This window comes from Lactuca sativa, chromosome 9 (assembly GCF_002870075.4).
Source record: "Lactuca sativa cultivar Salinas chromosome 9, Lsat_Salinas_v11, whole genome shotgun sequence".
In the NCBI taxonomy this organism is placed as follows: domain Eukaryota; kingdom Viridiplantae; phylum Streptophyta; class Magnoliopsida; order Asterales; family Asteraceae; genus Lactuca; species Lactuca sativa.
This window is the reverse complement of record NC_056631.2, coordinates 199933900-200005988: the sequence shown is the minus strand read 5'-3', so window position 1 is coordinate 200005988 and position 72089 is coordinate 199933900. Positions and strand designations below refer to the sequence as shown.

At 36.1% G+C, this 72089-nt stretch overlaps 5 protein-coding genes and 2 non-coding genes across 8 annotated transcripts; 3 read left to right on the top strand and 4 right to left on the bottom strand.

Moving 5' to 3' along the window:
- The first annotated feature begins 12046 nt into the window (after positions 1-12046).
- TRNAP-AGG (transfer RNA proline (anticodon AGG)) lies at positions 12047-12118 on the top strand. Its single transcript has one exon. It is a non-coding gene; the product is annotated as a tRNA-Pro (tRNA).
- Positions 12119-32152: 20034 nt separating this feature from the next.
- On the bottom strand, positions 32153-34311 carry LOC111918215 (pollen-specific leucine-rich repeat extensin-like protein 3). Its single transcript, XM_023913879.3, has one exon. The coding sequence runs from the start codon at positions 33974-33976 to the stop codon at positions 32453-32455; it is 1524 nt and encodes a 507-aa protein (XP_023769647.1). The 5' UTR covers positions 33977-34311; the 3' UTR covers positions 32153-32452.
- Positions 34312-35422: 1111 nt separating this feature from the next.
- On the top strand, positions 35423-37650 carry LOC111918216 (uncharacterized). The gene is made up of 5 exons (XM_023913880.3): positions 35423-35762; positions 36063-36302; positions 36487-36570; positions 36654-36783; positions 37080-37650. Exons 1-5 carry the CDS (start codon positions 35518-35520, stop codon positions 37341-37343), a joined length of 963 nt encoding a protein of 320 aa, XP_023769648.1. The 5' UTR covers positions 35423-35517; the 3' UTR covers positions 37344-37650.
- Positions 37651-38046: 396 nt separating this feature from the next.
- On the bottom strand, positions 38047-38650 carry LOC111918218 (diphthamide biosynthesis protein 3). Its single transcript, XM_023913882.3, has 2 exons — positions 38300-38650; positions 38047-38133 (listed from the first exon to the last, which is right to left on the bottom strand). The coding sequence occupies exon 1, from the start codon at positions 38557-38559 to the stop codon at positions 38311-38313; it is 249 nt and encodes an 82-aa protein (XP_023769650.1). The 5' UTR covers positions 38560-38650; the 3' UTR covers positions 38047-38133; positions 38300-38310.
- Positions 38651-40320: 1670 nt separating this feature from the next.
- On the bottom strand, positions 40321-43814 carry LOC111918217 (thioredoxin domain-containing protein PLP3B). The gene is made up of 9 exons (XM_023913881.3): positions 43572-43814; positions 42762-42886; positions 42288-42362; positions 42151-42198; positions 41927-42069; positions 41319-41391; positions 41177-41238; positions 40965-41062; positions 40321-40677 (listed from the first exon to the last, which is right to left on the bottom strand). The coding sequence occupies exons 2-9, from the start codon at positions 42843-42845 to the stop codon at positions 40571-40573; spliced, it is 690 nt and encodes a 229-aa protein (XP_023769649.1). The 5' UTR covers positions 42846-42886; positions 43572-43814; the 3' UTR covers positions 40321-40570.
- A 5600-nt stretch (positions 43815-49414) lies between these two features.
- On the top strand, positions 49415-64653 carry LOC111918219 (uncharacterized). 2 transcript variants are annotated; one of them, XM_023913883.3, is made up of 16 exons: positions 49415-49791; positions 50246-54923; positions 55009-55197; positions 55334-55448; positions 55517-56501; positions 57571-58018; positions 58109-58162; positions 58605-61299; positions 61384-61497; positions 61641-61771; positions 61894-61986; positions 62064-62333; positions 62416-62983; positions 63776-63851; positions 63944-64266; positions 64398-64653. In XM_023913883.3, exons 1-15 carry the CDS (start codon positions 49532-49534, stop codon positions 64041-64043), a joined length of 10776 nt encoding a protein of 3591 aa, XP_023769651.1. In that variant the 5' UTR covers positions 49415-49531; the 3' UTR covers positions 64044-64266; positions 64398-64653. The 2 variants fall into 2 exon arrangements, with proteins under 2 accessions (XP_023769651.1, XP_023769652.1); XM_023913884.3 differs by having other exon boundaries at positions 63944-64279.
- Positions 64654-67945: 3292 nt separating this feature from the next.
- On the bottom strand, positions 67946-68018 carry TRNAA-CGC (transfer RNA alanine (anticodon CGC)). Its single transcript has one exon. It is a non-coding gene; the product is annotated as a tRNA-Ala (tRNA).
- Between the last annotated feature and the right edge of the window lie 4071 nt (positions 68019-72089).

Genomic DNA, 72089 nt, shown 5'->3' with positions numbered 1-72089 from the left:
TGGTATATAGGATGATGTTATGCTAGTGATCGGTTAGGTCGGTATCTTGGTTAGGATGATGTTATGCTATGTGATCTGTTAGATCGGTTTGATTGGATGTGATTTGTTATATGATTGAATGTTTATGTGCACATGGTTGTTGGACTGGGGTTGGGTTGAGGCGGGACCTGCTTTGTGTTGTAGGCCAACACACCCAGGGCGGACCGGTTATCCCGAAGGCCCAGCGAGCGGTCCGGATAGGCTGTAGGCCCTAAGAGGGCGGACTAGACGTGCCGAGGCTCGGAGAGTGGACCAGGCCGACTGAAGGCCCAGTGTGGGCGGACCAGTCATACTGTAGACTCAGAGAGTGGACCAGGTGGATTGAAGGCCCGGTGCGGGCGGACCAATCACACTGTAGACTCGATGTATGTGGTTAGACTCGGAGGGTGGACCAGGTGGACTGAAGGCCGGTGCGGCGGACCAGTCACACAGTAGACCCGAAGTGCATGGTTGTTCTGTGTTCTGTTATGATATGACATGTTATGCGTGTATGGTATATGTGGTTGGTATTTTGGGGATATCTCACTAAGCTTTCGGGCTTACAGTTGTGGTTTAATGTTTTTTAGGTTCTTCAGGAGACCGTAGCAAGGCAAAGGCGTGATTGTACCGCTCCTCATGATTATGTTTATGATGTGGTTCTGGGAAGACTCTGATAATAATTGTATTGAAAACATTTTTGTAATAACTTAATGAAATTGGGTTGTTTTTGAAAAGTTTAAATTGGTTGGAATTTTATGGTCGTTACACAAAATTTCTACCAATACTTCATCATAACCAAATTAGGGTTGGTTTGATGAATAATGGGAATTCCAATTTCAAATCCTTACATGAATCAGTAAACTAAACATCACTTTAATCACCATCATCGAATCTGGGTCTCAACCCCAAACCATAAGTTTGAATTTTAGAGAAAATATAGAAGGTTATATCTTAATTCACTAATGGAGATGCTCTATTTTGAATACCAACTCATCATCTTCAATTTCAAACCCTAAATCTTCAATTCACCATCAAAATCGCCATGCATCTCCCTCTCTCTTATCCAAATCACGATCCTCATTCAAATAGGGGAAATAATACCTAACTAGCTCATAACTTCTGCTACTTGGCATATTTGGTCCATCAAACTTTTTGTCTTCTCAAATTTGACAACATTTGACTAATTCCATTATCAAAATTCTTTTTCTCATACTTTAGCCCCAAAATACTTATTTTTAACTATTGATCAATTGAGTAAGTCAACACTAGTAATCAAGTTTTTTATTTTTTGCAAAACCAGTTATTCATCTATTTTCTTGTTAATTTTTGAAGTCTAAATAAAACCGCATTCCAAATTCTCGTTTTAAATATAGTAACTTTATATACAAATTATTATTATAACTTATTTACTTTATTTATTTATTTATTTATTTAGATTTATTTTTATTTCCAAAGTTTTGTTTTCTCATTTGAAAGAGCAAGACTCCTAGATTAAATTTCAGGATGATATGATATATCAAACACCTACATAATCATAATAAGCCACTTATTTAACACTAATCAAACTCCAAGGTATGCTAATCAGGTTTAAAACTTATTTAACTCTTTTGAACCATTTAAATCTAAGTAACATAACTTTATGCAACCAATTAAATCATCCAAATGACCCCCAAATACATTAAGGTTAAATTTTCAAATTCTTATGGCTTATTACATGTTAGTATGTATCCCGTGTTTTTACTAAAGCATAATATATGACACTCAGGTAAAATGTAGGGCAACATTTTTAGTGTAGAAAAGTAAAAAACAACAACCTACTTTGTTAAATATGATTCTAACACTTTAATTACCATTTTTAATTATTTTAATAGATCTAGAAGTCCATTTAACCATGTATGACAATCCATACATCATCATTGATCTAAACAAAGTCATGAATCAAAGTGATTTTCTAAATTTCAAAAGTTTATGATTCAAAAACTCAATGTTGACTTCAAAATTGGTTTTCACTTATGATTTGCAATCAGGATGACCTAACTCAAAAGGATTATTAAGCCTTATAAAAATTATCCAACCAAAAATTAATGTGTGCATGATAGATTTGATTTGAAAATGTTGGACTCAAATATTGATAGATTTGAAAATGTTGAAGTCGAAATTTCTACTAACACATCATAAACCTACATTTAATTTATATGGAGGATTCGACAGTATGATTAGGACTTTGTATAATAAAAACTACACACAAATTCTAATACGAAACAAGTTTAATTCTCGTAGTCCAATTCCAAATGATCTGTAGATGAATTCATGAATTTAGCTTCATTAACTTAATTTTTGATCACGGAGATAAACTTACACCCTTAGGTTATTATGACTTGATATATTTAACCTTAAACATGACTTGATCATTAATTTCGTCATAGAATTTGGATTTGATGAAGTTCACAAAATATTGGAAGTTTAGATGACAAGGAAATTATGAAATCAACTGCCTCTTATTTGATGAATTAATGTTCGAACGCCACTTCAACTTCAATTTTGCTTATTTTTCGTCAACTCACTCTTAAAATTCTGGATTCTAGTTCTTTAGTATATATAAAATAAAATAAGATAGAATCTCTCTTCTTATATATTTTGTCATTACATAGAAAATTCAATAAAGATTTCTACATATTTTATCAAAACATACAAAATAGATGAAATTCCTTTTATATTTTTTTGTATGTAAGAGATGTGATGGATTTTGTATACGTATCTTGCTATTTGACTTCACATAGAAATAAACATGTGTTTTTCTTTACATATATTGCCAAAACCCATTAAGAGATAAAGTAAATTTATTTTTAGATAATTTGCCTACATATAAAATGAAATGTCCTTTAACATAACTTAACAACAAATGAAAAACAAAATGGATTTTTTTTTACATATTTTTGGCAACACAAAAGATGAAATGAGTTTTCTTTTATGTATTTTGCCAACATAGAAAATGAAATGATCTTACTTTTACATATTTTGGTAACACGACAAAAATAAAATGAATTTTCTTTTATATATTTTTACAACACATAAAAATCTAAACAAATTATCTCTTACATATTTTGCCAACACGTAAAATTTATTTTAGAAAAAACATCATAAATGGTCCCCGTGGTTTCCCAAAATCTGAAGTTTAGTTCCTGTAGTTTAAAAACGTCATAGATGGTCCTTGTGTTTTCAAAACTTTTGACGATTGATCCTTATTGCTAACTCCGTTAAGTTTTGTCCGTTAACTGAAAGGTATTTTCGTCATTTCACTAGCAAGGGACCATTTATGATGTTTTTAGAAAAAGAAAAAAAAACAATATGCAAAGGGTCTCTCTCACGAAGTTCACACACGCATACCTACACTTCTACTTCCCTTTTCATTATCTACTCATCTTCTCTCATTTTCGTCGATCTAAGCTAACATCTATGGTAACAAACAATAATGACATGAAAAGTGAATTCGAAGAAGCATTTGACCAACATAAGCGATGATTTCTTCTCTGAATTTATATGTGCTCTTTCTTTCTTCCAGCTGGTTCTTTTCTTCATTTGAATTTATATGCTATCTCTAATATCCAAATGAGGAGCGAATCTTCTAGCAACAATAACTCTACCACAGTTCATGCAATTGAATATTTCAGTGGCTGGCTACAGGAGGATGTGTTTGACCATAAATGTCAATACAATATTTTCTATTTGCTTCACTATTGCTTGGATATGCTACTGTTGCCCTAGCTTGTTGATGAGTTTTGGCCATAAGAACATCCTATGTGCTCATACAAACCCTAGTGCTTGGATCTAGGTTTCTCTATTGTACATGCAATTTATCCAAGACTATAAACCCTAATTCTAGCATACAAGTAATCATATTAACATAAGAATGGGTTTAAGATATTACCTTGATTGTTATGTAGCAATAACAATCACAATTCTCCTTGTAATGACTTTAGAAAGCTTAGAGTCACAAATGTCACTCCTCTAATGGTTCACAAACACCAAGAGCAAGAGGATGAAGAGGAAAAGAGAAGGAGGTTGCCCAAAACATGTGGAAACCCTAGAAGGAAGCTTGTCCACATTTTTGGGGCATAAGGGCTCTATATATAGTGAGGCTATTAGGGTTATCTAACAAGGAAACCCTAATTTGGATGCTTAAGCCCTAAGCAACCCATGGACTCCTTTCCTTAAAGGCCTTGGACGATTTCTAATGGGTTTCCCCATAGAATTCATCCACTCCTTAATATAAGACAATCCATAGCCCAAATTGCAATTATCTTATAATTACAATTCCAGTCCCTTAAGTTTAATTAATCTCTTTTAGTCACAAACTTAATTCTTATTAACTCTTGACTAATATAAATTAAACAATATGATTTCTCCTTTAATATATTATTCTCATAATATATTAATAAATAATATTTAATCCTTTCTCTCCATAATTCATCCTATCAAGTTGCTTTGGTGAAGGCAACCCAAAAGGACCATGCACCATCGGGTCAAGTACATACCAAAATAGTTATGGACTTAGACACTAATCCAACAGTCTCCCACTTGGATAAGTCTAACAACTATTCTGCATATGACTTCAGATCCTGATCTGCAATCGTAGCTTTCCAAAGCCGTTGTCAACTCTGATCTTATCAGATACGCGTGTCCTTTAGATAAGGGATCATATATTCCTCCATTCTAGATATCGTATGAGACATGATTTCTAATCATTCTCTCTGTACTATTTCTCGACTTCCGATTTATGACGACTGACTAATTGAACAAATCAAATTAGCCCTAGCCCGGCCGAGCATTTACGTTTGTCATCACTAAATCATCGAGGGGCCCAAAGATATCACTTTTATCCTACTTTGGATAAAAGGAACGAATAAACTTTGATTCAATGCTCGCTCGCACTCACTCACCGAATCACACACAACAATATGTTTTATGACACCAAGTTACTGGTGCATTTACATATTATCAATGTGCAACCGATTTGCAAGATACAACTCACACATCTCGGTTTCAAGAATATAAGATGTTATCGTCTCACCAATCACTCGTGATACAATTCATGGAGTGATCCAAGTGAGCGTGGGTTTAATCCAATGCTCAAATCATATTCATAAGCACTCATGAACGTTGCAGCAAACATTTGCTTATGTCTAATACTCTTTAGACAATCCACACACCAATTCACGACAGTCTTTATTCAAACCTACTTCCAACGTATGAACGACTGTTCTAAACCAATTAAATTATTCAGGAAGTCAAAACATGCAAAGTGAAACACAAGAATAATACTAATCTCATATGGCCTCAAACCTTTGAGCATAAATAAAACACCTTTTATTTATCACCATATCGATTACTCATTATTTGTTGTTTCGGGTAATCAACTTTTTACTTGAATTATTACAACACTTGTCCCATGCTCTTAGCATGCACACAATGTTTACCTATGGTTCTTACTTTGTGAAATAGATCAAATGAACACATTTCCAATCATACTCATTTCACTACTCCCAATCCTTTTCACAAGTGAAAGAATATCAAATTCTTGCCACTTATGGAATATGCTAGATTCTAACATTTTATGCAATGATCCTTTTGTAATGTCACTGCACTAAAGTCACAATGACTATTGCCAATGAAATTACAAAGTCCTTTATCGGAGATTGTTACAACACAATTCCTTAGATATGATGTCTCTCACTCAAAGTACATTCCTTTGAACATCCTTTTGCATAAAAGTTTCTAATCTAGACATAGATTTTCAATATTCAATTCCCAATATGGAAAACTTTCCATACTTACCATATGACAACTCATTCTCAATAGAATCTTATCTATTCATAATAATGTCGATATGGTCCATCCAATACTATACTTCCAACTACTCACAAGCGACCAATCCTAGGCGATAATCCTTTATCTAAGCTTATACACCTTTCCCTTAGATAGCTCATATGTGTGTCTAAACAATTTAGACTAATTGCCAAAACTCACAATTCAATTCATGGAAAGGGATATCGTAACCATAATCGAATTCGAGAATCCAATTTTCACATTCACTATCCTTTTAAAATCTCTCTTAGTGAAAGCATTTCCTCACAGTCATTTTCATGAAGGAGGGAATCTTATGACACTTAGATTTTAATGGTGTATGTGTTCCTATCCATGTGAATTTGTCAAAACCAAAGTTTACGACAAATTCAAACTCATATGGACCGAACTTTCTTAATCTTGATTTCTTTGCCTTATGGTAACACAGCTGCCCACCATGTCTTCCAAGTAGTTAAGCAGCTCACCTTTTCCTATCAATGTACTTTTCATTGATCAAGGTCCTTGCCTTTTATGCATTCAAATGAGATCTCATAGAACTCACATGCATAATTAACTCAATTAGAACGGCACAGAAACAAAATAATGTCAACACGATAGGTTGTAAACCTTAACTCATGTGCTAGTGATGATCGATAAGGTTTATTTTGATTTGTTCTTGAAACCTTTCAAGACCATTAAAACTCCCACTGACTCCTTGACATATAAGATTCTCTTGTCAATAACATTTCTTAACAAACAAATATTCAAGAGTTAGTGTAGTTTTTATCAAAACACTTCATAAATTGGTCCTAGTTGGTCTTTGTCTTATCCGAGACATCACAACTTTCCATATTTGATGAATGTTATAAACCTTCTTAATACTTTTCACTCAATGTCACAATCTTAACTCTAAGACTTGTTTTGGAACGAAGTATGATTGACTTCTTGATTTAACCATTTCTTCAATTCTTGATTCCTCTTCTTAGACATACAATTTCACTAAGACTCACTTACAGGATTAATTAAGATATGGTTCTTAATCATTAAGACATATCATAGAGCATAAAAGGTATTCTCCCTTCTTCTTAGAATGGAGAAACTTTTATCTTTCTGCTTACTTGATTCTTCTTATTCGTTCTGCTATTGATTTAAACTTTTGCAATCAATTCAGAATTACACTTAATCTTGTAAGTATAATCACATTTACTAAACCTTTAGTAAATCATGACGAATATCTTTATTATTCTTGTGGTGGACTTGATCAGCACACAACTTTGTGTACTCGATCTCCTAGTCCTTCACTCGACACTTTGTCAATTATTTGGTCTAATTTCCAAATGTGAAATTTCTCATTCATCGTGCAACCAAGTTGCATGATTCCAAGTTTCTGTCCAATTGAAACTTGGGCGATGAGAAACTTTTCATATTCGGTAAATTTTCGACATTTCCACAAATAACATAACTAAGAATCAAATCCATTATTGCTAATATTCAAACATCAATTTTTCATACACGCCATTGCAAGGACAAATAAATAATTTAAAATCAGAATTTATTTTATTGTGGAAAAATTTGTCCTTGCAATGCAATTCATTGAAAAACTGTGCTAATACATCTTTCTTAGCAATCTTATTATAACTCTAAGTAGTAGCTCAAGAATCTAATCTTCAAGTAATGCGATCGAAATCCATTTCTTCACGATTAGATTCTGCTCACTTCTTCCCTTAAACTTCCTTTCTTTTCTTCGATCCTACAAAACATCAATTGTAATCTTATCACATTATGTATTAAGAATCTAGAATAGAAGCTTAAAAGAGTTATTCAATGGATTTTACCTAAAGCAGAGCCATACGTTTTGACTCTCCCATCTCTTAGATCTCTTAGGTAAATAGGGCAGCTTCGTCTCCAATGCCCCTTCTCTTGGCAATAAAAGCAAATCGACTCTTTTGGAACAGCACATGGAACTACTTCAGATATTGCCTTTCTCTTATGATCAAACTCTTCGATCATGGCAAGTCTTTTGTTGCCATTGCCTATATCCATAGAGGTCTTGAACGCAGATTCACCAATCAACTTTGCTTTTCTATTGCGCCAAACCATTGTTGATTCAGCGGTAATAAGCATATAGGTGAGATCTATAACGGTCACGTCACAGTTCATCATATAGTACTCTCTTACGAACTCACTATATGAGTTAGGAAGTGACTGAAGAACCCAATCAACAACCATCTCTTCACAGACAATGGATCCCAACATTCTTAACCTATCAATGTGTGACTTCATCCCTAGGACGTGTGCACACACTGACGTTCCTTCTTTATGTTTACTTGCCAAAAGGGCTTGAGTGAGCTTGAACCTTTCAAGACTTCGAACTTGTGGGTTTGGGAGAATAATTGGAGGAGGTGGAGGAAGAGAAGCATGATCTCTTGTTCCTCGATCGAATCGTGGAATATCATCTTCATGCGGAATGCTTGTTCCACGGGATTTGGGAAGACCATAGTTGTCGTACTTTGACATCTACAAATGGGAGAAAACGAATTCAAGTTAGTTGATTGATAGAGTCCTTAATAAATCACCCAAATGAGATATTAAGGCTAGGACCCAACACAATACGCTACAACCAGGAAAAGGGATGTCGTAATCTAGTTGCAGAATATTTGAAGGTAAGTGAATGACGATTCACTAATTTCCACCACGAAAAAACGAAAAGAAATTTAAGTTTTAAATCTATGAAAACTCCTAGATCCTATGAGATTCATTGAACATTTCAATGGCATGTTTAAATCTCGATATGCCCCTCTTGTTTGTGACTGGGATGCCGAGGATCACAAAGCGGGTGTGAATAACCATGCAAACTTACATGGTGCCCTCACATGTTACAATCACCTATTCGATGTGCCAGTAAACCACACACGCTCCACCGAACTATGACAAACATTGAGTCACCCTTTGCTACCTTTTTCTTAGAACCATTTAGTGTGCCGGTTAACCACACACGCTCCACTAACGTCTTCGCAAGGACACAAAGTGTAATTTCATGGAATTGCATCAATTCACTTTTGCCTAAAGTAACTAAGATTGGGAATTTTATGAAAACATTTAGTTACTTTTATACTTCATTATACTTATAATGGAAGGTTTTGTCCCATCCTACCCGTTCGGCTAACGACCCTCCACTAGTCAAGAGTGCGGTGGGTAAGAGTGGATACCCATTCAATCGCCATTTTATAGGCAATTTCCTTAAACACCCCTTATTGACCAACTTCGTGAATGAGGCCTACTAACGGTAAGACTGACTTTTACTTATACATATATATAATGTTAGACTTTTAATGTTATATATAGTATAGGGTGTATTTTACACTTTTTAAAATACTAGGTGGTCAAATTTAACAATTATACTTTTAATTCAATTAAATGTAAACCAAAACTTTTATGGATTTATTAAACCTCTTTTAATTATACACCTTAATTAATTAATAAAACCATAAGGGTGTGATTTGAACTTTTCAAAACAATACTAGGGTTTTAGAATTTAACATTCATAAATTAAACTTTTAATCAACTTTTAAATTCCAAAACTTGAGGGCAAGTTTTGAAACATTTCAAAACATTTAGGTTTATAATTTAAATATACATCAAAATTAAACTTTTAATCAAAATTTAAATTCCAAAAACTTGAGGGCAAGTTTTGAAACCTTTCAAAACACTAGGGGATCAAATAACAAATAATCTAAATTAACATTTAATCACATAATTATCCATATTTGATTTATTTAATAATTTCTTGCAAAACAATTTACCAATTTAATCAAAATAATTAATCAATTATCACATAAGGAAATAAATATTTTATTAATTGATAAATATCTTAAATTAGATCAAGAATATACTCATATATATCATAAAATCGGATTTATATTGATCTAATATGATAAAGGCAAGTATCTTAAAGATAAACAACAAGAAATCCCGATATTTGCTCTTTCTGACGCTTGGACTCGCCGAGTCCACTATGGGACTCGCCGAGTCCATCAGACAGATTCACAAAAATCGAATTTGTCAACTTGAACAAACATACAAGGCATCAATACAATAGAAACCAATCAAGGCTCTGATACCACTGATGGGTTTTGGCCATAAGAACATCCTATGTGCTCATACAAACCCTAATGCTTGGATCTAGGTTTCTCTATTATACATGCAATTTATCCAAGACTATAAACCCTAATTCTAGCATACAAGTAATCATATTAACATAAGAATGGGTTTAAGATATTACCTTGATTGTTATGTAGCAATAACAATCACAATTCTCCCTGTAATGACTTTAGAAAGCTTGGAGTCACAAATGTCACTCCTCTAATGGTTCACAAACACCAAGAGCAAGAGGATGAAGAGGAGAAGAGAAGGAGGCTGCCCAAAACATGTGGAAACCCTAGAAGGAAGCTTCTCCACGTTTTTGGGGCATAAGGGCTCTATATATAGTGAGGCTATTAAGGTTATCTAACAAGGAAACCCTAATTTGGATGCTTAAGCCCTAAGCAACCCATGGACTCCTTTCCTTAAAGGCCTTGGACGATTTCTAATGGGTTTCCCCATAGAATTCGTCCACTCCTTAATATAAGGCAATCCATAGCCCAAATTGCAATTATCTTATAATTACAATTCCAGTCCCTTAAGTTTAAGTAATCCCTTTTAGTCACAAACTTAATTCTTATTAACTCTTGACTAATATTAATTAAACAATATGATTTCTCCTTTAATATATTATTCTCATAATATATTAATAAATCATATTTAATCCTTTCTCTCCATAATTCATCCTATCAAGTTGCTTTGGTGAAGGCAACCCAAAAGGACCATGCACCATCGGGTCAAGTACATACCAAAATAGTTATGGACTTAGACACTAATCCAACACTTGTGCTGATAGCCTTAGTTTTTCTTCTTCATCATCTAAATTTAATTCAATCCTAATCTTGCAATTCGGTGACAATCATATGAATGGACTCTTATTCCGGATTATGTGTTTGAAGAGAGATTGGATACAAAAAAAAGATGAATGGAGAACGATCCTTCCAGTAATGCCCAACATGTTGAAGAACCAGCCCTTTCCTTAGCCTTGCAATCGATACTTGGATTTGCCCTAGAAATCGTAAATTGAAAAGGGGGTAGTTTGATTGTATACTTCATACAATACGTTTAGGAGTGAAGCACGATTTAATGACATTATTGTCGTTCAACAAATTCTAGTAAGCTAATCCATTGATTTCCAAGGCTATGTGAGTTCGTAACTAGTGGTAAAGAAGTAGGGTTTAAAGAACTCAAAGGCGGCATCACCTACATGAACGGATTCGACAGAGAAGGCCACCCCGTGTGCTACAATGCTTATGCCATCTTCGGAGATGACGAAATGTTACAAAAGTTTCTTCGATAGAGAGTTCAAGTTCTTGAAAGAGGAATCAAGATGATTTAATTCAATCCTGGAGGTGTTAATTCAATGGTTTAAGTCACTGATCTTAAAGATATGTACAAAAGAGACCTTCGTGTTGCTTCAAATCACATCCTCTATGTGTGATGTGTTATAATTTATAGGAAGAAGATGAAGTAAATATGTACAGGTGGGTATACGCCTATACGGTGTGTGTAGCGAGAGAGAGACCCTTTGCGTATTGTTTTTTTTTTCTTTTTTTTTTTTAAATAAATAAATGAAAACATCATAAATGGTCCCTTGCTAGTGAAATGACGAAAATACCCTTCAGTTAACAGACAAAACTTAACGGATTTAGCAATAAGGACCAATTGTCAAAAGTTTTGAAAACACAAGGACCATCTATGACGTTTTTAAACCAAAGGGACTAAATTTCAGATTTTGAGAAACTTCAGGGACCATTTATGATGTTTTTTCTTTATTTTACATATTTTTCTAACACATAAAAAATAAAACTAATTTTATTCATATGTTTTTCCAACACATCAAAACAAAATAATTTTTCTTTTACGAGTTTTGCCAATACACCAATAGATGAATTTTCTTTTACATTTTTGACAATACATAAAAACGAAAATAAACTTTAGTTTGATTGTTTTGCCAAGGTATAACAGAATTTCTTTAAATATTTTGCTAATAGATCATAAATACAATGTTTTTATATTAGTAGTTTGATTTAGTAAAACAAGTGGGCATTTGGTCTAGTGGTATGATTCTCGCTTAGGGTGCGAGAGGTCCCGAGTTCAATTCTCGGAATGCCCCTTAACTTATTTCATTTTTTAAACCATATACGATAAAATTCTTAAAAACGTTAATGCACGATCTGTTTTGGTTTCTATATCCGGGAATCATCATCATTTTCGAAACGATAAAATTTTGCAGCCTGTTAATGCACAACGCGTATACAATTTCTGTTTGGGTCCCTTGTATTTTCCTTTCTTTTGGGTTGTGATTTTTAAAAACATTACTTATTAGATTTAAAAAGGATTTGGATAACCAAAATCAACCCTAATAAATAAGAATATTTAATATCATTCTCTCATTTAATTGGGCACATGTCATTTTGTGGTTATTTTGAATTAACTTTTCTTCCACATGTAATTTTGTGGTTTTTCTATTTTATCAAATTTCATATGATATTTAAATTTAATAATAAATGCATATAAATTTCATTAATAGACTTTCCTTATAATTTCAAAATTACTAAAATAAAATCTCATTAATTTTCTTTGGTTATTTATCTAAATTATTTGTTTAAATTTAAAAGAGAAAAAAACACTTTAATTTTAATAATTCAATATTTTTTTTTCTTATAAATTCAAATTTTTGAAATTTTTATACATATGTAATTGTTTTAAATATACCCATATAATACATGGGGCTTACACCTAATATATATTATTTATTCGGTTATACAACAACCACTTTTAGTCTTTCTATAAATTTTAGTTAGGCTTGTCATGTATCGTATGTTATTAATTTATTGATTTTCCATTTTAAATTTTAAATTTTAAAATTTTCATTCTAATTACATTAAATTATTAACATTAAAATTAAAATCAAAATACAATTAATACAAATTATAAGGTCACATATTTATTTAAATCAACAATTATGATTTTATATAACTAAAAAAATATCTCTTAATTAACAACTTATTTAAAATAATTGATTAATAATTTTGAGTTTTTACTATGAAAGTTTAATTAATTTTATAACCATGGTTTCATGGGTTATAAACTAGTATAATATTAAAAAGACAAATGATGAAGTTCAATTGAAAACATTATTGAGATTTTAATGGAAAATAGTGAGTTTTATTATTATTATTATTATTATTATTATTATTTTCTAGTAAGTGATAGAACTTTTATTTTCCACTTCATTCAACTCTCCAAAAGTTGAATGGATCAATGATGCTCTCCTTAATTCTTAATATGATATTTATGGATGAGAAGTTCAAATCTTATATTTGCGTCATATTTTGTATTTTTTTTTTCGGTTGTGGAGTAGTCATGTATTTTTTTTAGTTTTATTTTTAGGGAAAGATATGCATGCAAGTTTAAGGTAATCCTTGTCGTCTACATGTAAATGATCGCAAAATTTAGTGTCGATGAAAATAATAGAATACATCAAATTGTCATATAATTTCAAGGTATCATGTTACATCAGGAGAACTTAAGACAACTACCCCGCCCATTTATGATACCTAATTCCCTCAATCGATTTGTATTCGTTCTCCTCTTCGATGGACTCTCTGTCTCTCCTCTCCAACACTCTCTACTATGACACCCTCCTATTGCATTAGAAGAAGGAAGCACTGATTTATATGACATTGAAACGTTCCAATTAAATATGTTCGCAGTGAGTCCGTTCGATGGCAGAAAAAGAAACACATTGTTTGCATCACCAAGCTTATTTTTTTTTTTTTTGCCCAAATGCAATCTTGAAGATGGAATTATATAGCCCAAACTGAAAAAGCCAGATTTCAAAAACAAAATTGTCCAACAGGTTTAACCACTTTGGTTGTTCAATTAATCAGGGAAGAAGAAAAGAAACAGAGAGCTGCTTCATCGACCACTGTAACTATCATCGATACCCAATTCCATTCGATATCTTCATCCATTGCCATTCTGATTGACGCCTCATAGCTCCATCGACCATTACCATCCGTTATTAGTCCCAAATTAGTGTGTATGTTAACTACACACGCTCCACAAACGACCAATAAGGTGCAATGTGCAATTCAATGGATTAGCACCAAATTCATATTTTTCCTAAAGTAACTAAGATTGGGAATTTATGAAAGCATTTAGTTACTTTATATATTCCTTATACTTATAATGAGGATTAAGTGTCCTATCAAACCCGTTCGGCTAACAACCCTCCACTAGTCAAGGGTGTCGTGGGTAAGAGTGGATACACAATGACGGTCATTTTACAAGCCGCTTTCTTAAACACCCCTTATAGACTAGCTTCGTGAATGAGACCTACTAACAGTAAAATTGACTTTTCTCTTATACATATATAATATATTAGACTTTTAATTTTATATAGTGTAAGGGTGTATTTTATACATTTAAAATACTAAGGTTTAATCTTTTAATAAATTAGACTTTTAATTTAATTAAACTTAAACCTATCTATGGACTTATTAATTGTCTTTTAATTAAAACACTTAATTAATTAATTAATATATAAAATCCATGAGGGTGTAATTTAAATTATCAAAATTACCAAGGTTCTAAATTTAAGATTTGAGAATTAAATCTATTTAATCAAATTTTAAATTACAAAACCATAAGGTGTGTTTTTAAACTATTTAAATTACTAGGATTTAACTATTTAAATTAGCAAAAATTAAAACTTTTAATTTCAAATTTAAACTATAAACCCAAAAGGGGCAATTTGAAACTTTTTTAAAAACCAGGTTAAATCTTTGGATCAAAATAATCTTATATCATCCATATTTAACCAAATCTTCAATTTTGATAAGTATATCATGCTACCAAACATAAAAATCGATTTTAGGCAATAAAAACGAGTTATGGTAACTATCCAAATCAAAATTTGGCCAAAAAATCGAAATTTAGGAAACTGGCAAGTCAACTCGTCGAGTTCATGATGAACTCGTCGAGTTCCACTGCTGGACAGAATTTTTTTTTGATTTCTAGATCTTTTGGCAGTTCACTCGTGCATCTATTCAATTGAAAAACATCATGGGCTCTTATACCGCTGATGGGTTTTGAGCATTACAACATTTCTATGGTGCACATGCAACCCTAATTGCTTTGGATCTAAGTTTTTCTCTATTGAACATGCAAATACAAACTCCAAAGAAATAACCCTATGACTAGCTTACAATTTTCGAAAAACACATATGAATAGGGTTAGAATATTACCTCTCTTGTTATGTAGCAATAACAAGTACAATCCTTGATTTCTGAAAGCCTAGTGCCCCAATTGTTGCACCTCTAATGAAGTCACAAACACCCAATGCAAAGGATGAGGTAGGAGAGAAGAGAATTTCGGCCAGGGTTCTTCCAAAGAATCATCGGGTCGAAATCCTTAGTGAGAGGGTTTATTTATAGCTGTGGCTGCTAGGGTTTTCAGGTGGAAACCCTAATACCTTGCGTAGGCACCAAGCAACCCATGAACTCCTTCCTTAGAGCCCTTGGACAAAATCTATAGGGCCTCCCTATATGATTTCATCCACTCCACTCTATGGAGTCCACCAGCCCAATTTTGCAACTATCAATGATTTGCAAAACAGTCCCTCAATTATTAATCAGTTCCTTTAATTCCAAAATTAATATCAAATTAATTTCTGATTAATAACTAATTAATAATATGATTTCCAAAATAATATATTAATCTATTGATATATTAATAAAACCATTTAGAGTACCAATTTATTATTCATATAATAAATCATACTCTCTCTCCACTTGTCATCCTACCAACTTGCATGAGTGAAGACAACCCAAAAGTAGGGTTGTTCACTATTTGGATAAAACCGAATTGTCCAATTGGACAATTTGGATTGTACTATTTGCTTCGGATATTTGGATTTTTTTGTTTGGTTTTCAACAAAACCGAATTGTTATTTTGGATTTCGGATTGGTTTTGGTTTATAAAATAAGAACTGAATAGTCCAAAAAAACCGAATAAACGTTTATTATTTAATTATTTATAATATATATCCATACTTATTTATTAATTTTGTAATTTATTTTTCCAAATTGGCTCAAAATGTTTCACCTGATAAAAAAACATTAATATGCATTTTCTCTCAAAAGTTTTCTATGTATAAAATATTTAACTATAACATATCTTCTTAGTAGTTGTTTATAAATTTCAAACCACAACTAAATAATTTGTTTTTGATTCTTGTGTACAATTGGGTAATATTATAATTATATATCGTTTTAAAATCTTTTGGTTTTGGAAAAACCGAATTATAAAAACCGATCCAACCGAATTGTAATTGGATCGGATCGGATCGGATTTGAATTTAGTTTGGACTATTCGGATCTTTGTGTTAAAAACCGAAATCAATTTGGATTCACTTGATTGGATCTGATCAAACCGATCCATCCAAACAAACACCCCTACCCAAAAGGACCATGATCATAATCAAGTCAAGTACATACCAAATATAATTACTGGCTTAGACACCTAATCCAATAGTACACCTAATGTACGAGGCCTCGTACTCACGATCCATCCTTCGCAGTACGCTAATCATACACCAAATTCTTCCTCGCGTACTACACCTTGTACCGGTACGCCCCGCGTACTTGGGTCAGGGCCGACCCATGGTGTAGCACCTGGTTCTTGGTATGTATTCTGTTATTAAATCTTCATTTATTTTTGCATTTTTGGCCTTGGACTCGGTGAGTCGAAGGACTGACTCGCCGAGTAGAAGCAGGATGAGGCGCGAGGTTTAAGCTGCGGACTCGGCGAGTCGAGTCCCGGACTCGGCGAGTAGCCGTTGTTTGGACAAAAACCCTAATCCAGGGGTATGCATCCTATTTAAACGACCTTATGCAGCCTCCTTTCCCCCTTTATGCTCCCAAACACTCCTCATAGCAACCCTAGCCGTTTTTGTGAAGATTTCAGGCTTTTTGAGTGATTCTTGTGAGTTTTGGTCTCAAGGAAGAAGGAAGTGATGGGTTTTAGCCATAAGAACTTTCCTATGTGCGCATGCAAAACCCTAATGCTTGGATCTAGGCTTTCTAATTAAACATGCTTTGAATCCAAGACTTCTAACAACTAATTAGGTATAAAACAATATAAAATCAGATCTAGAAGTATACCTTTGAAACTCTTGTTTGATCTTGTTGTCTTGGAGCTCTAGAGTCACAATTGTCACTCCTCTAATGGCTTACAAACACCAATAAGCAAAGAAGATGATTTGAGAGAAAGAGGAGAGGGAAGATTCGGCCAGGGTTTCTTTCTTCTTAAGAGGTGTCGATTTCCCTATGTCATGGGGTCTATTTATACTTGTAGACTCCTTAAGGGTTTCACCTTAAACCCTAATTGGATAATCCTTTCCTTAAAGCAATCCAAATCCTTACCATAGATAAGTCATGGACGATTTTGAGCTATCCAAAGCTCTAGAATCCATCCAATCCCTATCTCTTAAGGATTTACAGTCTAAAGTGTAACTATCAAACAATTGACAGTTTATACCCTCTTATTTAATTAATCTCTTTAAGTCACCAGATTAATACTAATTAATTTATGACTTATATTAATCAAATAACAATATTATTATTCCTTATATTATTCTCATAATATATTAACAATATTTATTCTCTCATAATAAATCATCCTACCAAGTTGCTATGGTGAAGGCAACCCAAAAGGACCATGAACAATCGGGTCAAATACTTGCCTAATATAGTTGCAGCCTTAGACACTATTCCAACAGGAAGAACATAGAAGGATCAAGAAGGGACTGAAGGATTCGAGTTTGGTTCATTATTTGCCGTCTTTGGAAGGTATTAAGTCTGAACCTTTCTCATTCATTTGTTAGATCCCTCTTTGAGGTGGTTTAGGGCTTTTATAAGCCATTTTTGGTGGCCAACCATGTTTGCAAACATGGTTGGGGGTTTGGGCTTTTGTATCATGTCATTTTATGAGCCACAAGTCAGGTCTAGGTTGCTTTTTGCACCAAGGAAGGCCCCATGCAATAAAAGAACCATTTTAGAGTCGTTTAAGCTCTAATGTACCAAAAATGCACGTAAAGTTTGTAAATTTACGTGCTAGATCGAGTTTAGGGGCCTGGATCTATCATTTGGTTAAGTGTTGTACATCAGAAATCAAATTTCTCAGTAAGGAATGTGATAGACTCGACGAGTCCATTTCCTAGACTCGGCGAGTCCAAGGGTTTTGGTCCCATATCAGTAAGGGTCATAAGGACCAGTTGAGCGTGGAAGGGTTTTAGGAGTCCCGGGGAGTGACCCAACGTTTTGGACTAAGCAAAGTGTTCTGGGAATTCATGGCACTCGGCGAGTGCATGAACGGACTCGGCGAGTCCAAGACAATCTTCATGGAACTCGGCGAGTTGTTCATCAACTCGGCGAGTCGAGGACAGAACGTGTTCATAGGATGCAGAGTAACTCGACGAGTTGTTTATACAACTTGGCGAGTCAAGACAGGACATGAGTATCAGTTGATGATGAACTCGACGAGTTGTTCATACAACTCGGCGAGTCGGATGTGGATTCAGTCGGTGTTCAGTTAGAAGGAAAACTCGTCGAGTCATCGCCTAACTCGACGAATAGAGACGGGTATGAGGTCTGATGGAAGGATAGGGACTCGGCGAGTTGACGAGTCAACTCGACGAGTCAGGTCAACTGGAAGTTGACTTTGACTTTGACTTGGTCAAGGGGTAAAATGGTCATTTTACCCTAAGGGTAGATGTCAGTTTCTGACTAAGTGTTTTGTGGGAATTTTAGTCGGAGGATTTCCGGAGCAGCAGTGGCAGCAGTCAGAGGATTCCCGCACAGTTCAACAGCTACGAGGTGAGTTACCTTCCAGTAGGGGTGGGTCTAAGGTCACAATGTCGGCCCATCATTAAGGAGTATTTAGAAGATAATTGTCTTTGTGATAAATTATCTTGGTCTGGTTTGCGTTTGGTTATGAGTTATATTTGTATGATATGTTACATGATAGGGATAGTTTCCATGATAGTGGTCCTTAGGACCAAGGGGTAGGTCATAGTGGTCCTTAGGACCAAGGGGTAGGTCAGTACCTGGATATGTCTGAATGTGTGCTTATATCTTGCTATTGTATGCTAGCAGTAGGGGGTGGAATAGTCCCTAGTTACCGGTTGAAAGATACCGATGACGATTACCGGTTGAAAGATACCGATGATGTTTACTGGTTGAAAGATACCGATGATGATTACCGGTTGAAAGATATCGATGGTATTGTATGGTATGTGGTATGATGGGGGAACTCACTAAGCTTTGTGCTTACGGTTTCAGTTTTTGGTTTCAGGTACCTCTTCGTCTAAGGGGAAGGAGCCGGCAGCGTAGCATGGCATCACACACACATATGATTTTACCGTATGGTGTTTTCTGGGATTGTACTTTGATATGACATTTGTTCGTGGTTGTGGGTTTCAAATATGATACTTGGTTTTGAGATGTCGTGTTTATACAATACTTTCTAATGAATGTTTTATGAATTAATTAATCAAAAATGAAATTTTTGGGCTTGAATTTTAGGATGTTTCACTTGGGCCTGGGTGTGACATCCCCATTTTCACGGCTAGAAAAGACCGATTTGTTTATACTTTGTTTTATAAAATCAGAGTAATCTTTTAAAGAAAACGGTTGCGGAATTTGTTCCCAAAACAAGATATGATAATAACTTATCAAAACATTTCTCAAAGAGAATGTATTTTCATTTAATAATAAAACCTCGGGATGTCATGTTCCGATACAGACATATAAGCATAAACAGAACTTACATCAATTACACTAATGATTTATATCTCCTTTAAATCTCTCTGTGAAGTATGTCTTCGTATCGATACCTGTGATACAAAGAAACCTGAGTGGGTCAGGCTTGGGAGCCTGGTGAGCATATAGGGTTTTCATCCCACAATATTATATCATATATTTATAAATATAGAACATTCAAACTTGTACAATTTCACCATATAAAGGCAACTCTTATCCCACCTCATCGATCCTCACAACCACACGATCTAAACTCACGTATCTAAAATTTACCTCTTTACCTGATCCATATTCACGGATCTAAAACTATCCTTTTCACCCGATCCATACTCACGGATCTAAAACTAACCTTTTCACCCGATCCATACTCACGGATCTAAAATTAACCTTTTCCCCTGATCCATACTCACGGATCTAAAACTACCTGATCCATACTCACGGATCTAAAACTAATATTTATGTGTTAGAACGTATTTCATAGCAAATACTTAATATTTATGTGTTAAAAGAAAGTAACTACACACTCACTTGATTAGAAGATGATTGGACAGCACTATGACTTGTAGAAGTATTATTCTTCGGCAGATCTGGAAGATCTTCACAAAAACCGGACTCCTCGTGGGCAGAGCTTCGGCTCGGGAATTGCACTTCTCGGGATCTTCGGGAATCTCAGGAGCGTTAAACTTCTTTCCAAACTTGGATATGAAATTTGGGATGTCAGGATGGCTTCGGGGGTTTAAATGCAGAGCTTCGGCACGAGAAAGAGAAAAAATAAGCAAATATGCTCGGAACCCTCGCACCCCTTTTATAGGAGGCTGAACCGCCTCGGTACGCTGGGCACACTCTGGAAATCGTCACTGCATGCGTATGCGAGGCACTCGAGTCTGAGGCTGGTCATGCTTCGTTGTACGCTGGGCGTAACCCGGATAAGTCCGGTGACTCCCCCTTCAGATAATATCGGGTTTAATAATTAAATTTATATTTTAATTATTTAATAAACTTCAAAAATTCATATCTTCTTCATAAAAACACCGTTTTCGACGTTCTTTATATCCACGCGTAGGTGAGACTGCGCTCTACAACTTTCGTTTAGACTCCGTCGGCAAATTTTGACTTTATTTTTGTTATTTATTTTTAGTAGGCCGGGACACCGTTATAAATTCATAACTTCTTCATCCGACGTCCGTTTTCGCCTATCTTTTTATCGTTTCACTACAATTAACGAGATCTTTGATTCTCGTTTAGATTGTTTCGGCTAAAAACCGCTCGGTTTCAAATCGAGTATTCGGGCTGCATACTGCTAAGTCGAAACTTCAGAAAATCATAACTTCCTCATACGAAGTCAAATTTAGACGTTCTTTTTATGCACGCTCTCAGTTTAATGTATTCTATGACTTTAATTTAGATCGCTAAGGATCAATATCGCTCTAACGTAAATTCACTATTTACGTCACGTTGTGTCGTGTCGGTTGTGTCGCGAAACTTCGACAGGTCATAACTTCTTCGTTATAACTCGGATTTTGGTGTTCTTTATATTTTAATGTTGAAAAGTTATGTTTATATTATCACGAGAAAAGTAGGGTTAAACGGTGTAACATCCTTTGTCCTGACATTTTTTATTTCAGGGCTGTAGGCCGGAATTCGATTGTGTAAAGGATTTGGTCCTTAAGGAGTTAATGTTTAGACCTTTTGGAAGGAGGCAATGATGGTTATGAGATCTAAACCTTTGAATTGTGTTTTGGGCCGAAGGGTAGAACAGGAAATTCATAGGTTGAGTTCTTGCATGAAATATGGATTTTTATTTGAGTAGTTCTTAGTCCAATATATTTAGATACTATTGTAGATCTCTTCAATACCTTTCCGTTGATATAAAGAACGTCAAAAACGGAGTTGGAATGAAGAAGTTACGACCGTTTGAAGTTAGACAACTTTTGGTCAACCGTGTACGTTGGGCGTACCAGGGCATCCCTAGTACGATGGGCATAAATTGAGTACGTTGGGCAAACGAGATTACGTCCCAAACCTTGTTTTCGTGGTTTAAGCCTTATTTAAGCTCCTTAATTTACCCAACCCCACTCCATTCTCAACCTCCACCTCTCCAACACATTCTCTTGAAACCTTAACCCTAGTTTGAGCCTTGTGAGCAAAAAGAAGGTGTTTTTATGTGATTTGGAGTGTTCTTGGTGCACCTTGGAGAATAAGGAACTCATTGAAGAAGCATTGGTTTCATTGGAGCTTGTTAATCCAAACATTGTTCACCTTGATCTTTCTTCTGGATGTATAAAGTTTGAATCTTGATGATGAAATTGTTAGATCTAGCTAGTTTTGGGTGTTATGAGCTTTTGGTCACTTTAAGTGCATAAAGTTTAGATCTTGGGGGTCTGTGACCTTGTTATGGATAAAGTTGGAAATTTCATCCATCTAAACATCATATTGATTCAGATATGAAGGTTGGAGACTTGGACTTAATGGATCAAGTTGAAAAAGATGCACTTTCTTCCCTTTTATGACTTAAAGACTAGATCTAGTTTGTTGGGACTCATTCTAATGGATAAAGTTGGAAACTTTATCTATTATGGAGCTATTAGGAACCATAAAAATGTGATCTTGGTCCTTTTATCCCTACCATGCAACAGTTGTGATGTCTTAATGGATTAATAAGTTAGGGTTTTAGATTTTGGACCTTCCCTAGCCATGGAAAATCATAAAGATGGAAACTTTATGACTTAAGACAATGTTTTGAGGCTATATCTGAGTTTGGGTGAAAAGTCCTTAAGGGACTAAGTGCTTAATGAAGGAGTGGGGTCAGGCTGCGTACTCTGGGCGTACTCAACTGCCTTGGACTTTGACTTTTGTTGACTTCTGTTGACTATTGACTTTTGACCAAGTTTTACCTTGGGTAAAACCTGAGGATTTTGGGCCATTGATTGAGTTTTATCTGGTTTTAGTGTTAGTGGATTTGCGGGAGCAATCAGTTCAGAAAGGAGCATATCACAATCTTTCAAGGTTCTTCGATTCAGGTGAGTTTCGCCTTATTGTACCTGTGGCCGATGACACCAATGTCGACGCACTAGTTTTGGTTATCTTTAGTAGAAGCATGTCATAGGGACTGTATGTAGTCATGTAGGATAGCCTGAGAACTCTTGATCTAGGCTTTATTGCTTGTTCCTTGTTTGGTTGTGGCTCTAAAGTAGGATCATCTATTCGGGACTTCAGGTGGCTATCTCACCTATGGGTACTTTTGGTTACACATTTTTGGAATTTATCTAGTAGCGAGACTGTGTGCTATGAGATGACTAGTAGGTGATAGTGAGTTGTATGATTTTTGTTTGTCTGTATTATGTGCCTACTTGATCCTTGTTTGTTTATATGTCTACATATGGTAGTAGTGGGTTGAGGCGGTCCTGCTGTGTGCTGTAGGTCAAGATACCCGGTGTGGGCCGGCTGTAAGCCGAAATCACGGAGGCTCTGGAAGTGCGGTTGGGTTGAGGTGGTAGGACAACAAACTTTGGGTATTCCAACCCGATGGTTGAGTGGACCTGATGCATGCTTGTATGTTTATCGTATGGGGTATTTTGGGGGAAACTCACTATAGCACCTGGGTCTTGGTACATATTTCTCTCTAAGTATTTTGCATTTTGGCCTTGGACTCGGTGAGTTGAAGGACCAAATCGCCGAGTAGAAGCGGGATGGGACGCGGGATTTAAGTTATGAACTCGATGATTCAAGTCCCGGACTCGACGAGTAGACCCTGTTTGGACAAAAACCCTAATCTGAGGGTTTGCACCCTATTTAAACAATGTTATGTCGGCCACAACGTCCCTTATGCTCGCATAACACCTATCATTGAAACCCTAGCCGTTATTGAAGCAATCTAAGCCTTGTTGGTGGATTTTGGTGCTTGTGACCTTAAGAAGGAAGGAGAAAAGCTTGAGGAAGCAAGTAGAGGCTAAGGGAACCCGAGTTTGTGCACCTTCTATAGTTCATTGAAGGTAAAAAGTTGTAACCTTGCCATTTTATTTGTTAGATCCCTTTTTGGGGAGATTTAGGGTTTTTATAAGCCATTTTGATGGCCAACCATGATTGCAAACATGGTTGGGGGTTAGTGCTTCTGAATCACGTCATTAAGGGAGTCACAAGGCAGTTAGGGACTGCTTTTGCACCTATGAAAGGTACCATGCATCATAAGAGCTTGCTTTATGTCTTTTTTAGCTCAAAGTCCCATGCAAGCACGTAAAGTTTGTAACTTTATGTGCTAGATCGATTGTAGAAGCTTGGATCTATCTTTTGATCAAAGGTTGTACATCAGAAAGCGAGGATTTAGAGTGTGGACGTGACTGACTCAGCGAGTCCGTTCCTGGGACTCGACGAGTCCATGGTTTTGAGTCCCACATCTGTTGAAGGTCAAAAGAACTCAGTTGAGTGTTAGAAGGGTTGTAACCAGCCAGAAAGAGTGACCCAACGCATTGGGCGTAATTTTAGACCTGGAGTTCATGGGACTCGACGAGTACTAGAGCAGACTCGGCGAGTCCAAGGCAATCTTCTTAAGATTGAAGATGAACTCGACGAGTTGTTCATGCAACTAGGCGAGTCGAGGACATGACTTGTTCATCAGATGAAGGTGTACTCGACGAGTGTTCATACAACTCGGCGAGTCGGATGAGTTTCATGCGATGTCCATACAAGAGAGGAACTCGTCGAGTCAATGCCAAACTCGGCGAGTCGAGACGTGGATAAGGACAAGTAAAGGGTTAAGGACTCGACGAGTTGACGGCCCAACTCGGTGATTCGGGTCAACTTGAAGTTGACTTTGACTTGGACTAACCCTGTTTAGGGTTGCGTGTGTTGTGGGTTGACTTTAAGGCTCTTGTGTAGGAATCGAGGAGTCGACTTGTGCGACGAGGATAATTCAAACACTGCACGACATTGAGGTGAGTTACCTTCCAGTAGAGGTGGGTCTAAGGCCACAATGTCGGCCCACCATGAAACGACCCAAAAATACCGCCCAAAAATTTCGATTTTTATTATAACAAAACCACAAGACTAAGTATCACATAATAAAACCATATGCTGCGTGTATCGAAAACCATAATAAAATACTGTGAGAAAAACTGTATCACAACTGTCATCCAAATATATCAAGAAAACTAAATCAACTCCCAGGACAAGACTGAAACCGTGGTGTGTGCGATGCCATCATCCCGAGCTCTTCCCTTTGCTTACGGAAGTACCTGAAACCAAAACTGAAACTGTAAGCACGAAGCTTAGTGAGCTCTCCCAAACTACCACATACCAAATAATACATATAAAGCACATACTGGGCCTTGCCCACTGCATCAGACCGAAGTCTGGAACTAGCTGCATCGGACCGAAGTCCGGAACTGACTGGGACCTTGTCCCCTGCATCGGACCAGAGTCCGGAACTAACTGCATCGGACCGAAGTCCGGAACTAACTGCATCGGACCGAAGTCCGGAACTAGCTGCATCGGACCGAAGTCCGGAACTGACTGGAACCTTGTCTCCTGCATCGGACCGAAGTCCGGAACTGACTGGAACCTTGTCCCCTGCATCGGACCGAAGTCCGGAACTGACTGATCATAGCATAGCATAACACATATCAACTATTATAATCACATATACTGCATACTGCATCGGAACAGAGTCCGGAACACATAACACAAACATGCTTGAATCACAAAGACATCAAGCACTCTAACTACTGCATCGGACCAAAGTCCGGGACTACTGCTAACTAAACGGGCCGGCATTGTGGCCGTAGACCCGTTCCTACTGAAAGGAGACTCACCTCGTGAACTGGCTGCTGTGTGAATGGCTCTGGAAGCTAACTGCTGCTGCTCCGGTATCTCCCCGGCTACAAGTCCATAAACACACTCAATCAAATACTAAACACTGCATGGGGTAAAATGACTCTTTTACCCTTGGTCAAAGTCAACTCTCTCGGTCAAAGTCAACCCATAGTTGACCTGACTCGCCGAGTTGGGCCGCCAACTCGCCGAGTCTCTAGTCTCACTTCTCAACCCTACTCGTGGCTACTCGTCGAGTATGGCATCGACTCGACGAGTACCTTCTCGATCCAAGAACTCAGACAATCTTCATCCGACTCGCCGAGTCATATGAACAACTCGACGAGTTGTTCTTGAGCTTAAGAAGATTGCCTTGGACTCGCCGAGTTGTATGAACAACTCGTCGAGTCCCTCCATTACTGAGTCTGCTCTCCAACTCACTGAGTCCACTCTACTACTCACGGCTTCCACTCGACAACACTCAAAAAGGGGAAAAACGGGACTCGCGACCTGACTCGCCGAGTCGTTCTTCCGACTCGCCAAGTCACATCCATGCAACTACTCTAAACTCGATTCTGCTTGAATCCAGCGCATACAAATGATAGATCTGAGTCCAATAAGCTGATCCACCACGTAAAGTTTCCAACTTTACGTGTACATACACATGAAAAAGGAGATATAGGCTAAAAAGGCACTTAGAAGAGTAGATCTAGGGTTATCATGCAAAATAGCTCCATAAAGGTGATAGATCTACGATTTTGGAACTGAAACATGGCTAGATCCGAAGGCTAACAATCTAATGTGATCCCTCTACCAAGAACAAGTTAAGAAAAGGCTAAAAGGGGCTAAATATGCTTGCTAAAGAGAAATCAATCATAGAAACAGAAGGAATTCGGCTAATACCTCAATGAACTCTGAAATGGGAGCAAGACCTTGGATCTTCTTCTTCTCCTTTGGATCTAGCCTCCTTCTTCTCTTCAAAACTTCAAGATTCACACAAGAAATGCACAAATAACCAAGGAAACGATTAGGATTTGCTAAATGATGCTCTGAGGGTGAAGGGGACGAGTTTGGGGGCTCATAAGATGGTTTAAATAGGGTGCAAACCCGGGGATTTAGGGTTTCTACCTGGCAGGCAGACTCGCCGAGTCCCGAATATGGACTCGTCGAGTCGCCGACTAACACGTGTTCGAAATCTCGACCCTACTCGACGAGTCAGGTCATAGACTCGCCGAGTCCCTCAATAAAACTTCTAAATAAAAATCACGAAAGCAACATACCGGGAATGGGGCGTTACACACCAAAAAGGGGTATTTAGAAGATGATTGTCTTTGTGATAATTATCTTGGTCTGGTTATGTGTTTTGGTCATGATATTTAACTGTATGACATGTAATGTGTGTGGTAGGGATTAGCTTCCCTGACAGTGGTCCTTAGGACCTAGGGGTAGGTCAGTACCCGGATATGTCTGACTGTATGCTTATATCTATTGTTGCATGCTAGTGGTAGGGGTGAAATAGTCCCCAGTTACCAGTTGAAAGATACCGATGGCAGTTACCGGTTGAAAGATACCGATGAATGTTACCGGTTGAAAGATATCGACGACATTGTATGGTATGTTGTATGATGGGGGAACTCACTAAGCTTTGTGCTTACAATTTTGGTTTTGGTTTCAGGTACCTCTTCGTCGAAGGGGAAGGAGCCGACGGTATAGCAGCGCATCACACACACACATGGTTTCCGCATTGAGTTTCTGGGATTGTACTATGATTTTCATTACTTTTGATGTCATGGTTTGAGACACAAAATTATGATTTTGTAAGGTGTTGTTTTATCGACAATGTTTTGGTAAAATGTTTATTAAACATATTAATTAAAATATGAAATATTCGGGCTTGAATTTTGGGACGTTACACTCACTAAGATTTATGCTTACCCAGTTGTTTATTATTTCAAGTATCATCGGTGGCTATGTGAAGACGAAGGCGTGACCATACACACTGATCAACAACATTAAGGATTTCGCGTTTTCTATGATACTCTGATTTTTAATAAATATAATTTGGATTAAATGGTTTTCTTGATAATGAATTTATAAATTGGGAAGTTTTACCTAAATAAAAATGAAAAATTTTGGTTGTGAAAAATGGGATGTTACAAACGGTTTGAAGCTACGAAGAGGAAACCTAAAAGTAATGTAAAGATTAATGCATTGTTCTATCGTCATGAGGAAACTGAGTCTAATTTAAAGATGAAAGATTCAAATGATGGAGTTATGAAAAGTAAAGGTGAAAAAGGACTTTGAAACTTTTTGTGACAAATTTTGGGTGGGGCTAAAGATGGATGAGGGTGTACATACTTTGATACTTATTTGGTTTCTTTTAATGACGTTTGATGTTTTTGTCATTTGTACTTGGTTGTAGTTTTAAAAACAATGGTATTATATGGAATTTGCTTAACTAATTAAATTGTACTATTGGTACTATATGAAGTAATGATACATATTTTTTTATCTTTAAACTTTAATGTGTAGGTCTTGGTATTGATATGTATGTATTTTGTTATGAACTTTGTTTGACAAATGGTGTGGAAAATAAAAAATTACAAAATTTGGTCCTGTGGTTTTATGATATATATATATTTTTTATAGTAAACTAAGATGAAAGGACAAACGAGAAAGAAAAATACACCCTCACGTGAAGGGTATGTGGGGTGGTCTAACAGCCAAAACAAACAGCTATTAAGTCCAACGATCAAATCCGCTAGTTGAAAAGTTTATAGTTTCAATCCGAAAAAACAAAATCAAAAAACATAAGGACCATTTGTAACACACGAATCTTGGTATGTTTCGTTTTTCCCTTTATTTATTGAAAAGTTTCATATTAGTCCTTGGAGTAGTACGTGGGGCGTATCGCTTGGTACGCTTAGCGTACTAGCTGGGAAGCTGGTACACGGGGCAGACCACCTAGTACGCTTAGCATACTAAGGCAAGATGGATCGTGTAACACTCAGAATCTCGAGGAGAATTATTGGGAGTAAATCCCCTTTTAGGTTTGGACACGACATGTTGGAGGAACCAACATGGCGTGTCTAGATTTGAAGAAATGCGAAGATTAATGGACCAACATGGCGTGTTGTGGTATCTTAACACAATGTGTTGGCAGCTGGGAAGAAAACCCTAATTTTAGGGTGTTGCACCCTATTTAAACGCCTTAAGTCCTCATGGATGGCCTCCATACCAGCCTCAATTGCCACTTAAACCCTAGTTCATTCCTTAAGCTTTCTTGGTGGTGTTCTTGAGCCTTGAGTGGATTATTGTGGTTATTTTGCTCATTTATAAAAGAAGCTTTAAAGATTGAAGGTGCTTAGCTTGGAAGGAAGATCATAAATCCAGAATGTCTCCACTTATTGCAGTCTCTTTGAGGTATCAAGTTTTCATCTTGACTTGTGTTTGATTAGATCTCTTTGGGCCTCAGTCTTGGACCAAAATAGGTTAGGGTTAAAATGGTATTTTTACCCCAAGTATGGATATTTGGATTATGGACTGGAACCTAATTGTTAATTGGGTGTTGTTTTGATGTTTACAGTTCGGGGATCTGTCAGCTAGCAACCAAGGATTGTCTAGGTGATTCGGCAGTGCGAGGTGAGTCTCCTCACTGGGTTTAGTGGGTCGAAGGCACCGGGCGAGGCCCATGCCAGGCAGGGACTGAGGAGTATAGTGCATGCTAGTTATGAGTATCTGTTTTATGCTTATCAGGCGAGGCTCGATAACCGTATGGTATGTTGTAGTCTTTGTGATTATTTCATGTGTTAGTAAGGTTATATGTTTACATGATTATAGGGTTATATGATTATATGTGCATCGGGCGGGGCCCAATGACAGGCGGGGCCTTGTGAATGATAGATATGTAATTCGAGCGGGGCTCGATGTCGGGCGTGGCTTGAAGTCGAGAGGGGCTCGATGCCAGTCGGGGTCCAAGGCTGAGTGGGTCTCATGATCGGGCGAGGCCCGATGTAGGGCGGGGGCCTAGTATATGTTTGTGTATGTGTGGTATTTGGTATCTTGGGGAACTCACTAAGATTTGTACTTACGGTTTTTAGTTTATGTTTTAGGTAATTTGATTTTCAAATGGATAGCTCGGGGTGATTGCATAACACACACCACATGTTTTCGCATTCTGTGATTTACTCTGATCCGATGATGTTTTTGATAATTCTCGATTTACTTGGCTTATGGAAATATTATGTATTTATGATTTACTAATCTAAAAACGAAAGTTTATGTCATTATTTTTGGGACGTTACAGATCGACACTACGGGGCACGTACGTGGGGCGTACGCTTAGGTATGTTGGGCGTACGTAAAACTTATTGAAACCCTAAATTGGGGTATTGCACCCTATACAAATATCCTTAACTCTTAGGGTTGGCCTCAATACTTGTCCCTAAACCTATAGAAAATCCTAAAACGTCCCTTAGCCCCCATTATTGTACTTTTGAGCTCTTGAATAGAAATTGGTGTTGCTTTGCTCACTCTTGAAGAAACTAGAAGAAAGTGGAAGTTCATAGCTTGGTTGGGAACTTAAGATCCATAATCATTCATCACTTTGCAAGCCTCCAAAGGTATCAAGTCCAAACCTTGACTTGTTAATGGTTAGATCTCGTTATGGGTTGATTTGTCACACTTTTGGTCACTTTTTGAGTTGAATGATGGTTTGGGACGTATGAAGGGATTACTCCTCTAGATCTGATCTTGTTAAGGGCTTTCTTGGCATAAAAGTATCAACTTTATGGGGTATTGGTTCTCATGCATGCATTAAGCCACTTATTAAGTCATTTCTAAGCTTAAGAGGTTCATTTAGCCATGCATGAATGTAAAGTTACCAACTTTACGTGTTATTCCAGCTCAGGGGAGTCAAATCTATGTTTTGGAGCTTTATCTTAATGGATTAAGGACTTAATGTGAAGAGTAGCTGAACAGGAGGAGTACGTTAGGCGTACAAGCTAGTACGCGCAGCGTACAAGCCACAATGCGAGTACGCTTAACATACAACTAAGTACTCCCCGCATACTCTGTCTGTTAGGCCTAGCGATTTGGACTTCGGGTTTGGGTCAATCTTTTGGGCCTAAATTCTTAGGCCCTTATTAGGCCATCAGAGTACATGTGTTTTAGACTAGGTGAAGGGATGTGCCTTAGGGTAAGGCCCAAGTAGGAGTTTGGGCCCACTTTATAAAATTGGGCCAAGTATAGGCCTTGCATGATTATTTGATTTTGGGCCTTTTGGATCAAAGGTTTGGGCTTGGGCCTTAACCCAAATTAAGAAAGTGTAGAGTGGCCTTTTACCCTAATTTTTAGACTGATAACCAAGGATTGGAATCAAATTATTAATTGGATGATTTTTTTTATGATAGCGCAAGGATTTGAGTGAGCCAACAGCCGGATATTTTCAGTGTGATTCAACAGTGCGAGATGAGTTTTCCTCACTGTACTTACGGGTCTAAGGCACCAAGGCCGACCTTTTGGATTGTTACCCTGGTTTATCGCATGCTTGTATGTCGTAATGATCTGTTAGATCTGTATCCTGGTATATATGATGATGCTATGTTTAGTGATATGTTAAATATATATGACTGACTGTATGTGATGGCTAGGGTTGAATATGGTATATGTTATGTGATGGTATGTTGGGTTGAGGCGGTCTTGCTATGTGCTCAAGGCCAAGAGACCCAGGGCATCCCAGATAAACTGCAGGCTGGTGGGGCGTACCAGTCAGGCCGAAGGTCCGGAGAACGTTCCAGATAGGCTGAAGGCCCACTGAAGTGTATCAGTCATGTTGAAGGTTTTGTGAGCGTACCAGATAGACTGTATGTCGGTGGGGCGTTCCAGTCACACTGAAGGCTCTGTATGCATGTTGTTTATCGTTATTGTTATGGTTATGTGTTGTGCTAGTATTTTGGGGGAACTCACTAAGTTTTGGGCTTATAGTTTTAGATTATGTTTCAGGTAAATCAAATGACCGTGGGAAGGCAAAGGAGTGATCGTACACCTCCTCGGGTTTTGATTTATGATTTTGGGAAAAACTCATATTAAACATGTTTTGAAAACTATATTGTAAACAATGATGATTTGTGGTTTGGTCCTAAAAGTTTAAAAAAATTCATGAATTTTGTGGATTTTACACCAATTTTGAAATTTTGTCTACTTTTTTTATTTTATTGTAATACTAAACTTTACAAAATTAGAAGTTCTTTATATTTTGTTATTTAATATAATTTTTTTTAGATTAAATGAATTAATGATTATAAAAGTGGTAAAGCCATACCATTTGAACTACCACGAAGCCAGTGTAAAGTCTAAGGTCAAGTCAACTGAGGAATGTATCTCAGGGATAATGAAGATAAGTTTATAATTGAAAAGGTTTATATCTTTGCTATATGATGTAAATTGTAAAGTGTTCTTTGTCCGATGTCCAAATTAGAGATGTTATATGCATCTCCTCAATAACCACTACGTATTGTGTAAATAAATGTTACAACTCTAGAAATTTAACACTGAATCTGATTAGTGAAACAATTAAAAAAATAACAAGTGAATACAACTTGTTCATATTCTTGTGGATATCTCAATGGCCAACCCATGTCTTTTTTGTCTCTTACAAAAAGAACGAAAACACAGGTAGCCATATGATCAATTCCTTGAACTTCTAGTTAGTATGTATCTTAAGTCTTAACCAAAGTTAGTGTACACATGGTTCTTCTTTTACTAACAATGTTGGTAAACATGTACAAAATTAACCTCTAATGTGATCTAGCCTCTAATATCCGGGGTGCACCGGTGGTGGTGGTGATGGGTAACGTGAACCAATATATTGTGGAATATCAACGTCGTTGAAGCTTGGTGGGGGAGGAGATGGGACAGGCGGTGGTGGTGGGGGTGGAGACAAGACTGGAGGTGGTGGAGACGGTGGTGGCGGGGATGGTGTTGGTGGAGGGGGAGAAGGCACTGGAGGTGGTGGAGAGAATACAGGTGGCGGTGGGGATTGAACTGGTGGAGGAGGAGGAGGAGATTGAACCGGTGGTGGCGGTGGCGGTGACCGGCGTCGTGGTTTCCTCTTTTTAGACTCCTCATCGCTTGTTCTTGATGGCTTTTTACACCCTAAAGATTTACAATCAATCGGTTGATTCACCACCGGCGAACACTTCTGCTCAGTTTTCTGATTCGGTTTCTTCGGCAAACAATTCTCTCGATCATCCAAAACAAGCTCAGCTTTCATCGGTTTTTCACATTTCGGTTCAAGCCCATCAAAGAAGTTCTTAGAAAACGAAAAATTCATCAGTTTCGGCAACGTACAAACACTTTCCACCACCTTTCCGATCAACTCATTACGTCCGATATCAATACTTTCAACATTCTTCAATCTTTCAAAACCATTCGGAAGTGTTCCTACAAAGTTATTATTACTCAAATCCAACACTTTAATGTTTTCAAGCATCGTTAATTCCTCAGGTACACATCCAGAAAGCTCATTATTCGCGAAGATAACTTCATCCAAACTAGTCATCTGACCAATGCTCTTCGGAATGCATCCTTTGAAATCATTATCCGCAAATACGATCACAGAAGCGTTAGAATTCCCGATGTTTTCCGGGATTGTTGACGTGAATCGATTATCGTTCAAGAAAATGGCGTCGAGATCTTTATCAAAGAGTTCGGGAGGTAACCCACCTTCGAAATCATTAAATCTAATATCAAGATATTTCAGTTTCGGCATTTCAAGAACAACATTAGGAAACGGACCCACGAATCTGTTGTTGCTAATGTCAAACTCGTGTAAGATCGTAAGCCTGGAAAAGCTCGTCGGAATAGTCCCACAAAACCTGTTCGAATTTATATGGAAGATAGCAAGATCGGTTAACAGCCCAAGAAGACAAATAAGTTGGCCGGCGATGTCGCCATGGTTAAGATCGATTCCGGCGACTGTAACTACATTTGGATCATCGAGAGCTTTTTCACAAAACACACCTTTATAAGAACAAACATCTGCACCTTCCCAGTTACTCAACATGTTTTCCGGGTCGGAATAGATTACCTTCTTCCATTGTTGAAGGACGCAGTAAGCTTTTTTAAGCCTGGGATTAGGGAAATTTAAACGGGCATCAGTCTCAATCTCACAAGCTAGATCATCATCCGGTGGCGGATCTATTTCTTTTGGAGTATCGCTCAGGTGGCGGCGGGTGATTGCAGCGGTGAAGGCGTTGTTTAATGGGATTGATGATGATGGAGATGAGAAGATGAAGATGAAGATGGAGAGGAAAAGAAAGCAACATATGGGTTTCATATTTGGAGGTTTTTGGGTAAACTTTGGTTTTTGGCCAAAGGTTTGGTTATAGGAACTCCATGCAAGGAAGAATGGAGGGTGTTATGGAAGCTATCTTTAGTAACAAATCTTCTCCAACACCATTAAATTTAAAGATTGTGAAAGTTTTGAAACATGATGCGAGTTATTTCGAGAGACATTGCTTGATTGTCGGCAGATTTTGTCCAAGCAAATAAATGGACAGGTGGAAAACAAGAGGTTGGTATTCTCCCCTGTATTTGTTTGAGATGAGATTTTTAATAGATTTGTAATTTTATTTCAAATTTGTTTTTTACTTTTTTGTTATTTAAACTTTACTGAATTGTGAATTTAACGTTTTCGCCCTTTTAGTTTTTCACTTTTTTGTAACTAAGCCGTTGAAGTTAACACTCTTTTTGTAACTATTTTTGTCCATTAAGTTCACATTATAGTACCTTATTATTGACTTGTCTTTGTGAGGTTCTGTTTCACGCATATTTTAACAATGTTTTTAAAACCCATTTGCATCATTTTATGATTTATCTACACGTTTAATACATATCCATGCATTACACAGTATCTTGGGATTGCATTCAAAATGGTGCCATAGATAACTACGGGAGGTTATTAGAATACAAAAATAATTTTCCCAATTTAAACGCACAGTCAATTTAATAAGGGCAACCATAATGAAAGTTTAATAGGAGTTGAATAGATGGTGATTAGGATTGAGTATATGTTGAATGGAGTGTGATGATGACATGGAAGAGGGTTGAATGGAAGAGTTGTATGATCATTGAGTGGTTGAATGAAATTAATCTTTTCTTTTTTAATTAAATTTCAAACAAAATATATATGCAATCATATTCTCTTATATTTTTATATTTGATTTCTATATTTTTCTAATTAAACCACACATAAAATTAACCATATTTTTAGGTATTATATTATTTAATAAATCAATTTTTAGGTGTCTTATTTTTTTTAAATAAATAATACAAATGAAGTATTTAAAAATAAAAACTCACTTAAAAAGAAATCTAACCGTTACAAATCTTATACAAACCGATTTCGATAAAAATATTACATTAATCAAATTATTACACATTAATTCCGACTGTCATGTAAAAAACGTTCCCAAATTAAATAGGGTTCTTGTTTTTAATTAATGTATGTATAGGTATTAAATGTCTTAGGTTTTATAATTTTTAATTAATGTATTTTTAAGTGTTGTATTTTTTTTAACTATTATATTTTTTATTTTTAAATTTAAAATTATGTTTAAAAATATAATGATAAAAATGTTTAACTGTGTTGAATTGGGTTTTAAAAAGTAAAATTGAATAAAAGATGAAATGTTGATTTGGCAATTTACTAAACTCTAAGGAGATGAACGGAATGTAATAATACTTGACACGTGGACTCAAAACCCTAGACATTATTTCCCACCCAAATGCCCAGTTGGAGATTTCCTTTCAACAGGGCGGGAAAACATAGTCCTCCAAAAGCGGGGTACTGCGGGAGCCGAGGGACATCAGCCGAAAATGGTGAGCAAGAAGAAGAGAAGACATGGAAATGGCGGAATCGAACCAGAAAAGGAGAACGATGGAGGCGGAGTTGCAGATTACGAGCTGTCTCGAGAGCAAAGAATCAAAGCGAATCTTGAAAGGATGCAGAAACTCGGCATCCTGGAGCTCTCTCGTAATCTCAAACCTCCTCCTAAACCGAAAACCATCCGTCCTCCGAAACGCTTGCCTCCGTCGCCTACGTCTCAGAGACGCTCTTCTAGGTATTTTTCTATCCGCAGATCTCGAATGGAAATATGATCTTAAAATCAAATACTCCATAACTCCATTTCTGAAGTGCGAAAGGGTTTTAAACTTTTGGTACATTTTGATTCTATGCAACTAACAATCTCTACAACATGTATACCGTTTCTGTTTTCCGATTAGAGTTTCATTCTGCAAATAACGATCTCATTCATTGTAAAACTATCAGATCTGTTCAACTCAGTGTTTAGTTTTGATTAGCGTGGTTTCCCTTTAACCAATTCGATCTTATTCCTTCTTAACCTTTCCTAATGTAATAGGATACAGACCTTGCCCACTGTCGATTATTCAGAGATGCGTGTTCCAAATTCCAACCAAAAAGTCATCAAGGACGTCAAAATTGAAATAAAGGAAGGTTCACAACCTGAGGTTTACACTGAAGAACATGAAAAGGCTTTGGGTGATCACAAAGAAACGTGGACGCTTTGTGTGGATGGGTATGACGATGAGGGGAATCGTATGTATGATGCTTATGCAGGAAAGAGCTGCCATCAATGCAGGTTTTGTATCATTCAACTCCTTCATTTTCTTATTTAAATGGTGCCAAGCTGCAATTTGTGCTATCACATTGTTATCAGAAAGCAATCGGTTCTCTAAAATTTTGTCATGAACTCTAAAAATCTCTACTCTTTGCGACACATATGAGGTCATTAGTGAAAATGGTAAATAATTGATGTATTACAGGCAGAAAACTACAGGTCATCGTACTAAATGCTGCAAGTGTAATACTGTACAAGGGCAGTTTTGTGGTGATTGCTTGTTCATGAGGTTAAGTGACATTTTCTTCATACTTGTTCTATTTTTTTCACTTTTCTTTCTGTTAATGAGTTAGAATTAGGGGTTTTGTGCAGATATGGAGAGAATGTTCTAGAAGCAAAAGAGAACCCAGAGTGGGTTTGTCCTGTGTGTAGAGATATATGCAACTGCAGTCGATGTCGCAGGGTAAAAGGATGGGAACCTACTGGAAATCTTTACAGGAAGGTTAGCCTTTATTATACTACTTTTGCTCATAGAATTAAAACCCTAAATCTGTATTTTTTAAAGTTTTTTACTCATAGGGTTATTTATGTAGTTTATGAGTTTTAAGCAAATCAATAGGCTTGTTATAAATATAAATGAGTGTTGTGTTGAAAGAAGCATTTAATCTTGGAAGTAAGTTTGAAGAGAAAGAAATGTAAGGAAGTAAAACCACACCAAGATTTGAATAAAAAGGAAATTATGGGTATTTTTGGAATAAAAAGAAAGATACGCATATTTTTTGATTTTTTTAATTTCAGGTGTTGCGCCTTGGTTTCAAGTCAGTGGCTCATTATCTGATTCACACTCGAGGCCCTAATGGAAAGCAAGAGGACATGGAAGATCTCAAAACTTCAGATGAAGAAGGTGATGAGGTTGATGATCGGAAAAATGTATCCAGTGTGAAAAACATCAATGATCATGATGGTGGTGATGGTGATTCTGATTATAAGTCTGATGATGATGATGATGATGATGATAATGATAATGATGATGATGATAATGAAGGTGAAGATGATGATTAGATGCAGAGTTGATTGCTCTTTTTGAAATCAATGTTTTCTTGAGCTCTTCACTTGATTATGGTGCTGATTTTTGGGGTGTTCAAGGATCTAAAGTTTTACAGGTGCCATAAACATGCCACAAGTGCAAAATAGTTGGAAGTGTTATTGAGCTTAAAATATCTATATATAATCAGTTTTGTTGTAGAAGGCTAAAAGCTTCGTATCTGTTTGTCAAGACACCATTTGCAAACATGATTACCATGACCTTCGCTTTATGTTTAGAAATACATTTACTAGACAAAAAAAAAAAGAATACATTTCGGGTTTTGTTTTTCAGATAAACTAGAAATATTGTGAAAAAAAAAACCAAGTTGCATATGTGTGTGCATATGCTAGAATGACTGAATGGTCTGTATAGAGTTTTTTAGCATCTTGTATACAAACCATTCATTCATTCAAAGATACTTTTAGCATCTCGACATTATTTGATCATATAAAGTAGTGAACTTGTCATCTAAAATCTAAATGTTAATGGCTGTTCATTTAATGAGTCTCATATTGTATACAATTATTCTCTCATACACAAAGAAAATTAATTAAGCAGTCACTATCAACACCTGACAATCCAATTGATGGTAATCATATTATTGGATTGTGTTTAATGCATGTCTATAGAATCTATTGGCTTCAAAAAATCATCATTCTCGAATTACAACAATACACAAACAGAAAATCATATCTGGCTCTGATTGATGTACTCAGCTTCATCAAAACTTGTTGCCATCAGCAGTTGAGTTGTCTATATAACTAACTAAGAATTACAAACAATACTCGATCAAAATCATAAGAATTACAAACGCCCAAATTCAAACAAAACACCAATAAATAATGATTGTAACCTAAGCTTAACATACAAACAATAATCGATCAAAATTTCAAATTGATATGATATGATGGAGGAAAACAAAATTTATGACCTGAATTTTCTTCAAGCGACAGCTACAGGTTGTTGCTTCGCCGGTTCGATATTCGTTTTAGATTTCTGATTGGTGAAGTCTTCCATGTTGTATATGACAGTGATGTAAAGAGAGCAACTAGGGCACCGAGCGATTTCTTCACCGATCTTCAAGTCCTCTTTTGTGATCTGAAACAAGTCTCCACAAGGACACGGATATGTGAATGCCTTAAGCTCCTCGTTCCATTCCATGTCTTCGATCTCCACGTCGTCGTAGGACATCGTCTTCAATCAACTCAACTCCAAATCTTTAATTTCACTGGGTTTGTTGTTAGGGTTTTGGATGTCACGGAACAAACCAGGACTTTCTCCTTTTTTTATAGAGACCCGAAAAGTTTGTTTTACAAATGGAGAACGAAACTTTCTGTTTTTCTGTTTTACGTCCTCGGTACAACAAACTTTTGTATTTTGTTTTAAAAGGTTTTTAATGTTTTCATTTTGTAGTCTAAAGGCACAGATTCAGATTAACATGTTAAAATGGACCAAAATTTGTGATATCAGGTAGTTGATGAGGTGGCTTTTCTTTAAACCAACCAATATTTTAAATATACAACACTTATAGCAATGTATCTTTTTAAAACTCATTTTATACAGAAGAGTGAAGATCCTCATCTGTACCTTCATTGTCACTTAACCTTTCTTCTCCCCACTTCCAAAAAAAGAGTTACCAGCTCCACCATCATCATCATTCACCACCACCATATCCACTACCTTCGTGTGTACTTGAATTTTATTTGTTTCTTTGTAACATTAAAATTTATGTCTTTTTTTCGGTCGTCGGGGAAGCTATAACCGTTTGATATTTGATTTACAGCCATCAATTGATTTACAGCCTCCAAATTATGTCGTTCGGTTGCAGTTGCCCCGAACGGATCTTTTGGTCTAGTTCTCTTTTGAGCATGGTGCATGCTATGGTGTCGTGTCAGGTGGTGCCATAGAACTTACAATACTTGTCGCATAGAGAAAATTTTTCATAGCGTCAACTAGCTTTCTTAGGATTTGCTAGTGAGTCTATGTATGTTTGTGTGCATTGCTTTATTTGAAGGATGGTATCATTGGCTTTGTGGTTTATGTAACTTGGGATTTTATTTGTATGGGTGTTGGTATTGTCCCCCTTGATTGTTGTGTGTTTATGTTGGTTTATGTTTTCTTGGATGGAAATGTGAATTTTCTCTCTTATGTCTATCTTAACTTTTTTCCATTTTTTCTTCTTGTTGTTTCAAGAATTTGTACGCTTTGTCCGTTAGATCCTTTCTCGGGATGGTTTTTCGACTAGCTTTTCGAGACCAAAGGCCATAAGTAAAGTTTGCGATAATCATGCTATTCGTTCTTTCTAGTGCTTTTTGTTGAACTTGTTAACATATTCCATAAGTGTTTCATCTTCCATTTTCGTACACCCTAAGATTGGCTTGCGCAATTGAGGTGTATTTTCTTTGTTTTTTAAGCTAGTTAAAATCTCATATATTTTCCGTTGTTAGCCTTTTGAAGTTTGAACCATAGCCTAGTTGGTTGGAATGGTGTTGTTGGGAAGAAGATGCACCATTACTTTTCGTCCAAGTATTATACGTCCATTGTCCATTTATAGTTTTTAATGTGGTCGCCTGCATCGGAGTTGTTTGTGAGGCAATCGATGTTTAAAGGAAAACGGGCGTCATGTGCATCAGATTGAAAGGCATGGATCTTAGAGGTGTGCTTGTATTGGTATTGTCTGCCATGGTTGCGTTCATTTTGTTCATTAAGGATTAAGAATTATCAATGGTGCCAATGTTGTATTATTTGTTTATGTCCAATGTAATGGGAGTTACATGGGTTATTATTAAGTTAGTGCGAACTTTTTTCCTTGCTCTTGAGTTTGAGGGATTGCCTTTGTTCATTGTAGTCATGAGAGATCCTGTGGAATTCTATCCAGATTCGGATATCCAAAAGGTGAGGCCCCCCATCAATATACTAGGTTCAAGAAAATGGTTGTAGAAAACAAAGGGGTTGAATAAAAAGTCAATGTTGATTTAAAGCATTAAAACTGATAACTCTCAAGGAATTCATGCATATGAATTTCCACTACAAAACTTCACAAAGCTAATACACAACCCCGACAGAAATACCCACATTTTGATGATGAACATGACCTAGAGACTATTTATACGTAAACACACCATACTTCAAATTTGCAAAATTTTAATAGATAAGATTTGGAAATGGAATTAATATTTTTCAGAAGTTTCTCTTTTTTTTATCATTCAGAGTCGGAATCATGAATTCCAGAGTATCTGACTGTCCTACGTCTACTTTCGTCATATTCAGCTTCTTCATCCTCATCTTTTTTCTTCTCCTCAATTATACCTAACACCACACATAACCATCATCATCAATATCAAAACACCAACCTACTTTCATTTATTTATTTTTTTATATTATTTTATTTTCTTCATTTATTTTTTTGCATTCCACTTTCGATATTGTTTTGTATTAGAATCATTTGCAATAATTGGGAAGATTTCTCAAAATGAAAGTAGGGTGCTATATTTAAGTTAACAAATCAATGGGTGCAATGCTATTTCTTGCATTTAACCCTTTTTATATTTTTCTAAAAGCATAGCAACTTTTAGAAAAGAAAAAAAAAATGTTACCTTTCTTGATCAATAAAGCTTCTAACTTCCTTGTGCTGAAATCGTCTTTTCCTCCAAGATCTTGAAACCCAACAATCCTATCTCCTGCAATTCCTTTTCTGAGAAAAAAAAAAGTTCAATTCAATTTTTAATCCCACAGAATATAATATAGAAAAGAATAACCATATCAGCTAAGCAACAAAACTGTGATGAAGATGTATCATGTATCTGACCTGAACAATATGACACATGGCAATGTCTTGATTCCTAGTTTTGTCACAAAGAACGGGGCATTCTGTACGTGATACTTAAAAATGTTAAAGAAAAAAAAAACATTGATGTTAATAATGATAATACAAGAGTGAGGAAAAAGACCTCTGCATCTAGCTTAACAAATTTGGCATCAAGATGACTTGTTGCAAGAGACTTCAAATGCTTGTCCATTATCCTATAATAACAGATATATAGATATATATCAACATGTCAATATCAAGAAAGTAGCCATAAAGTTGGAAGTTTTAATTTTTTTAAGGCCAAATTCCATAAAAACCACAAAATTTTGATTTTTTTTATTTTTGTTCGACAACTGAAAGAAAATTTTAACCACATAAGTCAATGATATGTGGATGTCAGGATGCATTTATATATGTTTGTGAATATACAAGTCTAAAACAGAACCAATACAAGAACAAGATCTTTTGTTGCTTCATAAATTGGTGTTTGTATTTGTTCAACTGTTAGAAGTGATGGATATGGTGAAATTTGTTTGTTGGAGTCTTATAAGGGCAAAATGGTCATTTACTTAATGCAGAAAGAATTACTTGATGCCAAATTACCTTTAAAAGTACAGGAAATAAGGTTTTCCCCCATTAAATCCTAGCTTTTTACAAACATCCCCTCATTTATTCGACTCAAATAGCAAGAGTCTTTAAAAGGGTATACAAATTTGAAAAAATATATAAATAAAAAATAAAAAAGCTTACTTGCAGCGATAGAACTCCCGATGGTAGAAATGGCAAATGACCTTTTCACTGGAAGTGACCTCACCCAAAAAGTCTCCTTCAGTTATCTCCCTATACTCTCCATGCCCTTTTTTAGTTAATGATTGTCTCTTTTCAGCTTCTCTCTTTTCCAACAAAAAAAGCATATGAAAGGTTAAAGACTTAAAGAAACTTTTGTGTTTGCATTATAATAATCAAATTACAACCTTAAGAGCTGCAATCCTATCTGCATGCAGTTTTTCCAGCTCAGGATCCTGATATACAGTTCCATAAAAGTGGGATTAAGATAAAGAATTTGATTAAAAAACATATATTATACCATAAACATGCATTTGCAACTTACATCCATCAAATCATCTAGATCAACCTCCTCATTAACAGACGATGATGTTTGCGCCTTTTCATAAGCTGCAACTTCCTATAAAAATTAAAATATATAATTGAGTTCTATTGATCCATGTGAAGGAGCAAAATACTCACTATTTTTAAAATCCAATACAAACCTTGAATATATTAAGCACTCCCTTTACATAAAGAGTCCAAACATAAATATGACATTTTAAGTATTAGTTTTACTAGTTTTTAACTTCAAAATAATGATCTTTTGGATTAAACATAAAATTTATTACTACATTAAACTACTGGAAAAAAAGAAACTACTGCAATTGGACTCTGATAAGCATATCCGAATCTCAGTTTACAAACCCTACAATGAATCTAGTGTTTGAAGAAAAAAAAAGGTAAAATTAACATCGTAAGAGAATTTGAACTTCATGAATCATGACATACACACTTGATAGTATAGATATAGAAATACCTTCTGATAATCACGAGCAGCTGCAGCCATTACATTTCCAAATGCTAGAGTTTGCAGGGTCGATTTAACTGAATCGGGATCCATTTTTATAGACGCTAATTACTTCTTTTATCTCTGTAGAAAACCTACATAGTCCAAAGAGTAAAACTTCCAAAACATCATGAATTTTGAACATAAATCAAAGGTTACACGTGTACAAGGATCTGAAAAATTGTTGAAACTACCATATGCATGTCGATTTTTGAAAAAAAGTGTTTATTAGTTTATTGGTAATAGAAATGAGTTTTTAAAAAAGCGTTTGGATTAGCTTATATATATGTAAATTGACCAAAAAGGTCATGCTTACGTATTTAGTATTTATGGCATTGCAAACAATTGGCAGATCAGATAATTCACGGATTAGACACAAAAGTTTTAAGGGCTTAACACATTCCTTTGTGACACTCCAATTTGAAGTGGCAGGTATGAGACACCAAAGTAATCTTTGGCATTGCAAAAATTTGGCAGAAAAAGAATAAACCATTCACAAAAATTTGCCATTGCAAATTTCAGGTGGCAGATTCGTCTAGCATATCGGAGATTTGAGACACAAAATATTAACCAAAAATCTTTGCCATTGCAAACATTTGGCAGAAATTCGTGTGAGCAGATGGCAATAGATAGTGAAGATGATAATCAGAAAAGGAAATCTTTGGCATTGCAAACCATCAGAATCACCAGAAAATCAAAATAAACAGTATAGACATGGAGATATCGAGATTTATAGAAATGGACAGAGAAGATGATAGCTAGAAAAAAGAAATTCATTACCTAACGGAGAGTTGGCGGCGATGGAGATCGGAGATCGGAGAGCTGAGTCGAGCAGGTCTGATTCGAGAAGGGGTGGCGCCGGAGATCCGCGAGCTGGCGGCGGTAGCTAGAGCGAAGAAGATGGGAGATGGGGAAGAAACTGTGATGGAGGCGTTTCTGTGAATCGTATCCAGAAACGAGAAAGAGAATTCCAAAGTTATGAGCCATCAGACCGAGACCGGAGGGTGTTTATTTTTATAATTTATAACTTTTAAATTAATAACAACCAAAAAATAAACCTAAGATTTAAAAAAGTATTAAAAAACAAACAAACAAACAAAAAATCAAACAAACCAATAACTTATGGAAAATATTTTTCATAATTTTTTCTCTTTTCTTCGTCTCGAGCTTGAGAGTCGGTCCTGATAAATGGTCGGTGTTTTCCATTAATAACTTCATATCCTTCATTTCTTGTCTCTCCACGCGCTCCTTCTTCCTTGCTTATTTTTTTATTTGTTGAACGTCAAACGCTCAGCAAAATTAAGATTATATCGATCAAACGATGTTGTTATTTTCCGCAATTCGCCAAGGTCCATACCGAAATCCGATGCACCCGAAGAAGTCCCTTTTCCCTTCCTATTTGCTTTGTCCCTACCCATCGGTCGGTCAATTTCTTCTAGCTCGAGTTCGTCCTCCTGATTTAAATCTAGACCGACCCGAGCATCGGAGGAAGTTGTGTAACCATTAGAGCCCGTTTTCGTTCGCTTTGATTGTTGTTCTCCAAAAATAAAAATTTACTTGTATTTTTTCCACCTAGGACTTTTAACCAATAATTTCCATCAATCGTGTCATTTGAATGATTTTCCGACTTCCTCAAGGTAAAATTGCAAAGCTTCTTGAAGTATCTCTTCGTCGTCTTGGCCACTTTTTTGTTGGGTTTTTAGGTTGTTGTACAACTCGTTTATTTTTGAAACCCCATTTGCTATTTCTCGAAACTTTGAATTCATTTGATGTTTTTAGGTTGTTGTACAACCCGTTTATTTTTTAAACCCCCTTTGCTATTTCTCGAAACTTTGAATTCATTTGATGTTTTGTACGGTAGTCGCCAGCTTTTCCTAGTTCTTCCCGAAACCGTTCTAAAATGCGAAACCAAAAATGATCTCCCGGTTGTGCATTTCCCGTCTTAGAATCCTCATAAATGTCAACCCAAGCTTTTACTAAAACTAGCTATTCTTGTGGAAGCCATGGTGTCGGCTTCTGTCTTCCTGGTTGTGCAGCACCCTCGCGTGCCAGTTGTTTTCCTTTGCGTCTTTATAGGGGTGGTGTGAGTTAAGTTTCGGGAACCATCTCTTCTTCTTCTTCCGAGTCATCCAACTCATCGACAAGTTGGAATTGTTGTTGGGTTTGGGTTTGAGGTTGATTTGGCGAATGTTGATCGGGAAAAACAACAAAGTTTGAAAACATTTGTGGAGTAACATTTGGAACTTGGACCGGGTAATATTGTCTAATATTTTGGTATTGAAATTGTAGTGGAGATTGAATGAGGGCATCGAGTTGGGGACGATAAACTCCTTGTGATTATGAATCGATAGCAAAAATGTTTCGAGTAAGGGTGCTTAAACTCGAAACATGAGTTTTTTTTCTTCTATCGGAGGTTGGGGTTTGATTGTCGGGATTCATATTTTTTTAAGAAAATAGAGGTTGTAGAGGGTTTGATTGAAGGTAAATGAGTATGAGTATCAATAGATGTTGTAGACGGTGAAAAAAAAATTAACCATTTAGCAGTTGGAATTTAAAAAAAATCACATTTTACCGTTTTTAAATGGTTAGTTTCAAAAAAATCCAATCCCCGTCAGAGAGAGAGAACGCGGCAACCTCACCCCCAACCTCCTCCCCGCGCCACCATTCCCGCACCGCCGGTGCGATGTTCATCAGAGCGGGAAGCTTCCCGCGGCTCATCCTGTGCCCGGCTTCGTCCGGCCTAAGGTGTTTCAAAAAGTGGTATTACAAATTTAAAAAAATATTTTGTCTATTCAAAGTTATAAAAAAGTTATTGGGTTATTATCACAATGGTAAATGTCACTGGACCAATGAATTATCACTTTCTGTTTTAAAAGGTCGCAAATATTATTTTTTTGTATTCCAAGGGCATAAACTTATGTTTTACATGCTAAATAAGGAAAAAAACACATTTGATTCCGGTTTTACCGGTTAGAGTAAGTTTATTTGGTTTTTTTATATTTCTTTGAAAAACTAAAATTAAAAGAATAATATGTGTTGCATTTCTTTGGAAATGCATCTTCTGAACATGAAAAAAGCGATAATGTTGCTTCCAATTCATTCATTCTCCTAATTTCTTTGACCTTATCAATCTGACTTCCATCTATAAACACAATATGACTTTGAAATTGTTCCCGGTGAGAGGTAAAGGAGAAAATCTTTTACACACAAATGTACAATCCCAAGATTTAAAAGAGAAATCTTTAGTTTAATCCTTTACTTAGTTTAGTTTAGTTAGGAATCTGGGGGAAAAGGTGAATACTTGAGCTCGACTATTGATTTAAATCGTCACATCGATTTCCATACAAATGTCACTATTTCCCAGGAACAACACCTGTTGTAAATTCAACGTTTTTGTAACATCCCGAAATTCAGGTACAACTACTTAACCCTTCTCTTTTGTCAAGTTGTCAAGATTAGCCCTTGAGTGGAAATTGTAGCAAATGAGTACGATGGGCGTACTGGAGAGATGCGCTTAATTTGGATGCGGACTCGCCTAGGTACGTTGGGCGTACCCTCGGTTACGTTGGGCGTAGCGAGACCAAATGCAAACCCTAATTTTTGGCTTGTGCACTATATAAGGAATGTTTTGTGGGATTATAGGCGGAGGGTTACAGGAGCAGCAGACAGACAGTTGCCGACAGGGACAGACGCAAGATTCTGTAGTAGGTGTTGCCGGTCCGTAATAGGTGTTGCCGATCCATAGTAGGTGTTGCCGGTGGCACATTTTATAGTAGAAAAAAGAAAAAAAATCGAAAATTTTGTACTACGTCGGGAAAAACTAGGTGTTGCCGGTGCTACCGTTGGCACCATACTAGATCCGTCCTTGGTTGCCGAGCAGTTTTCCAGCAGTCAGCCTTACGAGGTGAGTTACGTTCCAGTAGCGGTGGGTCCCGACCCACTAGTAGGAGTTGTATATTAGATGATTGTCTTTGTGATATTCATCTAGTTTTGCTACTACCTGATACGTTATGTGCTAATATGATATGATGTTATATGCCAGTAACAGTAGGGGAGATAGTCCCTAAGATTTTCGGTCGATAGGGCCAAAGAGGGGTGGTGATACCCAATCATACTACATAGAATATGATTATGTGATACATGTTATGTGGTAGTAGTAGAGGGGTGAAATAGTCCATAGTATCCGATCGACAGGACCGAAGGGGAGGCCAGTACCCAGATATGCTAGGTAGTATCCGGTCGACATGACCGAAGGGGAGGCCAGCACCCAAATATGCTAGGAAACATCCGGTCGATAGGACCGAAGGGGAGGCCAACACCCATATATGATAGGCATTATCCGGTCGACAGGGCCGAAGGGGTAGGTCGGGCACCCATATATGCTTGACAGTATATGCGTGATATGTGATTTTATGGTATGTGGTACGGTGGGGGAACTCACTAAGCTTCGTGCTTACAATTTTCAGTTTTGTTTCAGGTACCTCTTCAGCGAAGGGGAAGGAGCCGACGTGGTAGCTGCACATCATACACACACCTCAGATTCCGTAATATGAGTTTTCCTTGGGATTGTACTATGATATTATCACTATTTTATGATTTGGATTTTCAGACATTATATACAGTTTTATGAGATGTTATGATTTGACAATGTTTTCCTATGGGTGTTTTAATTAAAGTAATTTATAAAAATGAAATTGTTGGGCGTGAAAATTGGGCTGTTACACTTCCTCTTCCTGAGGTGCTCCAAATCATTCTTCTGTTCCTGAGCTCTAGCAATCATATCATTCAGGGTATTGTACCCTGACAAGCTCACAAACTCCCTGATGTCATCACCTAGTATATCATGATACCTCACATTCTTCATTTTATCGTCCGTTGCATACTACGGAACCAACAAAGCCTTTTCTCGGAACTTGGCAGTTATCTCTGCCATAGTCTCAGTCGTCTGGCTAAGGTCCTGAAACTCCTTCGCCAACTGTTTCACCTTAGTGACCGTGGGAAACTCCGTCCTAAACTGGGTAGCAAACTCATCCCAAGCCATCGTCTTAATGCATTTCCCTCCTAAAGCGAAATCTACATCTTCCCACCAATCTTGAGCTCTGCCTTTCAGAAGACAGGAAGCAAATCCGACCTTCGACCCCTCAGGACAGACGCTCGTCTAAAAAGTGTTCACCATATTTGCTAACCACTTCTTACTAGCAATGGGGTCCTTCTCCCCAAAGAACTTAGGAGCTCCAAAAGCACTGAACTCACGGAAGGAAAGAGTACAAGCTCCCACAATAGTCATAATTTCAGTGCGAAACGTGCCCAGATGCTCATCTAAAATCTCTATGATCCCTTCCTTGATCATACCAAATATCACAGGAGTCTGCTCCAAAATACCGTGGGTGATCTCCGACGATATGAACTCTAGCATCCACCTATGAATCGACTCAGTGTCTGCACCTGAGCCTAAACCAAATGCTGAACCATGAGTGCTCATCACCACACCAAAAAGAAACCAAGCAATAACCAGAACATACTCAAAGAATCCTCATCCAACATGCTTCCTAGATTATCTGTGACTTCCCTCGATTCGAGTATAGGTCTTGTGCTTTCAGTAGTATAGGCCCAATACTACCTTCAACACCTATCCATACTTTCCTTAAGAGTTATCCCGAATCCCCTAAGTCACCTTCTCAAATTGGTACTCCAAGTACCTGCTAAACAACACAAACAACTCACTACAACATATCCCAGGCTCTCATAGGTTCCGACCTCACCCTACCATCAGCTGATGAACAACTCTCAACAATGTCATTTAACTACTTCATGAATACAATCACATGAAACAAAGCTTAGATAATCATTCGAGTAAAAGACTCACCCTTACAACGGTTAGACTCAAATGAGAGTTGTGCAGTCGGGTCAAATTCACCACTCTGAGATTATTTAACCTATGCAACGTGTTGCTTAACATATTCACTTAATAGTTAACCTTCATCATCAAGAGTCTCACGAAGCACAAAGCACAAAGCACAGAGCAAGCAACATTCGTGCAGTAACACTCCAAGACACAAATCAATCAAAGGACTCCTCGAGCTTACTTACTACAACTCATGCTAGGAACTTCCACTCTCACTGTCAGTTGCCTTATACATGCAAATTATACATAATACATGATCAAATAGACTGTCGAATAAAAGACTCTACCCTAAGACCACAATCAAACAAGGAACATGAAATAATGCAAAATCAGTCATTCTAAGCCTATATAATCCTAATCGTATACACTAATGGCTAATAGGTTTAATAGGGTGTTTGACTAAACTTATTTAAGCTCCTTTTTAGCTTATTACCAATTCCACACCGGTATACGTTAAAAGGAGTGTTTGGATATGAATAGCTTATCTAGGTGCCTTACCGGAAATAAGTCAAAATCTATAAATAAGTCTCCCTAACTTATGAGCTTATAAGTTACAAGCTATAAGTTAAAAAGTGCTTATGAAAAGTCACAAGCTTAGCCAAACACCCCTAAATTGATTTGTTTTCTCTCCGAAAATTTATCTATTCACTTTACTTTGATTATTATCTTATTTTTAGATGTTGGTTGCAAAATGTGAAAAGACATGGGAGACAATTGCAATTTTTGAAACTTCTTCACCCTGCTGTTCTTCAGCCATGAGTTCGTCATTCTCATTGCCAAACTCAAAGAAACAAACCAGAGAATTCAAGAGGGGAGATGCGAATTGAAAGGAGCCATGAATATGCAAGGCCTTCATCATCAACAACAACAGTTGGCAGCTCTGCTCTCCGTTGCTCTCCCCAAAGACAAGGATTCTTCATCTTCATCCTCATCGCAACATAACAATCCATCGTCTGAAGGTGGAGAAGACGACGCTTCTCGATTGGCAGCCATTAACTCACTTCACCGCGCCATTGTTTATCCTCATAACTCACTCCTTGTCACTCACTCTGCCTCGTTTCTCGCTCAGGGGTTTTCGCAACTCATTGCAGACAAGTAAGTAACTCTTAATTATATACGCGTGCTTATTTATCTTTGTTGCTGGATATAGTGACCGATAAACATTTTATGATTGCTAATTAAATTCGTATGTGTTAAGTTTGATTAAATTTTTAGGTTATGAGTTCATTTAGGTGTTGCTAGTGGGTAAACAATCGCTATTATGTGTGTGCACGAATCAACCATGCTTTGTGCTAAACCTAATCGCTTGGTGTTAAGTATGCCATATCCATGAGGTTCAAGGATATATGTAATTGTGATCTGTGAACTCATAGTTCATCATCAGTGAAAGACATGTTATGCTGTATACTTTTATTTTCCCTATGCTATAGATCTGATTTTCACTTTCTGGAATGTTTTCTGATCTGTGATGGAACACATTGGGCAAGATGCACACTTATATTTCCTTTTTTTCGGTAATCATTATACTTATTGTGTTTACTTTATGTAGATCATATACTGTACGTCAAGCTGCTGCAACAGCCTATGGTGCCTTGTGTGCAGTCTTATGTTCACTCCCTATTGGATCAAATGGAAGGCAAAATCATGTAATTCTTGGAAATTTAGTTGATAGATTTATAGGATGGGCATTGCCATTGTTTAGCAATATTAATGCTGGTGATGGGACAGTGGAAATTGCAGCAGAAGGTCTTCATGAATTCCTCAATGTTGCAGACATTGGAGCTACTGAGAGATACGCATTACCAATTCTCAAAGCATGTCAAGAGCTTCTTGAGGATGAAAGAACCTCCTTAAGCTTACTGCATCGCCTTTTGACTGTGTTGACTTTGATTTCTTTGAAGTTCTTCATCTGTTTCCAGGCCCATTTTGTCGACATAGTTGATTTGCTTCTTGGGTGGGCAATGATACCTGACCTTGCTGAATCTGATAGGAGTGTCATTATGGATAGCTTTTTGCAATTTCAAAAACATTGGGTCAACAACTTACAATTCTCCTTGGGATTGCTTTCAAAGTTTTTGGGTGACATGGATGTACTACTTCAAGATGGAAGCCCTGGGACTCCACAACAACGTCAAAGATTGCTTGCTTTGTTGTCTTGTTTTTCTACAGTTTTACAATCTACAGCTTCTGGGTTGCTGGAGATAAATTTACTGGAAGAAATTAAAGACCCCCTCACTAGAATGCTTCCTCAATTGTTACAATGTTTGTTAATGGTCGGAAGGAAATACGGCTGGTCAAAATGGATAGTGGACTCCTGGAAGTGTTTGACTCTTTTGGCAGAAATTCTGAGTGAGAGATTTTCATCTTTCTACAGTATTGCAGTTGACATCCTGTTTCAAAGCTTGGATATGAGGAACACTGCTAAAACTTTGAATGCTGAGAAACTGACTTCTTTTCAGGTTCATGGGGTTCTCAAGACCAATCTTCAGTTACTTTCACTTCAGAAGCTTGGTCTTCTATCTTCATCAGTAAATAAAATATTACAGTTTGATTCACCTGTTTCCCAGCTTCGTCTGCATCCAAATCACCTGGTGACCTCAAGTTCTGCTGCTACATATGTCTTCTTACTGCAACATGGAAACAATGAAGTTGTTGAATGTGCAATGAATTCATTACTTGAAGAGCTAAACATGTTAAAAAGCATGCTTGGGGGCGTTGTGGCTCCTAAAGTATTTTCCAAAACCGAGCTTTTTGCACTCTTTAAGTTTGATATGAAAGTTCTCCTGAGTTGTGTTTCTTTGGGTGGTGGTAGTAGTTTGATAGGCCAACCAGAGATCGATACTTTATATGTTAATAGATCAAAGAAAATGATATATCATGTCATTGACAATCTGAATCCTTTTGAATTACCTATTCAAGGATATATGGAGTTACAAGTAACCATTTTCAAGATGCTAAATAGGCTAAGTATAGTGGAATTTCTCAGTAAGTTCTCATTGAGGAAACATAACAATGGGGTTGGACCTTCAATGTTGATGTTGGAGCATTTCAGGAAGTACAGTCAGCTCCTCACGAAAGCTCTTAATGTTTCATCTCCTTTAGCAGTGAAGTTAGAAGCATTACAATGGATACATACATACTGTCAGACTGTTAAACGTATGCATGACAAGTCAAAGTGTGCAGATTATGATTCTGAGGCTATTGGGTATCTTGAGTTTTTTGGTGAGATTGTGTTCTCTGTTCTTGATGCTGCATCTGATAGGGAACCAAAAGTGAGGTGTCAGGTTGCATTGGTATTGGAAATGTTTCTGCACTCAAAACTTATACACCCCTCACAAATGTACGCATTAACTGAAGTTATTCTTGAAAAGCTTGGAGACCCAGATGAAGATATCAAAGAATTATTTTTGAAGTTGCTTTCTCATGCATTGCCCATCACAGTACTTGTATGTGGCATACATGATGACGTGACAGTTACAAAATACAGGCGATCAATCATGCAGTGGAAGCAAATTTTTGCCTTGAAGCAACTGCCACATCAGCTTCACTCAAAGCAGCTTGTTTCCATCCTAAGTTACATTTCACAAAGATGGAAGGTGCCTCTTTCTTCTTGGATCCAGCGACTTGTCCATACTTGTCACAATTCAAAAGATTTTGCTTTAGCCCAACAAGAAGACACAGGAAACCTGCATGTGATTAGCTTGTTTTTGGACATGAACATGGAGGAAGATCTTCTAGAAAGAACATGTTCAGTCAATCTCCTTGCTGGAGCATGGTGGGCCATACATGAAGCAGCTAGATACTGTATTACTACACGCCTTCGGACCAATCTTGGTGGGCCCTCACAAACTTTTGCTGCTTTGGAGCGAATGCTTGTGGATGTTGCACATGTATTACAGGCGAATACCGACCAAAGTGATGCAAACCTAAATATTTTAGGTTCTTCTTATTCTCATGCTCACTTGTTACCATTGAGGTTATTACTTGATTTTGTCGAGTCTTTGAAGAAAAATGTGTACAATGCTTATGATGGATCAACTGTTTTACCATCTCCATCTCGCCAGAGTTTTGTTTTCTTTAAAGCAAATAAAAAAGTCTGTGAAGAATGGTTTTCTCGTATATGTGAGCCAATGATGAATGCAGGTCTCGCACTTCAGTGTCATGATGCTACAATTCATTACTGTAGTTTGCGTCTGCAAGAGCTCAAAAGTTTATTGGGTTCATCTATGAAGGACAAGTCAAGGACCCAAGTCATTGAAAATCTTCAAAATATGAAATCTAGGTTCTTGGGAGATATCTTGAGGGTCTTACGGCATATGACCTTGTCTTTATGTAAGAATCATGAGCCAGAGGCTTTAATCGGGTTGCAAAAATGGGTATCGGCTGCATTTTTTCCTTTGTTTATGGAAGAAAACCAAAGTATGATTGGACCTTTGTCCTGGATCACAGGGCTTGTCTATCAAGCACAAGGTCAATACGAAAAGGCTGCTGCTCACTTCACTCATTTGTTACAAACTGAAGAGTCACTTGGCTCAATGGGCTCTGAAGGTGTACAATTTGCCATAACTCGTATAATTGAAAGTTACAGTGCAGTTTCGGATTGGAAATCCCTTGAATCTTGGCTATCAGAGTTGCAACTTCTTCGTGCTAAGCATGCTGGTAAAAGCTATTCTGGTGTTCTAACAATGGCAGGAAACGAGTTGAATGCCATTCATGCCCTTGCTCATTTTGATGATGGTGATTACAAGTCAGCATGGGGTTGCCTTGACTTGACTCCTAAAAGTAGCAATGAACTTGCACTAGACCCGAAAGTAGCTTTGCAAAGGAGTGAGCAGATGCTTTTACAAGCAATGCTTTACAATATTGAAGGAAATTTGGATAAAGTGCAGCATGAACTACAGAAGGCGAAATTAATGCTTAATGAAACATTTACCACTTTGCCACTTGATGGGTTAACAGAAGCAGCAGAACATGTTCATCAGTTGCATTGCATATCTGCATTTGAAGAGAGTTGCAAGATTTCAGGCACCCAAGACATTTTAAGTTCATATATTCGAGAAGTGCAGTTCCCAAGCAATCACATTTATCAAGATTGCAAACCATGGATGAAAACTCTCCGTGTTTATCAAAGCATTCATTCCAACTCTCCAGTGACTCTAAATCTCAGCTTAAATTTACTGCGTTTAGCTCGAAAACAAAAGAACCTGATTTTGGCAAATCGTCTCAATGACTATTTGAAGTGTCATTTAGGTGAAGAAAGTTTTCATAAATCCATCCTCTCAAGTTTACAATATGAAGGCATACTCTTGATGCGTGCTGAGAACAGGCTTGAAGAGGCATACACAGGTCTATGGTCATTTGTTAGTCCTTTCATGCTTCACTCCTCACCTATTGTTTCAGTTATCCCTGATGGTGTTTTAAAGGCGAAAGCCTGCTTAAAACTTTCAAAATGGTTAAAAAAGGACCACTTGGATGCCAATTTGGAGAACATTATTCTAAAGATACGATCAGAATACAGTGATGATACTACCAACTATCGACCTAGGATGGATCTCATTGTTGAGGAGCTTGTAGGGACAGCTACTAAGCTCTCTTCACGACTTTGTCCCACTATGGGAAAGTCATGGATCTCTTATGCTTCTTGGTGTTATGCTCAAGCTAAGGAGACAAGTGACACCACCCTTCAATCCTGCTCGTTTTCTCCAATTCTTGATTCAGAACTTGTACCAGACAGGTTTAGGTTAACTGAAGAAGAGGTCTCAAGAGTCAAACATGTTGTTTCAGAGCTTCTTCAGAAAGCAAGAGATGTTAAAGACTTAGATAGCAACAATGTTCATGCGGTGGTGCAGCAAGTAGTGAATATAATAGAAGCTGCAGCTGGAGAACTTGAATGCCTTTCTGTTGTTGTTGCCTCCAAGTTGCAGAAATTCTTTCTTTTTGCCAATATTGATGTTGAGGGAAGTGCGTTTTTTAACGAGTTGGTTGATGTTTGGTGGTGTTTGAGAAAGAGAAGGGTATCTCTATTTGGGCATGCAGCTCAAGCTTATATAAATTACCTCTCACATTCATCTTCCAAGTTATGGGGTAGTCAAACAGAAGGTCAAAAGAATTATAGTTATACCTTGAAAGCTACACTTCATGTCCTGCATATTCTCCTAAACTATGGGGTGGAGTTAAAAGTTACTCTTGAACCTGCACTTTCAAAAGTTCCTTTGTTGGCATGGCAGGTGGGTGGGACCCCTTTTGCCCGTTTTATATCACAGTAACCTAACCAGTTCTGTTCTAACTAGTATTTTTTATCCCTTTCTGCAGGAAGTAACTCCTCAACTATTTGCTCGGTTAAGCTCTCACCCTGAAGAAGATGTTAGGAAACAGCTCGAGGGCATTTTGGTCATGCTGGCAAAACAATCTCCATGGTCGATAATTTATCCAACCCTCGTTGATATTAACACAAGTGAAGAGGATCCTTCGATGGAGCTTACACGAATATTGGCATGTTTGGTATGTGTGCCATATTATATATATATATATATATATATATATATATATATATATATATATATTTTATGTGCTCTCTGACAATCTATTTGTTAGGATGTGATGATGACTAACCCAATATTAACCATTGTATGTACAGAACAAGCAATATCCAAGATTAGTCCAGGATGTCCAACTCATGATTAAAGAGCTAGAAAATGTAACCATTCTTTGGGAAGAATTGTGGCTCAGCACACTGCAAGATCTTCACTCAGGTATCTTGAATTTAGAAAATGGTTTTATTGTCCTACACTTACCTAATATCATTTTTATACACTTTTAGATGTAATCGGACGGATAAATTTGCTGAAAGAGGAGGCATCACGTATTGCAGAGAATGTGACTCTTAGTCATACTGAAAAAAGCAAGATAAACGCAGCAAAATACTCTGCTATGATGGCACCCATTGTTGTTACCCTGGAGCGTCGTTTAGCTTCCACCTCACGTAAACCTGAAACACCTCATGAAATATGGTTCCACAATGAGTACATGGGACAAATCAAGTCAGCCATTTCAAACTTCAAAACTCCACCATCTGCTGTCACACTAGGGGAAGTTTGGAGACCATTTGACACCATTGTTGCATCTTTAGCATCCTATCAAAGAAAATCATCAATATCATTGTCAGAAGTCGCACCTCAATTGGCTCTACTTTCATCATCTGATGTCCCAATGCCAGGTCAGGGTAATATTGTCACAATTACATCTTTCTCTGAACAAGTAGTTATCTTGCCAACAAAGACGAAACCGAAAAAGCTTGTTATAATGGGCTCAGATGGTCAGAAATACCCTTATCTGTTAAAAGGCCGGGAAGACCTTCGACTTGATGCTAGAATAATGCAACTTTTGCAAGCCATAAATGGTTTTCTGCATTCGTCTCCTATTGGCATTCGCCATTATTCAGTGACACCTATTAGTGGTCGAGCTGGTTTAATTCAATGGGTGGAAAATGTAACAAGTATTTATAGCGTGTACAAGTCTTGGCAGAATCGCGTCCAGGTGGCACAGCTTTCAGGGGTTGCTTCTACCAATACAAAGAACTCAGTGCAATCGCATGTACCTCGGCCTACTGATATGTTTTATGGTAAAATTATACCAGCATTAAAGGAAAAAGGCATAAGAAGAGTGATTTCTAGAAAAGATTGGCCTCATGAAGTTAAGAGAAAAGTTCTTTTGGACCTTATGCAGGAGACTCCTAAACAGCTTCTTCATCAAGAAATATGGTGTGCAAGTGAAGGTTTCAAAGCCTTCCGCTCAAAATTGAAAAGGTTCTTTATATAGCTAAAAAAGCATGTTAATAGTTTTCGGATTTGGATTAGAGTAAATTACATTTTTGGTCCCAGAGTATAGCTGATATATTCAAATTTGGTCCCAAAAAGTTTTCTCTTGTAAATTTGGTCTAATATTATGAGTTTTCCTAACAAATTTTTCCCCTATGTCATCTAAGTTAACACTTGTTATTTTTTTAAATGACCATTTTCCCCTTGGACCAAAACTGAATGAAAACAGTATACAACAGGGAACAAATTTGTAGTTTTCTCTTATTTTTTAATTAACGTCTAGCATTTTATATGTGCACTAGTTGTGAAACCCGTATATTATACGGGTTGATTAAAACAAAATGTTAAATAGAAACGATTAAATAAGAAGTTTATTTGAATTCGAAATTTGAAATAAATAAAAATTATGAGAAAAAAACATGAAAAAAAATAAATAAATTAAAATTATTGTTTAGTTATCAGACCCGTATATACTAAACAGGTTAATTATAACAAAATGTTAAAAACAAAGGTTTAAACTGTAAATTTATTTGAAATTGAAATTGAAATTTAAAATTTAAAATTTAAAATTAATATCATTATGGTAGGTTTAATTTATGGAAACTAATTAATAATATATTAGATATGAAAAATGAAATAAATGACAAGTGGAAAATAAATATATCTTTAAATTATGATAAAATGACATGTGGCAAATTGAATGAGAAAAGGACATGTGGCAAAATCATTCTTATTTATTAAGGTAGATATGATTTTTTAAATTTATAATACTTTAGTGTGTATTGTAATGTTTTTGATTTCGTACTTAAGTACTTTTATTTATTGCAACATTTTTGAATTGATACCGTCTTTCAGTTTTGGTCAATGGCAAAATGGTCATTTAAAAAAATTAACAGCTAGGCTCTTAATGTAGATGACACATGGACCAAAATAGTTTGGAGTTAGGACACTACAAAATAAAGATCAAAATTTGCAAGATAAAACTTTTAGGACCAAAAATGTAATTTACTTTTTGCATTTTTTATGATGTCTACTTGATAATTTTATTTGCTTTCAGGTATTCTGGAAGTGTAGCAGCCATGAGCATGGTAGGGCACATATTGGGTCTTGGGGACAGGCATTTGGATAATATTCTTTTGGACTTCCATAGTGGTGATATTGTTCACATTGATTATAACGTGTGCTTTGACAAAGGACAAAGGTTAAAAGTTCCAGAAATTGTCCCCTTCCGTCTGACTCAAACACTTGAGGCAGCTTTAGGATTAATGGGCACTGAAGGCTCCTTCAAGAAAAACTGTGAAGCAGTTCTTGGTATCTTGAAAAAGAACAAAGATGTAGTCTTGATGTTGTTAGAGGTTTTTGTGTGGGATCCTCTTGTGGAGTGGACACGTGGCGATTTTCACGATGATGCTGCCATTGTTGGTGAAGAAAGAAAAGGAATGGAACTTGCAGTTAGCTTGAGTCTCTTTGCTTCTCGTGTGCAAGAAATTCGTGTACCTTTGCAGGTACTCACACATTTTCTTCTTCTTCCAATGAACGTGTTCTTTTAGTTTTAGTGTACTATTTTTAATCATTTTTTTTTTCAAAATTTTCAGGAACATCATGATCTCTTATTGGCTACACTACCAGCTGTGGAATCTGCTCTTCAGGTAGGTTGAAGGCGTTACAATTCGTTTGCAACTTATGGTTGTTTTTAGAGTAAACCTCAAGAATGGTCCCTGTTGATTGTCACTTCTGCTAGGTTTGGACCAAAAATAAATCTTTTTCTAAAACCGGTCCTTATTCGCACGTTTTGTTCCATTTTTGGGCCCTCCGGTTAACACCGTTAGTTTAGGTCTGTTAACTCACTGCCAAATTGCCATTTTGCCCCTATTTTGTGAGTAGGGGCAAAATAGTCATTTTACAAGGACTTGGCTGATAAAAAACGGTGTTAAGGGAAGTGACCAAATATGTAAAACGAAACCCTCTAATAAGGACATTTTTTAGGAAAAAGATTCTTTTATGCACTGAACCTAGCAAAAGTGACAAAACCAGAGGAGGCATTCTTGTTTTTATCCGGATCTTTATCTGACTTCAAGAATGTTGTAACAGCGTTTTGCAGACATCCTAAGTCAATATGAGATTGTATCTTCCATATACAATCGCACAGAACAAGAAAGATCTAACCTTATTCTCCACGAAACATCAGCTAAAACCATTGTTGCTGAAGCAACTAATAATCTTGAAAAAACACGCACATTGTACGAGTTACAGGGTCGTGAATTTTCTCAAACTAAAGCTTCTGTAGCTGAAAAAGCCTTAGAGGCAGCTGCCTGGATCGAACAACATGGAAGAATCATTGAAGCTCTAAGAAGCAGTTCAATCCCAGAGATAAAATCCCACATAAATTTAATTGGAAACGAAAAATCTTTATCTCTTACATCTGCTGTCCTAGTAGCAGGGGTTCCATTTACTGTTGTCCCAGAGCCTACACAAGTCCAATGCCATGATATAGACAGAGAAGTTTCTCAGTTAATTTCTGATTTAGATCATGGGATTACATCTTCTGTTACATCTCTCCAAACATATTCTTTAGCTTTACAAAGAATTCTTCCATTAAATTACCTTACAACCAGTCCAGTCAACAGTTGGGCACAAATTCTGAAACTTTCTGTCAGTACAATTTCGTCAGATGTTCTGTCCATTACCAGAAGACAAGGTGCTGAACTTGTTGCAAATGTTCGTGAAGATGGTTTTGACACAGTGAAGAGCCTTCATAATGATCTTTGTGTTCAAGTGGAAAAGTATGCAGATGAGATTGAGAGAGTTGAAAAAGAGTATCAAGAATTGGTGAATTCGATTGGTTCAGAAACCGAGTCACGAGCTAAAGATCGTCTCATGGCTGCTTTCACAAAGTTTTTACAAAGTGATTTCAACAAGAATGAGGAAATTTTAACCATGGTTGGGTTAGCTGTAAGTTCTGTTTATAATGAGGTTAAGGTTAGGTTACTCGAGGTATTGAATCATTCAAGTGGGACAAGAGCTGATCTGGCAACCCTTTTATGCGAGTTTGAAGAGAAGATAGAGAAATGTGTTCTTGTAGCAGGTTGGGTGAATGAAATAAAGCAGTCTACTTTCAATAGAGAAGAAGATTCTTTTGAGACAAACTGGGCTTCAATTTTCAAAACCAATTTACTTTCATGTAAAAACTTGGTTGCTCAAATGATTGAAAATGTTCTACCAAACATCGTAAGATCTGTGATTTCATATGATTCGGAAATCATGGATGCATTTGGATCTCTTTCACAAATCAGGGGGTCGATCGATACAGCATTGGAACAATTAATTGAGGTTCAAATAGAGAGAGGGTCTTTAATGGAGTTAGAACAGAGCTATTTTGTGAAAGTGGGTTTCATTACTGAACAACAGTTAGCTCTTGAAGAGGCTGCTGTTAAAGGTAGAGATCATCTTTCATGGGAGGAAGCTGAAGAGTTGGCATCTCAAGAAGAAGCTTGTAGAGCACAGCTTGAAGAACTACATCAAACATGGAATCAGAAAGACATTCAAACTTCTTCTTTAATGAAAAGGGAAGCAAGTATCCGAAACGGTTTAATCTCTGCTGAAAATCATTTTCAGTCTTTAATTGGTCAAGAACAAGAAAAGGAACCACAATATTCAAGAAGCAAAGCTCTCCTTTTAGCATTAGTCCAGCCGTTCTTTGAATTGGAATCAGTTGATAAGACATTATCATCATATTCATCAGATTCTTCAAATGGAATGATCACCCAAGTTACTGATATGATTACCTATGGTAGTGCAGTACCAGGGTTTATTTGGAAATTCTCGGGTATACTGGAAAACCATTTGTTTTTTATGTGGAAAGTGGCTGTTATGGATTCGTTTCTTGATTCTTGCATACGTGTAGCAGCTTCATCCCGGGATCAAAATTTGGGATTTGACCAGATTCTAAATGCTGTCAAGAAAAAGTTATCAATCCAACTCCAAGAACATATCGGTCAATATCTAAAGGACAAAATCGCCCCTCTTTTGTTGACCATGCTGAATTCAGAAATCGAACTTTTAAAGCAACCAACTATGACTCAAAACGAATTTGAAGAGATACGAGATACGGGTGGTGTTGACAGAGTGAAACAAATGCTTGAAGAATACTGCAACGCACACGAAACAGTAAGAGCAGGAATGTCAGCTGCATCACTCATGAAAAGACAAGTGAAAGAACTTAAAGATGGTTTATATAAAACGTGTCTAGATATTGTCCAGCTGGAATGGATGCATGATGTCACCTTGAGTCCATTACATAACTGCAGACTCATATGTCACAAGTTTCTTTCAAGTGAGGACAACACACTTCCAGTTATTCTAAACCTAAGCAGACCTAGATTATTGGAAACTATACGGTCTTCAGTAGGTAAAGTAGTTCGATCACTAGACTGCCTACAAGCTTGTGAACAGACTTCAATTACAGCAGAAGGGCAGCTTGAGAGAGCCATGGGGTGGGCCTGTGGTGGTCCTAATTCAGGTTTGACCGGGTCAAACTCAAACTCAAACTCTGGAAGGACCTCCTCTGGGATTCCACCTGAGTTTCATGATCATTTAGCAAAGAGACGACAGCTGTTATGGGGTGCACGAGAAAAGGCATCAGATATTATCAAAATCTGTATGTCAATATTGGATTTTGAAGCATCTAGAGATGGGGTACTAGGGGCAGATGGCAGTGGGAGGGCATGGCAACAAGCTTACTTTAATGCGTTAACAAATTTGGATGCCACATATCATTCCTTCACACGTAAGCTTTAATTTATTGAGTACTATAGTTGATGATTTGTAAGTCTGATAAAGTCTTGGTGGTTGTGACTTGTGAGTTGATCAGGTACAGAGCATGAGTGGGAGTTAGCACAGAGTGATATGGAAGCTGCTTCAAATGGTTTGCTTGTGGCAAGCAATGAACTGCGTGTTGCTTCTGCTAAAGCAAAGTCTTCATCTGGTATGTTCTTATTGCATATGAAATCCAATCCTTTCCTAGAGACATCATTATGGAATGTAATGTCTCAATCCGTTCCATCCAACCAAACAGAAGACCGTTTTACTTACAAATGTCATGATGATTTTGGTTATTGTTTGCATCAGGTGATTTACAGGAGACTTTTGTTGCTATGAGAGACTGTGCTTATGAAGCCAGCATTGCATTGTCTGCTTTTGGATCCATTACCAGGGGTCACACTGCTCTCACTTCTGAGTGTGGTTCCATGCTTGAAGAGGTATGATACATTACATATTGTTAAGATATAAGTAGAACAGGGTTACATTACATCTTAGTATGCTCTTTTTGTATATAGGAAACATCATTTCATGAATTGAATCTTTATTTTCTTTGTTGTAGGTTTTGGCAATAACAGAAGGTCTACACGATGTTCACACTCTGGGAAAAGAGGCTTCTGCATTACACTCTTCTCTTATGGGAGACCTTTCAAAGGTTTTTTTAACTCCTCTCTCTCTTGAGTCGAGATATCAATTTACTTTGAGTTTTGCTGAGATTTGTGTTTTTGATAGGCAAATAGCATTGTACTTCCACTGGAATCGGTGTTGACTAAAGATGTTGATGCAATGACTGAAGCTATGAACAAAGAAAGAGAGACAAAAATGGAAATATCTCCTATTCATGGACAGGCCATTTACCATTCTTACCATGCAAAAATTAAGGATGCATGTCATGTGATTAAACCTTTGGTTCCATCACTTACATTTTCAGTCAAAGGACTCCATTCCATGCTTACAAGATTGGCACGAACTGCAAATATCCATGCTGGAAATCTTCACAAGGTATGTCTACGTCATAAATATTTTTTCATGCCAAATACTTGTACACTTGGTTTTGGGATTTATATGACTTTGTCTGTACTAGGCTCTTGAAGGATTAGGTGAAAGCCAAGAAATAAGGTCACAAGACTTAAACTTATCATCAAGGCCAGATCTTGTAGCTGATGACACTGAATACAACAACAACAACACCAACAAAGATAACGACACTTTGTCAAGATCCGATACAGAATGTGATGAAGACTTGCCTCAAACCACTGGATTGAGTTTGCAAGATAAAGGATGGATATCTCCACCAGACTCTATTTATGATGCCAGCTCAGCAGACTCTTGTCCTATATCCACTTCCAATAGTTTCACTGGTTCAGAAGTAACCGAACCGCATCCAGATGGACATGATTCCAAAGAAACCAACAATGTATCTGGTTCTGATTCCGTGGAATCAGAATCTAGAGAAAAAGATGATGATTTGAAAGATGTGGCATTAGTGCGTTCTGGTACTTCTGTATCAAGTCTCTCTGAAATGAATATAGGAGTTGAAAATATAAAAATTGGTAAGCAACATCAAGAATCTTTATTGGATCAAGAGGAAACCCGTAAATCACCTATGCAAAATGTAGATGTTACAGGCCAAGCCAGCAGCAGGGTAAAAGGTAATTTAAAGAAAATAATTCCTCAAATCTTGTCAAGTTTAATTCTTTTAGTTAGTGTTTGATATAATGGAATTGGCTAAGGAAAGGAATGGTTTATGACTTCATTCCAGTTGAATGAAAACTAAAACTGTTTCTTTTTCTTATTTTGTTAAATTTTATTTTTTTACTTAGCCGTGAGGTGTTTCTTCAATGAAATGGAAATTTAAAAATCATTATTTTAATTAAATTACTATTTTACTTTTAGAAAAAAAAAAGTAACTAAAAGATATTATCTTTTATTACAGCTTATTTGGGCTTTAACAAGCTTTTATTAATATTTTTAATTTTTATTTTTGTAAATAAAAGTTCATTAATTGTATTTAAAAATAATCTATAGAGTGCACTGTAAAATATAAACTACAAAAGATTCATCCATATCTAAAATTTCTTATTCTAATTAAATTGGTTTTTTTTTTTTAAATAACTAAAAAAGTTATTTTGTTTATGACCTTTGGTTATAACAAGCTTTCATTATGTTTAATATTTTATTTTATGAACAAAAATTCGTTAGTTATAATTATAGTAATTTATAGAGTATTATAATCACAAACAGTATTCACCATTTACATAAAACATAAAATTTAAAGAAAAATCATTTGAAAGCTGATTCCATTCCTGCAGGCTAACCAAACAATATCATTGAATGTAATCTATTTATTCCATCTGACCATTTTTATGGTCCAAACTTTGCATGTAATCTGTTGAAACTTGAAACTCATCTGGTTTGGTTATTGGTTTTTGATGTTTGAGTAGGTAAAAATGCATATGCCGTGTCAGTTTTAAGGCGAGTAGAACTGAAAATAGAAGGTCGAGATATCACTGATAACAGGTACATACATATGTATATATGTGTTGTACTTGTACCTGAAATTTATTTATCACAAATAAATATAAAAAGAATTTAAAATTTCATGGGTGCAGAGATATAAGTATTGCAGAGCAAGTTGATTATTTGGTTAGGCAAGCAACAAATGTGGATAATCTCTGCAATATGTACGAAGGTTGGACACCATGGATTTGAAAACTACAAACACTATGCAAACAATGTCTATGTGCCCTACTCCCGGATTCCAAAACTAGGGCAACTATGGTCCACGCACCATTTCAAACAGGGGCAAATTCGTCCAAACATGATACATGCTGATTGAGATTTGAGAATCACCTTCATAAGTAACATCTCTGGTTCAAGGCTAGTCTGGACATCACCTTCCTTGCCCTCGCCCTCGCCCTCGGGCACATCTAAGGTACAATTCTAAGGTACAATCAAGAATTACAGAAAAATATTTGTAAAATCTTTATCAGCTTTTTTTATTCTAATTCAATCTTGCTCTTTAATTATTTCCTCATGTTGGCAGTTATGGTTATGGTTTTGCAGTTTTGGAGGTTTGAGACGAGAATCTTTTTGACAAACTAACTGTCTCTAGGTTTCTCGGAAAGCGAAAGATTGGTAAACATGGGGCGGGGCCCACAACTTATTTATAATTGCATGTACATGTTGGCAAGTTTCTTGTGTGTTATGTGGTAACTACATTTCTGCATGCTTCAAAGAGATGCAATTTCTTTCCACATGCATTCATGACATAAAACATACTCTTTCTCATTTTTTACAATGATATCAAGGCGATCAAATATATCCACTCCACACGTCTTTAATTTACAAATATCTTTGTAATCTTTTCAATAGTTAGATGGTGAAGATGAACCAATGTTACAGTTTGATCGACTTTCCATTAAGAAATAAAGAGTTGTAATTGTATATATATAACCATTCACATGATAAAAAAGGTTGAATACATTAAAAATACATAAAAACAAATATATTATCTTCATGGTTTTTCTATTTGTTAGTGTCAGCCATCTATGTCAACCCAACATATCAATCTTACCAACGTATAATTTTCAAAACAAATAATATTCACATGTGAATCAGTATATGTTTATCCATACATATGCTTTCACCTGTGATTATGTGAATGTATCCACTAGGGATGAGCATGAGACGGAACCGGGCTTAAGGATCTCACATACCAAAATGGATGAAAAATGATATTGAGTATCGAACCGAACTAACATTATCGGTACCGGGAAGGGTACCAATTTTCGGGTATTAGCGTATGTACCAAATCCTTAATTTTGTGATTTTAGAGTTTTAAGAATCATCCTATATGTTCAATTCGTTATCGATACATGATCGAGATTTAGTACTAACTGTTCATTCTTAGTATTCAAGTAATATTTACATGTGAATCCGGTATATATATATATATATATATATATATATATATATATATATATATATATATATATGCTTATTAAAGCATATTCTTTAAGCAAATACTTATTTTTGAATATTATATGGATATATTGATTTATGTGTGATTTTGTATTAACCCATTAGCTTTGTACAAGTTCATTTTTTTTCTTTTTATACAACTCCTATTGTTCTTAAAAAATTAATTCATGAACTTGGTTGAATGAGTTAGATTAATCAGATTATATTTAAATCAATGGGTAAATTACATAAAAGTCATTATGTTTTTTTTTTGGATAATTTGTTTTTCGGTTTCAATGAACACTTATTTTTCTAATTTGTTTCACTCTTGACCAATTACCTGGTCTTTCGGATGCCAGTTGACTGACATACTAACGTATCACTATTTGATGACATCATATTCAAAGTGTTAAAATCGGAGAAAAAGAAAAACAAAAATATAGTTACTTTTGCGATATACAAAATATATTGACTTTTGTGCATTTTGGTCTCATTATAATAATAATGAAAATTTCAACAAAACAAATCATCAATGTATCTTTTTGATAGACTGCATACATATCGTCTAGACTATGATCTTCCTATATGTAATGTATTGATTGTTATAGTGTATACTGTTTACCATTTAAAATTACATTGATGATTTGTTTTGGTTGAATTTTTATTATTTTAATGATGATATCCAATTGTATAAAAATTATTGCAGTTTATTATTATTTTTTGACAAATGTCACCAAATTAAGACAGATCAACATGCCATATCAAAAACAAGTGCCAAATAAACCGACAACCGTGTGATAATGATTTTATTTATTTAAATACTTGAGGTTCTATTTTTTTTGGACAACACTTGCGGTTCTAAGAGTCTGTTCGACAAAACTAACGGGTAGTGGGTAACGTTTTGTTAAACGATACGTGTGGTAACTTTTGGATTTGAAGCGTTTTGTTTAAACTAAATGTTAGAAATTATAGCGCCAAACGTGACTTTTATTCAAAACGGAACGTTTTGTTAAACGGTAAAAATTAAAACTTTTAAATACTCCGTGTCTCAAACAAGCCCTAAATTCATTTGTTCTGATAATTTATGAGTTTTATATAAAATGTTATCTCCACGTAGGCCCATAAATCTTAAATTTTGCCGACCCACAATTGGACTAATTTGGACACTAGAATGGAAGATCTTCCACCCTAATTTTGTTTTTTCACTCCAAACAATCATACATACTTTTTTTGATTTAAATTAGAATCGACATCTCTCTCAAGATATTTATATTATATTCCCTTTTAAGAAATATCTCACTCCTTTTTAAATATCAAAATGGGAATGGGACTGTATTATAAATTTTTTTATACACATACAAAAGTTTTATTATTTTGTTATAGTTTATAGAAAATTTCCAATTTTTACATTATTCGTGAGTTCAACAAGCGGAATGAAAAAAATGGATGAAAATGAAAAGAAATATTTTTTTAATGAAAAGAATCGAAAGAAAATAAAATGTTTCTTTCTATTTTGGAACGATTTGAAAAGAAATAATGATTTTATTTTTCAATTCTCTTCAACTTACAAAACAAAATATATTTTTCTTCTCCTTCCCCTTCTTTTCTTTTCTCTCCTTATATTTTCCCCATTCTTTTATTATTATTATTTTTATAAAACTCAGAAACAAGGTGTTATTTTAAAAAAAAAATATTGATTATCTAATATTTTGCGCAAATTAACGGAAAATCCATATTTTGTTTTTTAACCGTAAATGACAGATTATCATGTAAGATTAGATAATCAAGATATTTCTGTTCAAAAATAATAGTTGAGACATTCCCATAAACTAAGACAGAATAATAAAAATTTTCTAACAATAACCTAAAAAATATTACTGTCAGTTCTTTCAAAATATATTTAATTTTAATCAAAAGTATATAATATTAAACAAAATAAGAATAATTTTTTTTTTGTAAAAAGGAATATTGACATTCAAAATCGAAAGAAAATGTGCACTTGATACGTCCGATACCTTAAGAGTATAAGTTTGTGACCAATATATTAAAACAATATTAGCTTTTTAATCTTTGATAGTTTATGCATTGAATGTTGAAAATAAATATACAACGGATATGATTTTGAAAATATAAATTTGTGATTGAAGAATCATTGGAGCCGAAAAACATATAATAATGATAATCACGTTTTTTTTTTTTTTTTTTTTTTTTTTTTATATTATATTATCATTAAACCCAAAAACAAAAAATAAGGTATACACAGTAGACAAGTGGACGAATAACGACACCAAGGGTTAGGTTTAGGTTCGTCTCGAGTCCAAATGGACCACACCAGGGGTTACGTTTACGTTCGTGGTTCGAGCCCAAGTGGATCACAAAAAGCCAACCGATTGGTCTTTCCTTTCTCACCATTTGCACCTATTATTTATACATCTGCTTTCTCACTTGTACATTTTGACCAACTTTTAGTATAACGACGAATTGTATTATTATTTTTTATAAATGAGCTAATGGCCCAAAAGATATAATCACTTTTGTTAAAAATTTTAATTTAATCATCAAAGCAATAGGAAATTTAAGGAAAAAATAAACTCGTTATGGATTACGAGTGATATATTTGGTGCTAGAAAGTGAAAAATTAGGGATAAAAATGGAGGTGCGGGGAATCGAACCCCGTGCCTCTCGCATGCGAAGCGAGCGCTCTACCATATGAGCTACACCCCCATTTTTGTTTAGGTAAATAATTACTAAGATATTATCTTTAAGTTTCTACCCATAATATTGGTCCACGAAACAAACGGATCTCAAATTGTCAATTGTGTTTTTAAGAAACAATGGTGGTGTTTGGTGTTGTTGAAAATGTAAGTTAAGAGACTTTAACAATAAAACTTATTGATAATCCAAATAGTTGAAAACTTCAAAACAAAAACAAGGACATATTTTTTTAAAAGATATGTGTGTTGTTTAAAATAAGTAAAGAATGTCGATCTAATATAAAGAGATGTTTCATCTAAATACCACATCTAAAGATAACATGCTACACGTTCTCCATTTTTAATCCACAAATAGGATACATGATGAAACGTAAATCAAAATCTCACTTGGATAGTAGGTGATACGAATCTGAGCTACGGTCCGAGATGAGTTCCTATTCTGAAGTTGGTCTAAGTTCCAAGCCGGGTCTGGGTCCTGATTGCGAATAAGATTTTGAGTGCGAAAGGGATCCAGGTTGCAACTGGATGCGAATCAATGCGAACAGTCGCAATGAATTGTATTGGTGCTTAACATTATTGTCAATATGAACACCGGAGGTGAGGCTGCGCTTTGGTGCTTAGCGTTGCTACCAGGAGTCTAATTCCGCTTCTTAAACATGGACTGAGGCTCTATTGAAGTTTGAATTAATCTCTTAAATAAAATGTGACACCCTCATGCATCTCTAAAATACTAATCAGTTATATTATATATTCGGTGATAACATAACCCAAAATTATTATTTGAGAACATAACCCAAAATTATTAATATACACATATCACATGCATATGGTTTGAGAAGTTTGATAAGAACTCAGACAATCTTGTATTCTCAAAATCCCATGAATCAAACTAATCTTGTATTCTCAAAGTCCCATGAATCAAACTTCAGATTGAATTAACCAGTGAAAACTTGAGTGGTTTGCATCAAGATTGTCATGATTGGAATCCTGCCTATGATATTTTATGTTTTGCATGATAGTAATCATAAGATAGAATCGGGATAGAAATATCATACCAAAATGAACTAAACTCCAAATTTAGTAATTTACTCACAATGTCTCATTTGTACATATTCATTATAACTTGATGTTGATTAAAGTCATTAGTGGCTTAAATAGCCTTGTATGAACTTCTAATCCTTTGTTTTTATAGTATCTTGTTAGTGTGTACTAAGATGTTATTGTCGACATGGATAGTTGAATAACTTTAACTTCTTAAACAGTATCATACTTGTAGATGCAAACCATAATAATTTAATAGAAAAGATCTAAAACATAAAGAGAAAAAAAAAAAAGAACGATCATCGTGACGATGATTGCCTACCTAAATCGTCAATTTTTCAAGATAAAATAAAATTAGAAGAACAAATAATTCATGCGATAATCATGGAGAAATAAGGATCAGATTAAGAGTCAGCATTGCAAATTATTCATTATTTTACGGCCGCCTACGTAAACATGGGCCACCACCGCCACCGTCCCTGTCTAACACGCTTCCTAGACCGTCGGGTGGCATGATCGTAGGGTCCTTCCCTCCGATGAAATATCTTCTCTTCTCCATTAATCTTTTTATAAATAGATTCCCTTTTTTCTATTCATCCATCATACCTTACGTGTAAGAAAATCAAGATATTTTTGAAAAAAAAAATCCCAGAGAAAAAGCAAAAATGTCGACGGCGGTGAATCTATGGATGGGAGAGTTGACGAAGCTTACCGATAAGATCCGGTTGAAGAAAAATCATCAACAGCAGCAGCAGCAGCATAGTTTCTTCATCAGATCTAAAACATCTCAAAATGAATCTGATGATCGAATCGAAGAACAAGAGGAATCAGGATTTACTCTGGTTGAGGCGGGAAAACCTGCTTCAGTGTTGTTGAAATCGCCGGCGACGGAGGATTCGTTATCAGAAGAGACGGTGTTTTGGCTGATGGATCGTTTCGCACCTTGCTAGCGAAACTTAATTACTGTCTAGTGTCTACCTCCTTGCTCATGTATAATTGTATATTGATGGTATATGTTTGTGTTTATTGTGTTATATGTTAGTATAAAACTTGTTCATGTGAATCTCGTTTCTATTTGATGGATCGTTTCGCACATATCTTCATGATTTAGGTGTTCGATTCATCAAATTTGAAGAAAGCAGCTCAAAATCTATATTAAATTCATAAAATTGGTATAAAAATCAGAAAAAAAAACTTAACAAAAAATTCCATACTATTGAATTCAAAATTATTTTGAAGTTCACAATGGCTTTTTGCATAATCAGAATTAAATTTTCAAAAAATTTGTTTAAGGACAGATATTTTAAAGGGTTATTTACCTCCCTCGCTGACCAGCTAATAGAAACTAAAATGCCTTCTTTTTAAAATTCACAATTATTAACAACAATTTTTAATTGGACAAATAGCAAGAAAATCACTGTATTATCATAAAATTTTGATTTTCACATCAAATTATGTTTTAGGAAAATTAAGTAATCTAATCACTTTTTAATGGTGTTTCAATAATAATAACCATTTTTTTAAGGTAACCATTTGGTCCAGAAATGGGTTATTTCGGACATGAAAAACGGATCCGAATCTAATATTGTAGCCCAATGGTATATATATGAGTCTCATATATAAAAATCCGGAATACGTGTTCTGTAATTTTCAAATCTGAAGCACGTTCTATCCGCATTTCGGACCTAATTTTTAGCATGGATTCGTCAAGTAAGTTCTACTCTTTAAGTTACTTTGCATTTGATTTTATAAACGGATTTACGTATTCCGGAATGGTTCGGAATACGAGGAACGACTCCAGAATACTATGATTGAATCCAAATTATCCTTTTTTATGTTTTTCTCGATGTACGTGTATGAATCTCATGTAAGTATATTGTAGTGTGTTTCAGATCGGTAATATTAGTCTGGAAGTAGGTTTTGTAGGGATTCAAGAATGGTACTGTAAGTCCAGAACACGAAGAACATGGTCTGGAACCCGATGAAATATTTCGGAATGATGTTACTGTTGGATTATGTGTCTAAGCTCATAACTATAATTGGTATGTACTTGACCGAGAGTAGCATGATCCATTGGGGTTGAATATCACCAGGACAATTTGATAGGATGAACTTTTGAGAAGAGGTTATTTATGATTTATTAATATATTATAAGTTCTAATGTATTGATATGAAATCATATTATTTAATTAGTATTGATCAAGAATTAATTTGGAATTAATTTTGTGATCAAAAGAGACTAATTAAATATAAGGGGTTGATTAGTAAATCATTCATTCTTATAGTGTGGGCCAATAATCCATGATTTTTTAGGTTGGGCTAAACCGATGTTACAACCCATGGGTGATCCATGGGGGTTTAAACTCATGGAGCCTAAGGAATATGAAAGGTCATGACCATTAAGGTTTACATGGTGTAACCATAATCTTGCCATACTAAATAAGAAGCCCTTAGCATCCAAAATGACACACTAGTATTCTTGGAGAATCATTGAGCCGATTCGGTGTTAAGATATCCTCTCAAAAGTCATCATTTGTCTTAGGTGTGTTGTGATTCCATTTGAGATGTAACACTTGGGCACTAAGTTCTTAAAGGCCAAACTCAAGTAGTTCTACAAGCTACAACAAAGAGGTAATTCTATAACTCATTTTTATGTTGCTTATATCATTTACATGCTAGTTGTAGGCTTAAAGCCCTGGAAACAATATTGCATGTATAATTAGAGAAAACATAGATCCAAAGCTTTTAGGGTTGTATGCGCACCATAGGATGTTGTAGTATACCAAAACCCAGCAGTGGTATTAGAGCCATGAGTTGTTTTCTTTTATATTTGATGCAATGTGTTTATTTTTAAAGTTGAAAAAACCTGTCTGACTGCCCTACTCGACGAGTCCATGCTTGGACTCGACGAGTAAGATGAATTTTGTCTTGGACACGTCGAGTCCAGTATGGGGATTGACAAGTTGGCTGTCCAGACAGCAGTTTTTTGAGTTTTTTGGCCTGTTTTTGATTAGAATCATTACCACAAAATATTTTACTT

Excerpts from the sequence above, each read along its gene's own strand:
- LOC111918219 (XM_023913883.3), top strand. The coding sequence starts at position 49,532 with ATGAATATGCAAGGCCTTCATCATCAACAACAACAGTTGGCAGCTCTG. Across the intron at positions 55,449-55,516 it reads ACTGCAAGATCTTCACTCAG|ATGTAATCGGACGGATAAAT; the intron begins GTATCTTGAATT and ends ATACACTTTTAG. Across the intron at positions 61,987-62,063 it reads TTATGGGAGACCTTTCAAAG|GCAAATAGCATTGTACTTCC; the intron begins GTTTTTTTAACT and ends TGTTTTTGATAG.
- LOC111918217 (XM_023913881.3), bottom strand. The coding sequence starts at position 42,845 with ATGGATCCCGATTCAGTTAAATCGACCCTGCAAACTCTAGCATTTGGA. Across the intron at positions 41,392-41,926 it reads CGGGAGTTCTATCGCTGCAA|GATAATGGACAAGCATTTGA; the intron begins GTAAGCTTTTTT and ends CTGTTATTATAG. Across the intron at positions 41,063-41,176 it reads CCATGTGTCATATTGTTCAG|AAAAGGAATTGCAGGAGATA; the intron begins GTCAGATACATG and ends TTTTTTTCTCAG.
- LOC111918216 (XM_023913880.3), top strand. The coding sequence starts at position 35,518 with ATGGTGAGCAAGAAGAAGAGAAGACATGGAAATGGCGGAATCGAACCA. Across the intron at positions 36,571-36,653 it reads GGTGATTGCTTGTTCATGAG|ATATGGAGAGAATGTTCTAG; the intron begins GTTAAGTGACAT and ends GGTTTTGTGCAG. Across the intron at positions 36,784-37,079 it reads CTGGAAATCTTTACAGGAAG|GTGTTGCGCCTTGGTTTCAA; the intron begins GTTAGCCTTTAT and ends TTTTAATTTCAG.
- LOC111918218 (XM_023913882.3), bottom strand. The coding sequence starts at position 38,559 with ATGTCCTACGACGACGTGGAGATCGAAGACATGGAATGGAACGAGGAG.
- LOC111918215 (XM_023913879.3), bottom strand. The coding sequence starts at position 33,976 with ATGAAACCCATATGTTGCTTTCTTTTCCTCTCCATCTTCATCTTCATC.